General features: G+C 40.2%; 1 protein-coding gene across 2 annotated transcripts; it reads right to left on the bottom strand.

Moving 5' to 3' along the window:
- Positions 1 to 15,362: 15,362 nt before the first annotated feature.
- On the bottom strand, positions 15,363 to 67,590 carry EPSTI1 (epithelial stromal interaction 1). Of its 2 annotated transcripts, XM_058799935.1 has the most exons (12): positions 67,359 to 67,590; positions 56,493 to 56,551; positions 54,440 to 54,523; positions 50,494 to 50,567; positions 49,778 to 49,861; positions 44,055 to 44,128; positions 32,860 to 32,953; positions 29,596 to 29,679; positions 26,775 to 26,848; positions 24,773 to 24,870; positions 17,383 to 17,414; positions 15,363 to 15,942 (listed from the first exon to the last, which is right to left on the bottom strand). In XM_058799935.1, exons 1-10 carry the CDS (start codon positions 67,550 to 67,552, stop codon positions 24,783 to 24,785), a joined length of 909 nt encoding a protein of 302 aa, XP_058655918.1. In that variant the 5' UTR covers positions 67,553 to 67,590; the 3' UTR covers positions 15,363 to 15,942; positions 17,383 to 17,414; positions 24,773 to 24,782. The 2 variants fall into 2 exon arrangements, with proteins under 2 accessions (XP_058655918.1, XP_058655919.1); XM_058799936.1 differs by lacking the exons at positions 15,363 to 15,942; positions 17,383 to 17,414 and adding an exon at positions 18,452 to 18,468.
- Between the last annotated feature and the right edge of the window lie 4,499 nt (positions 67,591 to 72,089).

The following is a 72,089-nucleotide window of genomic DNA, read 5'->3' as shown; positions in this document are numbered from 1 at the left end:
GTTTGCCTGCCACTGTGAAATATTTAATTTGCTATCTTCCTTCTTCTTTCTCCATTTCCAAACAGAGACAAAGAGGCAGGAAGACCTTCACTTGGTAAAGTGGAAATACGTAGGACAGTATGGGAAAAGAGTGTAATATTTCATATTTCTAATACCTTACATTTTGGATTTCCTGCTTAAAATCCCTTTGAAGTTAATTTTAATTGGATTAGACGTGGAAATTAATTATCAGCAGTTAGAGACAGCTTTACCTCCTCTGAGCCTTGCTCAGATGTTAATGAATTAAGGACAGTTTGTACCTAATTTGGATTAGGTGACTAAACAACTCAAGAAAAAGCGTTTCTATATATAGTGTCTCATTTTGTCACTGCTGGGGGATGGCCGATGTTTAAGGACTTGTGCAGTGAGGATGCTCACTTTTGCAGCATGGAGTCGTTGAGGTTTGCTCTGAGTGGGTTTCTTGCCAAGGTGCTGGAAACAGTTGATCTCTGTCTCTCCCTCAACACACAGGCAGCTGCACCAAGTCACTCAGAGGAAGAGCCAAAAAGCACAGACAGCCTGTGCCAGGGTAGATGGGCATATTAATGTGGTAAATACATCCAGCCATAGTCAATGGTTCACTGCTGGTGGGTTAAACAGCCCACCTCCTTGCTGAAGGATTTTATTTGACAGCAAGGTTATAGCGAAACACAGAAATCCAATATCCCTTCTATAAAATACAGATGGAGAAAAAAATTATGTGGACTAAAATTATGACTTCATATCACATTTAGTCTGTCCTTTGCTCGGATTGGTAGGCTGTGTTTCAAAGCTTTATAATTGATATTGCTCATAACACTAGGGGAAAAGAGAAGGAGGGCAGGCTATAAACTAAGAGATTGGAGCTGGAAGACAGGCACATTGTAAAGCAGCAATGGGGAACAAGGAGGTTCAGGGATCACTAGATGGCAGTCATCTCTCCAGCAAGGATAACTGAGAAAGGGAGACATGAGCTTGTGGGCGCACAAAAGCAGCATGGAAGAAATCAGCTGTAATGCCATAAAATTCCAGAAACTGTGTCAAATTTGCTTTGCTGTGCACCAGGAATCCCAGGGCTGGCAACACTCTCTCTCAAAAGTGGTCTCATTGTGTCAATAGATTTACTGACATGAGGAGAGCAGGTGGGGTTGATCTGTAAACACACAAAGCAAGGAAGAGAAATGAATTCAATTTAAAAGAAAAAAGCTTAGAAAGAAAATTACATTGCCAAGTCTTTTAGTCTTGTATTGGGATTTGAAAATGTGGGAGTTCAAACCTGAGACCAAATTAATTTTTAGATACAGATTGCACACATTAATGTTGCTTAGTTGTACTGTACCAGTGCAGGAATGCCGTCTCTTTTAACAATACTGAAAACAGTAAAATATCTGACTGTCTTCAGAGCTTATTAGTGTTGTTTATTATTCCCATTGCACTGTTCATGGTGCATATGCCTGTGCTATCTTCAGCAGATAAGGAGAGGTATCCCCAGTCCTCAAGCCAGTACTCAGGAATACATTAAAATAACCTGAATTTGGGATCACTTCAGCATCTCCATTCCATGGTTATGTTAAAGGAAGGCAGAGATTTGGAAGCTGAGCAGCATAGATCAAACTATAGCATTGGTTTAGTTCACTTGCCCTTTTCCAATTCATAAATGACTCTTTTCCACATTAGCACTCATTCAGAAACAAATGGCAAATATGGCTCAGTTCTTCATACAGTTTACTGGAATGATTGCTAACTTTAGGTGACCCAGGACTGATTATGTGAGTTCCTATATACCAAGAAAGACCATAAAATTACGTTGACTAACATGCTCTTGCATCAGTATTGCACATTTGCTGTTGAACTAGTGGCTACATTTTTAAACTTGTGGTGTCATGATTTCAAGTAGATGGTCACAATGAGAACAGGAAATTGTTAACATTAGTCCTGTAATGTTTTTCTGACTGTTAAGTCAAACTTGTCTTATTTGTGGGAATCAAAATGCATATTTTTAGAAAGGCATCTAGATTTGCTTGATGATTTGGAATGATGGAGAAGTAACTGCTTTGTCTGGTCATTTGCCTCTTCAGCATTACTGCACCAGGTGTCACTCTGAGGCAGTGATTTAGAGGTGCAACACCTAAAACCTTGGAGGAAGAGTTCACTTTCCTGAGAACACGTCCCCTTCTTCTTCTCTTAGAAATAGAGTAAAACTTCTTCACTTGCAAAATTTGACTCCTCTTTCTCATTTTTCCAGATGGGCATCCCTTTCTTGGTCCTGAAGTTAGCCTCCAGTGTGCTTTTATGCCACATACTTAACATTCAGTCCTTGCTTCCTTTCTACTCTTAACTAGATATCCTTTCTATACTTTCTCCTTGCAATATAGCTCATTGAATTTGAGTAAGTCTACAAGCTTCTTAACAAACATCAAAGATGGCACCTTCAGCCTGTCATGCTGAAATGCATTTTCCAGGCTTCATATAAACCATGTTTTTCCCTAAACTCTCACTTTTTTACATCACTTTTTTCAAAAACAGTAATAACAAGATTAGACTAGAGAGCCATGACATTTTTTCCCAATGCTAGAGAAAGGGGCAGCTTCCCACACACACATGTAAGAAATGTATCAGTGTCCCAACAAGCAGACAGCCCCAGAGGAGTTGGGAGTAACTGCTAGTGATAAAGATAAGTTGTTTATTAAATAACATATCCAAGGTCTTCTCCAAGTCATTGCTTTGCAGGACAATCATCTAGTCCATTTGGTCCATGTTCTTTATTTCCAGAGGGATGACTTTATGTTTGGCCTCAATAAACAATTTGAGAACTTTCAGCATACACAAAACAAAATGCTGATTCAATAAACTCAGAGGGACACGATGGGGACACACATATTGCACACGATGAAACTTACACCTGAAGATTTGTCTGACATCTTGTCTGTATTCCCAGGCAAGCTGCCTTAAGAGTTCTCTTACTCTCATAAAGACTCCTCTGTGCATTGTAGGCAGACAAGCCTTGCTTTTATAATCTCATAGAAACAGGGAACTCATACATCATTATAAGAAGAAAAAATTGTTCCCAGTGTTTCTGAAAGAAAATACTTTAGAAAGGCAAAAAGGAAGGAAATGCTTTGACTCATTTGGTTCATTTGCACTCTGCATGAATGTTTCCCTCAAAGTCTTGAGATATTCAGTAGAATTGAATTTTTTTTGTGTGACTACATCAGTATTTCAATTCAGATCAACAGCACACATTTGAAGCAAATTTCCTTGATGTGCCAGTCACCCACTTGGACACTTATTTCAAAATAGTCTTGGATCGTGTTCTTCATCAACAAAGCTAAAGTATTGGAAGGACTCCTGTGGTGCTCCAGTCACTAATGGGCCTTAAATCTGCAGTTAGTCCATAGTCAAACTACTGAAAATAAGGATAGTATGGGTCTGGGCACATTAGCAGCAAGAGTTTTGATCTACAAGATTGATTCTATTGAACAAACGGCTTCACAATATGACATAGCTGGTACACTCCAGCCAACCTAACAAAAACACATGTTTAAATGCACATCATTTCTCAAGCAACATCCTTGCTAGCCTTCAATATTACTTATCATATAAACTTTTTTCCTGGGGCTGTTACCAGCTCCAGGCAGGATTCTTAGTTTTCATAAAGGCAGGTTCCTTGAAGTCTGATCTGACCTTTACAGATATCAATTTAGAGTAATCAGCTTGGGCTCTCTAAGAACAAAGCAGAAGACCTGATAGAATTTGAAGAATCTGGATTCCTAGATGTTGCTCACTGATTTCTGATGCAGTTTCATCATGCTCCATTGATTCACAATCCACAGAGGAGTATGAAGGTCTCATTATTTTCAAGGGAACCAAATCAACCTGCTTTCGTTATCTCGCAGTAGGCATCTAAAGCTGAACTATTCCCAGGAAGCTCCTTCTGTAGCCAATGGAGAGAGATGGGCCTCCAAAAATAATTTTAAATGAGACATTAAAAACTCATCTTAGGATAGGATTTGCCCTACAACAGAGATACCTTTTTTACTACACAAAAAAGACCCAAAGGTAGCTATGTTGGATTTATTAATTTTGGTTCTAGATGCAGATTAATCCTATCTGTGAAATGAAAGTGATGGAAAATGAAGATTTTTAAGAAGTAGAAAACTGAAATTTACATTTTCTACTGAAGCCATTATAAGTCTCAGCATAACAAAATAAAAGTGTCCACAATTATGAAAATTTCCTCAAGGGACAGGACAGGGACAAAAATTGCTGTTACATGGAAAAATTTAACTGAGATAAAAGTATTGTCCAGAGTCAGAATAATATGCATACGATAAACAATTTATCAGTTAAGAGCTCCACTCTCCAGGCTTTGTGTAGAAAAAATTTATCTAGCTCTGCTGTTCAGCATCATTGTCTTTAGCTAAGTTTCACCTTGCTGGAGTCATGGAATATCAGTGAATCCTTTTACCTTTTTCCCTTTCATGGTGAGGATAAGGCATTTGTCATTAATTTTCATGGTGGTGTATCATCTGTTTCACACCTTATAGTTCTTACTTTTGCCTGCACTGCTGCCTTACTTAGCAATAGAAAAGTACCTCTATCCCCTTCTTTTTATTCATTTATTTCCATTATGAAGTAAAGAAATGAGGATAATTCATGTCAGCGGACTGGGATTTGTGGATGTCATCCCAATTCATTAAAATTGCTAAGTCCTGTCACTTGCTCCCCATTATTCTGCAATACAGTTGGTATATGAATTGACACACTACCAAAGTTAGATGAGAACATTTAAGTTTTCTCCATAGAGAATCATCCCTCTGCTTTATTGTCCCAGCTTAGTGACATGCTTTCCATACTGTACTTAGCTATCAGTCCTTTGTAACCAGTATAAATTCTAGGTCTCTCTCTTCCACATATTTCCTTCTTCCTTGATTCTTTGACTTTTGTCCTCCTGTAAGTCATATAGAAATCAGTAGAGTTTGTACAGCTGCTCATGGCACTTTAAAACTGTACCATTGCACTTAGCAAACAACTGTGCTTTTGCTGGCTGGTGCTATGGATCACTGAAACAAGATGGATAAAGGCCTTGTGAAAGAAAGTATATAGGCTTTTTGACCAACCTCTTTTTAATGCAATTGTTTTTACAAGACTTCTTCCAAAGATGGGCCTCAGAATGAAGTTTTATCTCCCGGGCATGTGGAAGAAAGGCTTGTAATAGCTCTGAGCTGTGCATCACACCTAAATCCTGCTCATACATCTTGCTATTAAAGGCTTGACTGACACTTAATTTCCATCTCTATCTAGCTGTTCCCCTTGGCTCCTTTCTCTTTCCTTTATTTCTTATGACTTTCAGTCCTTTGTTTCCTTTCAGGACTTCCTTCCTAAATTCAATATTTCTTCCTGACCTACTTCTCATGATATTATCAGGTTAGAAGCGCATTTCTTTCTTATAAGCATTTTATTTATACCATAGAACATAAAAATCTTCTCATTTCATTGTTTCAGTGTTTTTACATTCTGATTACTGTAATTAAGAAAATTAGTTTTTCTCATTTTCAATGAGAAAATTTTTCAATTTTCTTTTTTTTTTTCATTTTGCAGTGTTTGGTTATGAGTTTTTAAAAATTATTTTTCATATCCCACCTGGTATTGTTCCAAGCTGGCATTTTATTTCAAGACTATGGTTTTGAGACACGTTTCTTTGGCCATGCATCCAGTGACTCCCCTTCACAGTTTTAAGACAGAATTATTCCTTGTGCCAGCTTAGGTGAAGCATTCTGTACTTTGTGTTCTGCTGCATTCTTGCATTTTTTGTGGAGTCCTACAACAAAGACAACTTGTTCTTTTTCTTTTGCTGATGATCAAACTAGGAAGTAATAGTAAAGGCTAATCCAAGCCCGAAGACCAGGTCAACATTTTGTTGTTGTTGTTGAGGGTGATTTTGGTTGGTTTTATTTAAAGAGCAGGGGGGAACGTATGGTGCTCCCTGATTTGCTCAGTCCCCAGACATATGGATGCCTTCCAGCCACCCCAGTGGCAGAGTGGGCTGGGAACAGACTTGGTGCCAATGCCATAGGCACACTTGAATTCACAGGCTCCCCTCTGCTCTGGGGGGATCCCTGTGGGGTACCCAGGTCAGCACTTCCAACAAAAGGTGTCTTGAGGAGCCCCCCAGAAGATAGCAGAGAAGTGCCCAAAAGATTAGATGTTATATATGTAAATATTTGTTGCTGTCACCTTCTGTAGATTTTTGTCCTTAAGCTGAAAGGTTTTGGCAAGCTGTGTGCTCAATGTTAAACTCTGACTCTGAGTAACCAATAATGAACTATTTGCTGTCACCAAAGATTAATTTATAAGTGTAATAATAGTTATATGCTTACTATTAAATATTTCTAAATGGAACCTGCACATATGGAACAAAGTCAATTTTGTGGCATCTCTTAACTCTGGTCCAGTTTCATTAACTTTTATTTTCTTCACCTGTTTCCTCTGTCATTACTGTCAGCCTTGGGGCAGGCATTTTTGAAACATTCATTTTAATTACAGCACAATAAGAATGAATCCCCTTGTGATATTTATCAGCAGAATTCTCAAGAAATTTTTAATATATTGAAAATAAATCGTGTTTATAGCACACTGCTTTGCCAACTGTAGAAGATTTTAACGGTTCATATATCATCCATTTACCACCTTTTTAACATTTAAACAGAGCCTGGAATTTATACCCTTTGATGACTCACCAGTCCCTGCTGCTCAGATGTAATCCTCATTCAATAAGGAGTGGAAGTCCTGAGTGAACACAACTTATGCTGCAGTGCTGACTGGGGTGGCAGAGCTCAGCAAAGTGGGTTAATAAATTCCAGCATGATCTATTCCTAGCTACAGACATGGTCTCTCCAGAACCAGCTGTATCTGATCAATACATACACAAGGCCAGATAATAGAGAAAGCGGCACTGCTGGGTGCTGAGTGAAAAAGCTCATTGCAAAAGTTTATGGTAGACTTTTAATGGCCCCTTAACACTTGAGAAATGCAACCTTTATTCAGTGAATGATTAACCATTTGCTGGGAGCTTGGGGAAATGGAAAAAATTATTTGCAGAACCTGCATGAGTAGGCTTTGGCACAGAGGACCATCTCTGGCTGGCTAACTGTACCTTATTAAAGTAGGAAATCCCTCCCAGATCCATTAGCAAGGAGGTGTTCACAGAAAAGACTAACTCCTCACTTCTGGGAGCTATTAGCACATAACACTACTGGCCTTTTCCTCTGACATGTGGAAGGGTTGAACATGACAGCCAAATCCTTGGCCTCACAGCTCTGCAGTCGATGTTTTTTTGCAGTTAAGCACAGGGGCTGATTCTGCCATTGTTTGTGGGCCTTAGCTGTCCTGAGATCAGGCTGTGTCTTGGCATTTCACTGACCTCGTGGGCATCTCCAGTATCTCCTTTACTGTTCTGTGTGATCCCACTGCTTTGGCACCCACAGTGTGTCACAGTTGATGTGTTTAGGAGGTGTGAGCTGGTGTGGTAGCAATAGGCTGTAGGTTGCTGAAAGGATTCCCACTATTAAGTCTGTTGCCAGCCAATCTGGCATTGGGGGTGTCTGCAAATCCCCCCAGCTTGCCTGGAGGCAATTGTGTGACTCCTTGCACTCATGAAACTCAGCTGCTCAGAGTTAGTGGCACTGAGATATATAACTGGTGCAGCTTAAGGGACCCAATTTCAGCAAGGTTATACCGATTTATCCCTCTTTATGATCTCACCATACATATTTATTTAAAATTCTGTCAGATTCAAGGTATCTTATATGCCTGTGTGGCCTATATTGCCTTTAGGATGAAATAGTGTATCAAGTGACACAAACCTCAGCGCTTGGTACATGGTATTTATGTGGGGTGCTGTCTCCCTCAAATGGATGCCTGGCAAGTGAAGCAAGGTGGCTCAGGGATGAAAAAGTTTTTTAGCAACCATAAAATTGTAACATATCATCTTCTCAAGGCCTCACACTGCCTAGGTGTCTTCAAGTTGGGATGTGAATCAAAGCCTATCAATGGCAGAGGCCCCTCTGCAGGCTGTAGAAAGGCAAGAAAGGGGAAGATGCCAGTTGGCCATAGTCAGAAACACACACACACACACACACACACAGAGAGAGAGAGAGAGATATACATACACACACACGAGCATGTGTCACTGTATTCTGTTTTCCATTCCCCTGCCCACAGCCTTGTCTGTTTTAACACAGCCTTGTTGGGTCCAGGGCTCTCAGCATGCAGCCATGTACATGCCGTGAGCTCACAAAATAGATTTCTAATCTCAGATGGCTCTTAAGCTTAAACTGCCACAAATATCAACACATGACTTCAGCTAATAGATATCAATTAGTGCCAAGGCCTCAGTTTTTAACTCTGAACACTTTACTTGCCTGAAAGACCAATTTGTGATAACAGACAGATTGAAGTATGGAGTGCTGTAAACTCCTGGAAAACCCTTGTGTTTATTTGTGAAAGCAATTTTTTAGAAAGGCTCCAGGACAACACATAGAGTTGCAACTATGGGAATATGCTGCAAGTAAATAACTTTTCTTAGCTATTCTAGTTAGGATTCACATAATCAAAAAAATTAGGAACATAGTCTGTGGTGATCATTTGTATTCTCTCCATAGAAAGCAAAGACAGACAGACATTCTCAGAGGCTGATTCACCTTAGGTGTCAAAGACCCCCTAACAGATGGCTCCACAGATCTGCTCTCCAGACAGTTCAGAAAACTGAATCCTTTCCTTAGTAAAAACATTCCTTGAAAGAGAAAATAAACTACTCTTTCAGGAACAACTTGTGTTCTCTTCTCCTACAAACCAATACAAGATCTACCTGTATCACTTCCATATCTGTGTTCCACATTCCTTTGCACTTTATTCTGTCTCACACCATTAGAAGACTGCTGTAAAGATTATTGCTATCTCTGTTAGAATTGAAAACCAGTAAGACACACATCCTCTACATATCATAGATTTTGAAAAATGCTAACACAGTAGCATTTGTTTTCAGTACTTGCTCGTTAGCCCACAGACCCACTCTCAAGTCTTAAAAGTTGCTCTTTCTGCAGGTCCATGTTGTGGTAACCTGCAGGATACCCAAGTGCTGGCCATCCTACTTGAAGTCAAAAGGAGCTGAAACTTGTAAGAGAGTAATCACATTGAATCTGTATATTAAATTATTTTTAATCTTTTTGACTGTGTTTTTTTATTATCAGTTAGCTATTCCGGTTAAAATATTTTTTATTGCCTTCTGCTGGAGACAATTATCAGTGTGCAAAGAGCAAGCAATGCATTTTTTCAGATTAAACAGAGAAAGCAGAACGAATCACTGCTTCAAACAGTCTTTTATTTATTTTTTGAAGGAGAGCCAGGAGAGACATTGATTTAAAGAGTTAAGTAATTGGCACTTTGAGTTTTGATCTCACATACAGGAAAAAAAAGTTCAAGAGAACATAATATTAATCAGAATTGATCCAGAGTGAAAAGGTACAGCAGAACTTCTGAAAAGCCATGTAAAATAAAGGTTAATAAAAAAAATTTACCCTGCAAAACTAAACCAGATCCTGCCTCTGGAAGAAATGAAAAAAAAAGAAGTTTGGTTGTTTTTTTTTTTTATTGATTTGGTTTTGTAGTCTGGGGTTTTGGTTTTTTTTTTTTCTGATTGTTTTTCCTGTTTATTTGTTTTCCATTTTATTCAGGTTAAAAAGAAGTTGGGCACACTGGATGAAATTTACCTGAGAAACTTCCTTGTGTAGTACAGGCTTTACCTTTGCAAAGTTTGCACTTACATTAACCTCCAGGAAAAGGTCCAGATTGGTTCATTGTAACAAGTGTCTTTGTTTTATTCAAATGTGGTTGGATCAGGTACAAGCAGGCCAATTTCTAGGATTGAAGGTTCTGGTCTCTGCTGTGCTAGCAATTGCTGACCTTCAAGATGTGCTAAAACAGCACAACATCTGTTTACCAGGCTCCATGAAGATGGAGGAAGCATTTCAGTCGTGAAACAAACTAAATGCAAATAAAGCATGCCAACAAATTTTCTGCATCTTAAAAAAAAAAGAAAAAAAAAGGGAAGGGAGAGAGTGTCAATAGCAGTGGAGTCTCTCCACAAAAGCAGAGCAAGAAATAGTATAGAATGGTTTACATTAGGAAGGAAATTGTAGCTTCTTAAGATGAGAAATGCTTTTTTTCCCTAGGTTTTTTATTGATCACATTCAATTGAACCAACCAGCTAAGAAATTGGTTGTAAAGATTCAACCTGGCAGTTCTGTTCTTGGCTGCTGAGCTGTGGTATTGCTCACACCTCTGAACTCAGTTGGATAAGACCTTTGTTATCAGAGCTATGCCAAGATTGCATTTGTTACTTTCCTCTTTTCATAACTTTATTTTTGCCTTTGTAATCCAAGACTTAACTTTTTCCTTGGGGGAGTAAATATGCAAGGCGGCTGCTGAAAGCTTATCTTTGGTGAGGATGAAATTTTACAATAATGAAACACCCTGCTCCTCCAGTGGCCACCAGTCGTGTACCATGGCTGTGAAAACACCCCACTCCAGGCAGAGAACAAAGGAACACCAGCACAGAAACTCTGCCACCCCCACAGATTAGCTCCACAGCCATCACTGTGCCAGGGAAGAGGCAAAAGTGCAAAATCCTCACTTCTGATACCAATATACACACATATTTATTTTTGGGAAACAGACAGATTACTATTTCAGATGGGAATAGGGAAATATATATATTTTTATTCCTTTAGTAAAGGAGTGAGTTACTAAATATCAACAAAGATAACTCAGACCACTGGCTGTAGGTGTATAAACGGATGAGATTGTAAAAACACTGTTTTCAAAGCAGGATACTGGATAAATCCTCTGAGATATGGTGACTGTCCAAAAGATTGAACAGAGAAGACAGGAAATAAATTTTTCAATGTTTCCAAAGGATAATGTGCTGAAAAACTAACTTTAGGTCTGTCAATTTAATGCTTACCCAGGGCAAAATCTTAGGAAAGCAAAAGAGGATGTGCTCAATAAAGAATTAGGGGGGAACAGCATAATTAATACCAGACAACATGGCTTAATGAAAGATTAAAGTTTGAATAGGTAGGAGTTGCATTTATGGTGGGATTTCCAGTCTGACAAAATGTGCATTTGTTAAAAGAGAAGAGTTATACAAGGCCATATGACTTTCTTATATAAAAATAAAGAACTACTCAAACTTCAAAGTCTAGATAAGAAAATTGAGAATTTGCTAGAGAGACTTTAAAATAAAATACTAAATGGAAATCATCATTCAAAAATAACATTTCTGTTAGGGTTTCTTACCCAAATATAGTTCAAGGGAGTTCATGGATTGGGAGGGAAGGAAAGAGAAATTGGTGGTAAAGACTGTGGTTGGTGCTAACTGAATGAGAGATAAAGACAGCTCCTAGAGAGAGGTCCAGGCAGCAGGAAAAGCTGGCTTGCCTTCTTTTAATTAAGGAGCTAAGTGCAAAGATCAAACAGCTAGGAACAGGGAATGGGGACTCAAAGTGAAATAAAAAAAATGAATTAAAGTTGGCAAGAAATAAACCCACTCTTTTTAATGAGAGCAGATCAGAGAGAGTTCAGAATGAAATCCCTAGAATGGTTTGAAATTTGGAAAGTCTTTAATGCGAGACTGAAGAACTTCAGGTGAATTTTCTCATTTCAAGCTTCCATTTCTACCCAGTGACAGTCACAGTGAAAGCTCTCACCTCTACTAACAGTGTCAGCATCAGCTGAATGCTGCCCATGGCTGCTACAGCATCCAGTCCTGCTCAGAGCAGGGTCACTGATGGCAGGGTGCTCAGGACAGTCCAGGGATGTGAACTCAGCAGCCTCTCTGGACAACCTGTGACACTGCCTGATAAGCTATTAAAAAAAAAAAAAAAAAAAAAAAAAAAAAAAAGGCTTGTGTGTTTAAATAGAATTTTCTGTATTTTAATTTGTGCCCATTGTCCTGTTGTTGGGCACCCTTTGCTGGATTCACTCCAGTGTGTCCACATTTTTCTCGTCCTGGGGAGCCAAGCACTGGACCCAGCACTCCTGATGTATGTCACTGGGCTGACCAGAAGGGAATTATCACATCCCTTGACCCACTGGCAATGCTCTTCCTAATGCAGCTCCATGCCAAGATGGAAAAGGATGGGACAAATAGGGGACATGGACAGGAGATAAGAAAACACATTGGTCTGTCAGACAGGAAAGAGAAATGATTGCAAAAGCATAAATGTTACATTGAAGCAGCAAATAGTATTGTTCCCATTTTTAATTCCAGAGGATATAGCAGAAAAATAGGCTGTTAAAGCAGTCAAGGGTACTAAGGAAGAACCCATGGATTACAAGAAAAGGGAAATTATTGGAGGCAATGAGGAGTAATACCTAGAGAGGGAGCAGAAGGGATTTCTGCCAGACAGTTTGTATTCCAGGAGCAAAAGTAGAGAAAACAAGTATCTGGAGGTGTGAAGGAGTCAATGTGAGTGAGCCACTAGGATCATAGAGCCATGGAATGGTTTGGGTTGGAAGGGACCCTAAAGATCATCAGTTCCCAACACTTGCCATGAGCAGGGACACCTTGCATTAGACCAGGTTGCTCAGAGCTCCAAAGACTGTGATGCGGAGCAGAGCCATGGCATGGCCCACAGCAGTGACATCCAGCTCCTGGAACAGATAAAGCCACGTTGCCTTCTCATTTCACATGAATTTCTATTCTTTTGCATAAAGCAGAAGAGTCAACATAGCCTGGGTGCTGAGAACTGCTCTAAAGAACCCGGTAGTTAAGATGTTCTCCAAGACAGGAGACAGGGATTTGAATTTCTTGATGCAGAGGCGTGAACTGAACATGGATGGATACCATAAAATGTAAGCTATGGATTAACTCCCTTTCTAGTAGCTTATAATATTCTGCCTTAGTGTCTGAGTAGTGGGGCACATACCAAAAGGAAGATACAGTTACACCAAATCCCATTGCATCAAAGTCTTTCTTCAAATATGGATTATTTTTAGAATAAAAACTAAACAAAACCTGTAAATTGAATTAAGCAGTCCAAATTCTGCACTTTAAGAAAAAGAAGAGTCTCAGGAGCAGAAACCCATAATTTACCAAGTAAATGCTTAAGAAAATTCATTAATAGTTTTATGAAACTTGGCAAGTTTACACTAGGAGTCAGGAAGGTATTTTTAAAAGTAGGAATAGATAAACCATTGGAACAACTTTTGGGTACATAACAGAGAATCAGGTTTGTAAGTCCTTAAATAAATGCTACATTTCTTCATAGGAAGGTACTTTCTGATTTAGACAGACCATAAAATCTAAACATAGGACTCTTACTGTCAAGTTATATTGGAATTCAGAATAGCTGATCATAATGGTTCAGTCAGTTTGTTAAAATGAATTTGACTCAGCAATGGAAAAGCAAGGGGATTTCCTCTTGCAACTTCCAGACACACGCAAGTCCCTGCTGGAAGGTTTTTTTCTAAAATAGACAAGGAGATCATCAGTACAAATTATATTGTTATCAACAACAATTTAAAAACAAAACAAAACAAAACCCCAAAACTCTCCATTTACTGTTATGCAGAAATAAAATCTGGTATTATGCAACAGTACAAAGATAATTAGTTTGGTTTGTGTAAGTTGTAACTAGAGAAACTACTTGAGTTTGAAAATCTTTATCAAATGTTTACTCTAACAAGCAAATAGAAAAGATGCCCAGCTACCCGTTCCTAACTCTCAACAAACCTGAAGCTGTTTTCCCCCTCTACCACCACTTTATTTCATTATAATGCCCTTAAAGAGATGTCATAACATCCCTTTGCTCTCAGCCTTACAGTTTGGGCAGGGTATATGTGTATGGAGGTGGTAATTCTGAGGTACTGGAAGCTTTCCAACAGGATAAGCACTGCTTTTTCCAGATATTCTGCTAACATCAATTTGTGGATGGATGTAACTTCTTATCATCTCCATTGCAGGGCATGGCTGTCAAAGACACTTCCTGGACCACTGTTCATATAGATTTGTTTGTTCTGTTCAGAAAGATAGGGGAGGGAAAATTCTGATATTTCTCCATTAAAAGGGCTGGAATAGTTAATGTCAGAAACAGTTTGCAGACAGCATTTCAAAAAAGAGATTGAAATGCTGGATAAGGGGAAGCACTGTGAAGACAGCCAAAAGAAAGCAAAAAAGCTTAATGGAAGAGGTTATTCAAGGTGACCTGCCATCACTGCTCCTGAATGTGAAAGTAGCAGGTTAATAAAAAGCTCTTTTTCATGTATTGAAACATAGCAACAGACTGAATTTCAGCTTGTTGGGGACAATGGTGACTTCCCCTCCCACTCAGCCTTTGGGTTCACTGCTTCAAAAAGACCACCTACAAATATGAGTCCCATTAGAGTACAATACCAGGGTCTGACTGGAGCAAAGACATTTCCATTGAAATATATCTATATGCATGTATATATTGCCCACTCTGCAGATGTTTAGCCCCCGCCCTAAAATCTACCAAAGAAGGCCAGGTGAGGGATTTCTTGGAGGCAGAGGTAAATTTAATTTCCAAAGAAGTCCAATGACACAGCCAAATACCACTTGCTATACAGTACCACTGTGTAGGTATGGAAAAGTCTTCCCAAGGAATCTTCCCAGAAATTTTTACCTAAAAAAAGGCTAAACCAGAAAATATTGCCAAATCTCCAGCATTCCCTATGAACATCAGCTAGCTAGCAGCATGAGAGATTTGAGTAATAGTTTGAGCCAAAGACAGCTACAGAGTGTCCCACAAGGGACAGCAAACATCGCAACATCCGTGGCTCAAAAAAACCTTCAGGTGACTCATTATGAAGTTTCCATATTGCAAGGGTGATGGAAAAATATCATGCCTGCATGCTGAACAAAATTGTTCTGGAGACCTTTAACTCAGCCTAAGACAAAATTGCAAATGCCACAGATACTTTTTCTTTTCTGCGTGGTTTATGTAATATGCACTGTGAACCCTTCTTTTATACTAGAAGTACCTTGGTCATATATGATGACTTTTAGAAAGCATTAAAAAGTTGTCATCTGTCTCAGAGACAGGGAGACACAAATTAAATTCCACTGGACTAGAGGGACAAAGAAAAGCAGGAAACTGAAGCTAATGCTGGAGTAGCGCTCCCCACTCCTGTAATAGATGTTACCATGGTAAAACAGACAAAGAGAAAAGACACCACACTGTATCACAAAAGATGTGAAGAGATCAAATACATTTCAGTTTTATTTCAAACTTTATTTCTTTCTTTCATGTTATGTATTTTTCTAAGAACCTATTTAAAAGATACTGTCTACAATGCCCATTTTTCTTCTTGAGTGTCTGCTATTGAGTACAAAGTAAAATAATTTCACAAAACTTCCACAAGAACAAACAGAAAACAAACAAACAAACAAAACCCCAGCAACATTTCTCCTTCTCTTCCCAAAAATCCCCTCTTTACCTGCTTTTTAAGATTGCCTCTGAAATTTTTTCTTTTTTTTTTCTGGGTAAAGAGCAGCAAGTAAACACAGATATTTCTGCAGTTTCTGCAGTCACTTTGTCTTCTTTTCCAGAGACCATGAAGACTGGGATAATTACATTCTCCATGAGGCAAAACAATTTATGAAAAAAAATTATACATATTCTTATTAAAAATTAAATAGGACTTTCATAATCAGCTGTTTCAAATATGTATGCATGAATAATGACAGCTAGAAACCAGTCTCTGCAGATTGCTCATGAAGACGGTGTGCAGCTGAAGTCAGGGTAAGAAAAGAATCACGAATCACAATAAAGAGCAGTTTCTTGGAGCTTTTACGAAGTCATTTGGCCTAGGCCAGATAAAAGTGAATATTTCTGCAATACCCTGTAACAAGAGGGAGAAAAAAGAATGAAAATTTATCTTTTACAACAAAAACAAAATTCAAAGTCAACTTCTCAAGGATTAATTCCACTGGAAAATAGTGTTCCCTTTCTTCCAACATGTTTTAGCTTTTAATTATGTAAAGCCTTCATGCAGGGATTTCTATCTTTTTGTAAATTTAATTCACAAAATGTTCTAATTATCTGCAGACATATTAGTAACTCTTTGAACAACATATTGACATAGCAGGCTGAAATGTGCTTTGAAAACAACAGAAAAACAAGGCTTAAAAATACACCCATCCATATTTCTTGTACAGTTCACATGTAAATACGTTATTGGTATTATACCAATAACAAAGGATTCAATGTGTTGAAGTCCTTCAGCTGTCCACAGCTTACAAAACATAGTAGAACTGTGGACTGCAAAAGATAGCCATTTCTGCCCCTCCAAGGAATTGCCTTTATCTACACATTGCCATTTCCTGAGTGAATTTGAGTAAATTTTTAATAAAAATTTTACTTCTCAAAAAACTGAAAAGACAACACATGGGAAGCCAACAATATAATTTAGATACTGTCTTCAGAATAAAGCCCCGCTGTAAAAGGACTAACATAACTGTTGGAGTAGCAAATGATGAAGAAAGTCTCAAATCTAGATTTGTGGGGGAAGGGTTGGAAGCAACAGACTTTTAAAAGTTTGATTATTTTAAATTCCTTTTCATAAAATGCAAGGTCTCAGAAAAACACCAAAAAAAACCGAGTTATGTCAAACCCAACTGCTAAGGAACAAATAATCTTTGTCAGTTCCCGAACTTGCTTCAAAAGTTTCCAACCCTGTAAGTAAAGGCTCTGCAGACATAGTTGTATCTGAATTGAGGATTAGAGTAGGGAACCCCTTTCAGAAAGGAACACAGATGCAGTGAGTCTTAAGAAAAGGACATTTTAAAGCAGAGGGCCTGATTTCTCTGATTCAGTAGTGGTGTTTTACTGACAGCGTCCACTGATATGCAGTTTCCCTTTTTGTTCATGAACAATGGTTGGAAGAACACAGCCCACAACAGTATCCCTTTCACTTAAGAACACTGAAAGTTTACTAAGTCACCTCCTGCACTCCCAGCCACATTCAGCTTTATCTAGGCAGAGTCTATGATGCAGAGAACATGGCTGTAGTGAAGTTTTAGCCTAAATATCAAGGCACTCCCAGAAGATGCCTTCAATGCCATCATCAGCTTTTCTTACCTGCAATTCTTCACAAAAATCATGTTTCAGATTAGATATGTGCCATTGCAGGACTCCCTAACACAGAGTTGGAATGCATTTTTTTTAAGATCCCTTCTCATATTGTTTCAAAATTAAACTACAAAAATTGTCATAATGAAATGTCAAATTCAAAACTAAATTATTACTGACATTGGTTCTAAAAAAACCAAATTATTCTTACCTTGCTCCTCCTTTATTCCAAGTAGTTTGACTCTTGGATAAAAATAAAAAATGCATTAGTACAGTACAATGTACAATGTGCAATACAATTGCATATTCATGCAAGGAATTATGGTTATCTAGTTGTGTGGTGCTTTCTTGATTATTTTAAGTCATTTTGAAACTCCACTTAAAATGACAAGCAAACTCTTCTCCAAGATTCCAGTCCTAGAACAAAACATCTTTGATTTGACTTCTAAATAAATAGCAGGATGTATTGACTCAAGAGATAAACATATCTTGCTTCTGCTAGGAGAAAAAAAAATAAATCTAGAAGTATTTCAAATATCTTCAGATTCTTAACCTCACACAATTTGAAAGAGTGAGAAGCTTCTTCTGTTCCTGCCCAGACTGCCACTATTCTCATGTAGGATTCTCAAAGCAAAGAATGACTGAGCTCAAGATCAAGGCAGGGGAAACACATCTGCATATGATGTCTGACAGCCTTGCCAGAGCTAAGTCACTAAACTGAGCTATAGCCTGCCTGGACCTACTCATCTGAGGTCCCTTTATTGATGCTGATACTTCTGCTAAGTAGTTTCTATATTTTCTGCCAGGAAAGACAGGTATGTTACTTTCAGTAAAAAGAAAAAACCCAACAAACAAGAAAACAACCATTTTTAGGTAGCAAACTAATAACCTTTTCAACTCAGATTGTACATAGACTAACCAAGTTAAAGCTAAGTTAGCAAATCACATTATTCATTTAAACAAATGTAACCATTGTGGATTGCATTCTGGAACCTTCTTATACAAATATTCTTTTCTCAATATTCCCATGTTAAGTAAAAGCCTTTTCTTCGTTCTGGGAAAGCAGCATTTTTAGTGCAACTTGATCCTTCTGAAAGTATATTGAAGACAGATTGTTTAGAAAAACCTGTGACGTGCATGCTGGCCTTGTGACTTCAGGGGCCTTTGAGCTGGGACTCCTTTTGCTGTGCAACAGTAAACTTCATGACTTTTTCCCTCTTCAACTGGTCACAAACAGCATAAATCAAGTGCTGGCTGAGACTCCAAAGAAACTTTCCCATGGGTCATGCTGCAAGAACTAAACAAAGTGCAAACCCACAAACCATGTTTATTCAAAATAGTTTTATCCGTAAATCATATTTCCTCAAAACAAATTTATCCAGCATCTTATTCAGTTCCTGTTCTGCACATGGGAAAGGAAGAGAATGGGGTTTCCTGTCCCACTACACCTGTGTATTCAGGGCATAGTTGCTTTGCACAGCAAATATCTAGTATTATGCATCCACTGAAAGAGCAGAGTCAGCGCTCAAGGGAGCATTTCTCATTCTTATGCATCACACTGGATATAATGGAGACATGAGACAGGAGGATGTAGTATGTCACCTTGCCTTCTAGATTCTGGGTTTGCTATGGCTCAGAGAGTTTCAGCAAGACAACTAGTATTTAATTGAAGAAGAACAGACCTACAAATTTCATACGTTCACACTGTGACCTCTCCCCATTTACAGAATAAACAAAAGGGTACTTGACAGTGACCCATTTTCATGCAAAAAATTAACAAGGTCTCTGTTACAGGCTTGCCATGCATTAGCTTTCGGTCTCTGCAAATCCCTGCATACTTGGATATGGGCAAATCCCATGAGGCATTGAATAACAAAATGTCCAACTGTTTAAAAGTTATTCTTTCGTAACAACAAAAGTGCTTTACTGATCATTTGTGCCAAAACAGTGAACAAATACTGCCTCAGTTCTAAGTCCCAGATGAATCATGATTAAATTAGGAAGAAATTCTTTACTGTGAGGGTGGTGAAATACTGCAGCAGGTTGCCCAGAGAAGCTGTGGATGCCCCATCCCTGGAAATGCTGAAGGCCAAGTTTTCTGGAGCTCTGAGCAACACGATCTCATGGAAGGTGTCCTTGCCCATAGCAGGCAGGTTGGAACTAGATGATTTTTAAAGTCCCTTCCAACCCAAACCATTCTATGATTCCATTATATGATCTTATTTATTAAACTTGGATTTTGAAAGGACAATGGTAATTTTCTTATTCTCCTATCTTGAAAGGTTTATCTTTATGCCAAAGGCAGTGCAAAGGGCATTAAAACTTTCTTGATAGCATACAGCAAGACTCGGGGCTTTCTCAAGGGTGCAGTAGCTCACAGATAGAAGTGGAACTTCATTATGTTGTTTCCCCATTAAAAATGGAAACTACAAAGCCACCCAGAGAGTGCCCTGGCATTTATAATCAAAAAGGCAGGAGAAATTACAGTCATGAAGATCCTTCTTGATAGAACAGCTTATAAATATTCCTAATAAAACACAAAATGTCTGGAGGGGATTTGAATTAATGAAAACTCATTTCCTATTGCTTAGGGGACAATTGGACAATGTAACTGCTCTCCTGCCCTCTTCCCAGACATACACAATGTATTCAGCCTCCTCCCCTTTTCTTCATGTCATTTGTGATATCATGTCCCTTTCTGAATCCCCTAGCCCTCAGGACATCAGGGCAGAGCTGCAGCTGCTCTTGAGCTGTGCCCACGCTGATCTGCCAGAGAGCTGCAGTCAAACAATGCAGAGAATGCACCACCCCTCAGAGTGGGCACTATTTTAGGCTGTCTCCTATGCTAGTCACTGCTTTTCACAAAACACACAGAAATTTAATTATCTCTGAGACTTATAATCCCTTTCAAATTTGGCTAAGATTGGCCAGCAGCTGGGAAATCTTATTACATGCACACAGACAGCGTGATCGTATAAACTTCATTTCTTTAGGAAACCAGACTAATAGAACCAACAGTGAAAAATAGAGTAGATACGTCAACAATAGAGCACAACATTCAGTTTCTGTTAAGTGTGAAGCTGTTGTGACTGTAAAGAGTTCAAACAGGGAAAAAAAATACAAGAGGGAAAGAGAACAAATATTTCCCCTTTGGTGCCATTGCACAGATGGAAGAGGCTCAAAAATTACCTTCATGTCTTTACTTTGGGAACTTTTTTACCTTCTCTTAATCTTAGTATATAGTCGGACCTGTTTCAGTTAGCTTCCTTGTAATGTAAAATGCCTGGCTGCAGACTACATGACTTGTAAGCCCTGCCTGGAGTTCAGCTCTTTTTTTTTTAAATCCCAAAGGAAAGGAGAAAAATCTCGGTATAATCAAAGACACTAAGATTGCTGCCTCCAGCCTATCTTTTGAGAGATTATTTTTTTTTCTTGTACTTGTTACCAAGACCCATTTTTTAATTCCTATCCATTATGACATATTCTTTCATATTTTAATATTTTCCTTCTCAGTTTAGTCTTCAAATCTCACGTTATAACATAAAGGAAAAATAGATCTAGCATTACCCAGCAGAAGGCATGCTCTTTGGGAGTCACACAGAATCACACACACACAGAAGTTCAAGGCTGGAAGAGACCTATAAGATCATCAAGTCCAGCCGATGTTCTAACTGTTCAACTAGATCATGGCAGCAAGTGCCACATCCAGTCTTTTTTTGAATTCTTCAAGGGATGATGACTCCACCACCTCACTGGGTAAATTATTCCAGTATCTGACCACTCTTTCTGTGAAATATTTCCTTCTCAATTCTAACTTACATCTCGCTTGACGCAGCTTGAGACTGTGTCCTCTTGTTCTATCTGTTGTCGCCCGGAGAAAGAGGCCGACTCCCAGCTCACCACAGCCACCCTTCAGGAAGTTGTAGAGAGCGATGAGGTCGCCCCTGAGTCTCCTTTTCTCCAGGCTGAACAGCCCCAGCTCCCTCAGTCGTTCTTCATATGGCTTGTGTTCCAAGCCCCTCACCAGCCTCGTTGCCCTCCTCTGGACACGCTCAAGTAACTCAACGTCCCTCCTAAAGTGAGGGGCCCAGAACTGGATACAATACTCCAAGTGAGGCCTCACCAGTGCCGAGTACAGGGGAAGAATGACCTCTCTGCTCCTGCTGGCCACTCCATTTCTGATACTGGCCAGGATGGCATTGGCCCTCTTGGCCACCTGGGCACACTGCTGGCTCATGTTCAGCCGACTGTCAACCAGCACCCCCAGGTCCCTTTCCACCTGAGCACTGTCCAGCCATTCCGTCCCCAGCTTATATCGGTACAGGGGGTTATTGTGGCCAAAGTGCAGGACTCGGCACTTGGACTTATTGAAGTTCATCCCGTTTGATTCTGCCCATGCATCCAACCGTTCCAAATCTCTCTGGAGAGCCCTACACCCCTCTAGCAGATCTACACTCTTTCCCAATTTAGTGTCATCAGCAAATTTACTAATAAAAGACTCTAAGCCCTCATCCATGTCGTCAATAAAAATATTGAACAGAACTGGCCCCAACACAGACCCCTGAGGGACACCACTGGTGACTGGTCGCCAGCTGGATGTGACACCATTCACCACCACCCTCTGGGCCCGGCCATCCAGCCAGTTCTGAACCCAGCAAAGGGTATTCCTATCCAGACCACGGCCGGCGAGTTTGTCTAGGAGTATGCTATGGGAAACAGTGTCGAAGGCCTTGCTGAAATCCAGAAAAACAACATCTACAGCCTTCCCTGCGTCCATTAGCCGGGTTACTTGGTCATAAAAGGTGATCAGGTTAGTCAGACATGATCTACCCCTCCTAAATCCGTGCTGGCTGGGTCTGATACCCTGGCCGTCCTGCAAATTTTGCATGATGGCGCGTAATATAAACTGTTCCATTATTTTGCCAGGTATAGAGGTCAGGCTGACTGGTCTATAATTGCCAGGATCTTCCTTTGCACCCTTTTTGTGAATGGGTATCACATTGGCCAGCTTCCAGTCATCCGGAACCTCACCAGTAAGCCATGACTGTTGGTAAATGATGGAGAGTGGCTTTGCAATCTCATTTGCCAGCTCTCTCATTACCCTGGGGTGGATCCCGTCTGGTCCCATAGATTTATGAATATCCAAACATTTCAATAGTTCTATAACAGCCTCCTCTTGGATAATGTGGGGACCATTCTGCTCCCTAAAACCATCAACCAGCCCAGACGGACAGGAGTCTTGAGGGCAAGTCATCTTCCCATTAAAAACCGAGGCAAAATAGGCATTAAACACTTCTGCCTTCTCCTCGTCTGCAAATACTAACTTCCCACCTTTTTCCAGTAAAGAACAAAGGCTGGTCCTACCTTTCTTCCTACCATTAATATATTTATAAAACATTTTTTATTATCCTTAACAGTAGTCGCCATCCTGAGTTCAAACTGAGCTTTGGCCTCCCTAATTTTTTTCCTGCATACTCTAGCAGCCCTCTTGAATACTTCCTTGGAGACCTGACCCTTCTTCCAATTCTGATACGTCCTCTTTTTATTCTTAAGTTCCTCCAAGATCTCCTTTCTCAGCCAGGCTGGACGTTTGCCCCGTAGACTGATCTTTCGGGATACAGGAATGGTTTGTTCCTGAGCCCTCAAGATCTCTGCCTTGAAGTAAGCCCACCCTTCCTGAACTCCTTTATTTTTAAGGGCTGCTTCCCAAGGGACGCTCTGAATTAATCTCTTAAACAGGCCAAAGTCCGCCCTCCGGAAGTCCAGTGTACGAGTTTTACTGGTGTTCTTCCTAATTTCACCAAGTATTGAAAACTCTATTATTTCATGGTCACTCTGCCCCAAACGACCTCCAACCATCACATCTCCCACCATTAAGTGGGAGTCATTAAGTAAATAACAGAGTAGGACATTTATCACTTCCATACACAGGGTTTTATTGCATTTGTATTGATGCATTAATTCAATTTACATATTAAAAAACCCCTCACATAGTCATCTGTTGTTAAAACTGTGCCTAGGCTGAGCACACTCATTTGTGCTCAATGATACAGACTGTGAAAGAGGGTGTGTGCATCTGACTAAAGGCAAAGCCCTGCCACCTCTGCAGACAATGGCAAGGTTTCCAGGGGTGAAGGCAGGTGCTCTGATGGAGATGCTTGAGAAAGATGTTGGGGATCTTGGCTGTGTCACACATTTTCCTTGGAGTTTATCAGGAAACAGTAAACTAATGGGGATAAAAAACACAAAGTGCCCTCGTTGCCTTTGTTAACCAGACACCCTCTATCAGACTTTATCTTTTGCACTTTCCCTGTATCAGGTAGCTGTGTCCTGCCTGCAGTCTCTAATTCTGCTATCTGCAGACACGCTGTCCTTCAGGAGGTGGCTCAGGCCTGCCATACACTGTGCTCTCTTACTCACACCCTTTAACTAGCCGGGACATCTGTAACTTGGCTTCCATCAGCTTCTGCACTGCCTGATGTGCTTGGTGTTTCAGATCAGTAAAGCTGCTGATGTCTGCCCACAGACCTGATGGGAGCTTGAGCTGGCATGTCCTGTCTCCTCTCACCAAGACCAAGAACCAGTGCAAGGCTCCTGAGCCCAGGGCTTGCCCAAGGCTTGTAGTGATGAAGACACCCTTTTCCCACTCTAGTACATGGAAAATCCAGTGGCAAGAATATCTGCTTTTTAACCATGCCTTGACTTTGGAGATGCTTGAACTGAACTATTTCTGGTATTCACTGGCTAACATACACATCCTGACCAACTAATCCAATTCAAGCTGTTATATTTTATCAACTAAACACCTTCCTCTACACTGTCACACACACTAAATTCTCTTAGACTCTCATCATTTTGCTTCTCAGTCTTCCTAACTCTTCAATTCCCATACTAGGGTCCTTTCATCAATAGAATTTCAGCCTAATGAAAAATTCCATGATGGGGAATACATATATTTACTTTTTTTTTATACTGAAAATTCTAAACAACAATTACATTCATGTCTCATTAGGACAGTTGAAAAAAATGAATGGATATTTAATAGTATGCAGCTTTTCTTCAAAAATCCTTACAAATACTGACTTTAAATGAAATGTAGTTGAGCCTTCTTTGTCATAATTTTATATAGGTAAAAAATGAATAGCTGTACCTGGAAAGATATAGGTAGACAGATAGATACAGATATAGAGAGGGGATTTTTTCCCTCCAACTTCAATACCATATTAAAATATTTATAGCATATCTGAGCATCTTTAATTTAAAGACTTTAAAAAATCCCTAATGATTTCACTACCCTTGTTCTGAACTTAAGGAAGTACCTTGGATGTGGCTCCTTGCAGTGAGTACCTCACACACAAGGCCACTGAGTTCTGCTGCAAGAGCAGCTGCTCCTCTCTCCTTCCATTTGAAAAGCTTATATTTTAGACAGAATTTCTTCTTGAAAGGTATTCAAGAATTTCTCCTTGAAAGGTACTAAGGACAGCCAGCCGGGGCTGTAAGTTCTGTCAGGCAGACTAAAGACAGACACACAATAGTGTCTGGAGAAAAATTCAATATTTGAACAATCTCATTGCTTCTCCATTCTGTACCAAAAAACTTACCAAGGTGCCATTATTGAGGTAGTCCATTATATCCAGGGTGGTAGATGTTATTAGGCTGTGTTCTGTTCTGGAGTCGGTCCAGGAAAGCATTATTTACCCTTGAAGTACAATAAAAAATGAATAATGATGGAAGGCAGCTGAGAAGTTCACAAACTACTGATATTAAACATTCTGTGAGTGGCTCTCCCTTCCCATCTGTTCAGTGCCCATCTTCCTGTGTTTTTCAAGCAGCATAACCATGGATGGGCATGAGATCAGGTGGACTTAATTTTCAATTCACCAGATGCACCCTTATCCTGGGATCAGCCTGTTGGGAGTAAGAGGCATACCTTGGCTGCTGTTCATAATGCACCAAAATTCTTCATAGAAAGATGACCTGTGTACCCCCACCCACCTTTTTAGGGAGGTTACATATTTTGACAAGTCACCTTAGGTAATCTTTCAGCTTTCAGTGCTCAAGGAAAGTTTCTAGAAGTACTGATTTCGTAATAAAAAAATGGAAGAACACACTTAAGCTTGTTACTAAGAGAGACAATTTATGCAGCTGACAACTTTCTCTTCCATCCAGCTGTGAAATTCTAGCATTTTCTTGCACTACTCTACCAATCTAGAAAGCATGGACAAATACACAGTTTTCCTCAATCTGTTTTAAATATTTTCACATTGGGACTGTTCAGCATGCAGAGGGGAAGCCTGTGGGGTGACCTTACAGCAGCCTTTCAGTATTTAAAGTGGGCTACAAGAGAGATGGAGGGGGACTTTTTACAAGGGCATGTGATAAAGGGCAAGGGAGAATGGCTTTAGACTGAAAGGGGGTAGACTTAGATTGGATATTAGGAAGAAATTCTTCACTATGAGGGTGCTGAGGCACTGGCACAGGTTGCCCAGAGAAGCTGTGCATGCCCCATCCCTGGCAGTGCTCCAGGCCAGGCTGGATGGGGCTCTGAGCAGCCTGGTGGAATGGAAGGTGTCCCCGCCTATGGCAGGGGGGTTTGGAGCTAGATGACCTTTAAGGTCCCTTCCAACCCAAATCATTCTGTGATTCTCTGGAAAACTGTGTCTTTTTCTCCTTGATTACTGCTTAGGACTGACACACACTTAGACATGGCTGTTGTTTTAATGTTCTACAATGGTGTTGGTAAGAATGAGATAAAAAGGAAAATACTGGGTTATTTCTCTCTATGCTTATGAGATGGACTGAATCAAAAATCCTTCATTAACTTCTATGGGTAATTATTTCAATCTCTGCTAGAGAAAAAAAAGAAATGAAAGCAGTCTGAAGAGTGGTTGTCTACAGAAGTAGGCATTTTTTAAAATATTACATAATGATTTAAAAAAAAGAAACAAACATTGTTTTTACTTTTGAGCCTAAGCATTGTTTCTTTTTACCAGCAGAACCCAAAGCTGAGAATAAAGCTGTGCTTCAGGATAATGAAAAGTCCTTTTAAGTGACAGAAGTGGAAGATGAGAAGTGTGGAGCACAGAGAGGTCACAGCGGCGGGGCAGAGCCTGGGGCACAAAGAAATGCAGCTGCAGAAGCCTTGCTGCACTGCAGGTTCCATCTGAATCAATACCAAGACCCAGGTTTAGCTCTGCCTGCTAACCTCAGAGACAGTTCGCCACAAGATGCAGCATGGACAAAGTAGACCGTTCTAAAAGAAATAAAAATATAGATATAAAAATATATAGATATCTAGGTTCATATACAGATACACAGATAAAGTGTGTATCCTCCATAAAACTATTAATTGCTTCTACTCTATGCTGTGTCCTATGCTGATAGGACAAAAAAAGTGAGAAAGGCACCCTGGGTCATTCTGCATGCAGTGAACAGCTGTAATAATGGATATTAGTGGCTCATAGTGGAAAGCAAAGCTAAACCAGAGATGAGGTCAGGGATCCTCATTGCAATAGTCTTCTGAAACATGAGTGCCTGTATTTTGAGACCCTTTCCGCGTGGAAATTCAATTCCAGTGTATTTTGCATTTTTTTTGCATCTTACCTCCTCTGTTCATTTTTTAGTGTTCTTGTCCTGGTTTCCTCTTCCTGCTTTTGTTTAAATTCCAATAATTCAGCCTGGCAATGATAAAAATGAAAAACAAACAAATAAATAAATAAATAAACTAACTAACTTTTAATTAACTTATGCTGCAAACCTTATTAATTCTACATGATGTTAACCTCAGTTACAGTCAGAACTTCTCTCAGCTGCATTTTCCTTATGCAACAGCACTATGTTAAAAACTGAGCTGGTTTTTCTGTTCAGCATGTGGATAGTTTTTTGTTTGTGCCTTGAAAAGTGGGAAGTTACAGGATTCAGACATTTAGAATCCTACATTTAAAGGAGTATGCCAGACACCAGTCTGCTTCCCCATGTCCCAAAACACAGATTTGAATTTCCCAGTGGGTCAAAGGGGGATGAAAGCCAAAGTGAGGAGCAGACACAGCTGTCATGCCCACAGAGGAAGAAGGAGCCATGTCCTTCACCTCCTGCCTCTGCAGAGTGCAAGCAGAAGATGAGATCTGGGCTATGTGATGTGGTGTGTCACCTCCAGCTCCCTGGGGCTCCCTTCAGGGTGAGGAGGGAAAATGGAGCTTGTTGAAAATGGTGTGCTGGGAACATACACAAGCCCCCAGCATTGCAGCCTTATGTGGCATTAAGGTGTATAAACAGTGTCAAAGGGAATTCATTTTGGAGGAGAGTTTGCTCATGCAATTTTAGCCAAAACTGTTAAGGAAACACAACTGGCATGACTGTGGTCTGTATGTGTGCTTGTTTGTCCAGCTCCTTCTGCCTGCAACGCACCCAAGAGATTACACATCTTTGTGCAAAGGAGATTTGGGCTTGCAGGGCAAGGGGAAGGCATAGGAACAGACCCATCCTTCATATTTTCCATAGCAACTGCACAGCAGTAGGAATAGAAACTAAAATAAAATGATGTACTTAGATAAAAGCTTCAATAACTGAATGGAACCACATGACTGGGTTTTTTTTAAAAATCAATTTAAGTGGAACATTAAGTAAAAACTATGCAATAAATGTATGGAGAAAATCAATAACTGAGAATGTGTTGTGTATCAATATTTGTCTAGCCCTAAAAGAAGAAACAGGATTAAGAAATAAAAAAGCCAACCTCAATTTTCACTATTTTAAATAACTATTCAACCTGAAAATTAAAACTCAGTATCTGACTTTCCAATATGCCGACTCCTCTCTCGGAGTAATGTTCTGAAATATATTGTGTGTATATGATGCGGTGTTCAAAGTGTACGGAAAATTTCTAAATCAAGCAATACATACTAAAACCTGTTCTGAAGAAAAAAAGGGAACTGACAATACCTACACATTTTATAGCTACACTCTGCTAGGAGGTACACACAAGACAGAATTCACAATTACTTTAATAAATATTAGTTTGAAGTAGAAACGAGCCAACATATATCTGAGGGACAATTATTGGAGCCCTTAAAATCCATATTATTTACAGTGGGTTTGTAAGTAGTGCATTACTCTGCACAATAGGTAGCAGCAACTGTGAAGGCAAGGAGACCTTGGAACCACATAACAAACAAGAGCAGCCTTAGAAGCAGCCAACACCTCCTTAGAAACACATGGAAATTGCTGAAGAGTCTACAGCTCTACACAAGTCCCTTAAACCAAACCCATAAATTAGGGGTGTGCTAATTTACATCTGTAGTCATTTTCTCTTTGGAAGGATCCATGTACAGACTACAACAGGAACCAGCCTTAGACCCATCCAGGCTGGTTTTCAAAAATTTTTCCTATGTATAGGTTCTGAGAGCAAGCATATACCTGATGGGATAGCAATGAAGAGACTCCCTTGTGCTCCACTTTTTTTCCCCCAGTACTATAGTTATTAGAATACTGTGAAATGAGGACACATCCCCAACATGTAAAGAAAGATATCAGTGACAGGGAATAAGTAACTTCTCCAGTTCTAGAAGTTATGGAATTTGTTGTATGGTGTATGGAATTTGTTGTGCTAAAATTCTCCCACTGGGGAAAAAGCTTAACATTAATTTGGATGTTAGTAACAGCAGAGGCACAGCAAGTGGCTCAGAACTTGCTCACATGTTTTCAAATTATTTGCTAGATTTTCAAGTGCTGCCCTCCCTGTACTTTCACAGTCAAACCTGGAGCCAAGACAGGTAAATTTGCAGTGTCATCACCTTTGGTAGATGGACTTTATCTGGATACGGTACCCAAATCTATACCAGAGGGACTACACATTTCAGGCAATGCATGATGCATACACAGAATATGGAGTTCAAAGTTGCGCTTATGGAATGCCTGCTTTTTAGACAATTCAAAACTCTTTAGTTAGGTAGTCAGAAAGGGCACAGAGAGGCATACTATAATTAACAGGAAATCTGAGCATTTCCACATCCCCATTGGAAAAAGCAGGGCCCATGGCCCTCAATTCTCTCGAAAGAGACAATTCAGAAAGATCATCCTAAATTCCTCAGTAAGACGACTTCTGCCTGCAAGAGAGTAAGCTGGTTTCCTTAGCCTATGAAATCGGTTGCCATGGTCAAAAAGCCCTCTGCACAATTATTCAAGTGCAGAGGTGAAAAGGAGCTCATTTTCCAGATGCAAACAGCCTTGAACTCAGAAGATAATTGTCCTGTCCCTGTTCAAATTTTACAGCTTGACTCATCTCTCTCACAATATTTGAAAACAGTGACTGAATCACTTTTACTAAAGAGAAGCTCTGTGCATAGGCTACAAGTAATCAGTGTATTTAATTAGTTTCACAGCATGCAAAAATGATACAATATGTAAACTGTTAATGTATAATTACCTTCCTCTGTTGTTCTTGCTTCATTTCCTCTAATCTTCTGTTTTCATCCTCTCGAAGAGCTTGCTTATAAGCATGGCTTCTTTTCTATTGTTCAGCAGAAAATAAAAATATATTAGTGTGGTGAGAGCAGGGCCAAACTCCCAAACCTTATTCTCAAATTGTTATATGGGTAATTAACAAACACAAATGGTTGAATGATTCCAGTTACTTAAGAAACAGATTAGTCTCAAGACTAGAATTTAAACAAGAAGTGGCCTAGAGCCTCTCAGTCATTCAGTTTGGTTGAATGTCCACCTGTGCATCACACCCAGGTAGTCACAGCAAGTGCTATTCTGTGTCCCAGTGGCAACCATAAACATATCCTGAGCAGTCAGAAAACACAGTCAGGATACATGCTAATGAGATAGGGTATTCTGGGAAGAAAGAAAAGTAATGAAAATATAACCAAGATAAAAAAGCAGAATGGAAGCCTTGTAACAGAGGGAACATGGGACTTTTTTTGTGGAGGTAGGGCAACAGAAGAGATCAAACCTGCTATTATTTGTGAAGCATTAAGAAAATTGAAAATGTGAACTACACATCATGAATAATGTAATAACTGTGCAACAGGTTTTCATTACAATAACTAGCCCTGGTCTTTCACAAGTTGTAATTGTTTGCAAAAAGCCAACCTACAATTAGGGTCTTAGAGAATCCTTAGGATATTGTACACTGCAACTTCTACTGTAAAGTCTTTGAGCAGAGATGTAGGGTAGCACACTAAAAAATGAGCCAGTATAATTTAATACAAGAATTGTGCAGTTTGACATAAGTGAGGGATTTGTTACAGGTCTACAGACTATTTCCAAAATTTGATATATGTATGCAGAACGACACCATTAAAACAACATGCACATAATTTGCTAAAAAAACTGAATAGAGAAAGCAATTATTAATAGCTCAATTTTGAGCTGGGAGAAGTTGCTACATGTGTCCAGGGAGACTCATTCTGGGTCCGATATTATTCATTACTCTCTGTAATGGTCTGGAGAATTGTGTGGAGAATATGTTAATCAAGTTGGAAGACAATAAAAATCTACACAGGATTGGTCACACTTTGAAAGACAGGATTAAAATTAATTATGAGCTTGAGTAAATAAGCAGGCCCAAAAAGTCATCAATGACAGAGACTCTCAAAAGAAGTCAAATTTGTTCATCGATGTGAAGTAACATTTGGCAAGGATAGTTGATCTAGGTGTGCTAAATTAACATCACTATCCAAGAAATGATGTGAAGGGAAAAAACTCTGATCTGCATCACATTGTCCCAGACTGTTTTCAGAACAAGTTTTTCAAATTTAAAAAAATCACAAACATGTATGTATATTCCCCCTTTTAGCATGCATTTTAGGCACGTCGTAAGCTTATCACACTTCACTATTTCAAATACATTGTTCCTGAATCTTTTAATTACTTCAGACAAAGGACATGTTCAAGGTAACATCCAAATTAGAGTCCTAGTTTTCCTACTGGTTTAGCACTTTGGTGCTATGCCAAGTTTATTTAGATAAGAACTCACGGGTTACATCCTTTGGATTCCTGGCTCAGAGGCTGTGCCTATACCTATAGACTGGACCTCATCCAAGGTGATTGGGAAGACTTGGCTAACGGCATTGCTGCATTATGATTCACAAAGCTACAGAAATGCAGCCACACAAAAGACAAGTATCATGTCAGCTACTACTAAAGAACAGTACAGATAAATGGTGTATTTTATCTGCTAGGACACTAGCAGAGTGAAAGATGAACTATGGGATGTAATTTGACACAACTCTTTGAGAAACCTGTCAAAACATGGGATGAGAAAGCCACACATAGGTAGGCGAAGCAGAGGGCCAAGGCTAAAATTAGGACCTGTACAACTGAAACAGTTCAGTGCTCCTTCAGCCATCCACCCACTTTGGTGTGGATGTGAAGACAGCACACCAAAATGCTGAAATCCAAGTCAGTCACGGGGACATGAGCTCACTCGTCTTCACAGTTCAGTGCTCATATCGTACGAAAGCTGCAGAGCTAGGCCTTCCCTACCAAAGAGCTAACTCCCACTGTTTGAAGTGTTGGATGCTCCAAGAGGGAGGTAGAAGTAGTTTCAAGACATCTTTTGTCCCTTTCCATATCCCTTCATCTTGGTTGTTCACCCAGGACTACCAAATACATTCTGAAAGCCACTCTCCTAGACTGACATTCTGTCCAACAGTGCTGGGCGGAAATTGGCACTTTCTAGCTGCATATCTGCCCACACTTGCTAAAATGTCCTTAGGATTTTCAGAGACACAAGATACCCTGAAGAATTAAAGGGGAATGAGACCTATTTTCAATATCAGCTTCCTTTTCCTGAAATGAAAACCAGGAAGAAATACTAGAGGCAAGACAGATGTGTCATATATCCTGTTGGCATCCATTTCTATAAAGGGACGATTTTTTTTCCATTTCTAAGTCATCTGAAGAAATATGGAGGCAAATCTTCCCTTCCTGTTACCCAACAGTTGGTGCTCAAGACTGTATACAACAGAGGGCTGCCCAAATACTTCCATACTTCTGCTCAGTTGCTTCCAATGTTAATTTCCGTCTGCTTGGCTCCCTGTTCTCTGTGCTTCCCCAATTACAAACCTCCCTACAGGAGAAATACTTCTCTTTCAGGGTTAATACTCCTCACTGAAACATTCTACATTAGTAGGAAAGCTTGGTTTAGACATGAAGAGACTAATTGTATGTGGAAAAGCCTCTTAGAGTCAATAAGAATAATGAAATTGAAGCAATACTTTATCTATTTCCCAATTACACTAATACTTACCAGACTACTTCAAACTGGGACAAAGACCCCAAGCAGTATATGGAATCATTTTTAGGATGCAGAAACAAGCTTCTCTTTTGACTGAATTTTTAATGCAGTAAAGCATCTGCTGACATTAACTTATTGAAATTTCATAAAAGCTTACCACCAGTGGATAGGTACAGGGCATACTTAAGATTCCCAGCTAACTTCAGAATATAAATCTGGTTCTAATTTATCAGAAGGAGATCTGTGAGTAGTCCTCTACTATGTGGAATACCCTGCCAGTGTGGAAGAGACAAGGTAGGCAGACTCATTCACCCAGAAAGGTTCCTTGGTACTCACTGAGTTAGGTCTCAGCAATTAAGCTCAATTAGGATATTTTAACATTACACTATTGACAGCACCTGGAAAGCTGATAGAAAATACAGCACACACTATGATTTTGCTTACCCATGCTGTAGATTCTGGGCCAGGATTAGCAATCTGACAGGAATCACTCTTTGGCAAACCCACGTCCAATCTGTTCAGTAATTCATTGGTTTTGCTATGAAGACATTCAATCCAAATAGAATTGTTAGTGCCTCCATAAAAATAAACACAGCTTTTTATTCCACCCTTGGAATCTAGCCTAGACATTTTATCATGTGTCTGCTGAAAAACATCACAGGTAGAAAAAAAAAGGTTATGGAAACAGACAAATGGGACAGAGGATACAGAACGCACACTGTGGATAAGCCATTTGCTGGGATGATTTTTTAAACAAACAATTATGGTCATTTGCATATTTGGGCTGTACAAGGGCTATGCTTTCCTCATTGCAAAGCTTCTGTACAACAGACTCACATATCACTGGACTTCATGAGGATGCCAACTGCTTCACGGAATTGTTGCAAATCCTTCTACGAGATCTATAAATCTCAGCTAAGTACTTTAAAAGATTATTTTCAGGAATTTTCCTTCACAGTTAATACAATGCAGCCTTACAACAGATTACTTTATCAAGCAGAAAGGCTTTCAAGCATTTTGTTACAAGAAAAAAAATGCTTGTCTTTAGTTAATGCACAACATTTTCATTTCTTATTCTGGCAAGGGCAATTTTCTTTTTCCAGCTGCATGCCTAACGAACCCAGAGTTTCAAAGTAGCATCACATTGCTCACAGTTCTACCAATTACAATTAAACTAGGTCACAAACAAAAACAAAGGATGGGAGTTTGTGTGCTGTGGTGAGGAATCGGTTTCTTAACCTGCACACCCAGGCACGTATAGAGGCAATTTTATTTCTGTGTACAGCTCTGGAAAACATGAAAGCACTGAAGTGAGAGCAGAAAAAGTGCTTCAATAGACATTGAAAGCAAAGATTTACTCTTCTCACAGGGCACCCAGCTAGCTCTGTGCAGGGGAAGATGCCACTACCAAAGACTTAAACTTAGAGAAAAAGCATTGGCTGCTGAAGACTGATTTTGATTAACAGCTGAAACAGACTACCAAGTGGGTTTTATATTTCACTCCATTATCTAAAACTGTGAGTAAATACTTTATTGGTAAAATGTCCTGCTGGTCAGTGAGGAGTGATATATTGAGAAGTTGGGAAAAGGAACAAGAAACCACAAGCTCTTCTCTGCTACTCTACACAATACAAAACCATGTTACCATTTCAGGTACAAAGTACTTGCTCAAATTCTAGCAAGTCAGGCTTTTAGAGTCTCACCACTCCCAGTTCACTCCCTTTCCTCCATTACCTGGGTAGTTAACAGACCTTGGACAATGCACAATAAGGAAAGAACCAGATGAAACACTGTTTTCCCTGATCTACAAAGTACTTGTACTTAAAGGTTGAACAAATTAATAGTCTTCTTATACAAGTGTTAAGCACTCATTTTTTTTCCATGAAAGATGAGTTATTAAGTGGTAAGATTCCACATAGTAATTTTGGGAACGTGAAGATTTAAATTGCAGATTTTGTGTTTCTCTACCTATGCTAAAACTGATCAAATAACTATTTATTTCTATACCAGGAAGACTAAGAACTCCTACAAAAAATCTGGAGTATATTTGAAAAGGTTGAAGCTCTGTGAAAAAGTATGGGGCAACTTGGTGCTGTACCTAGTTGCTCTAATTCCTTATTGATGACAAGAGAATTAAATGGAGTATGTGGAATTTCTCATTATTTGCATAAAAATGTGGTGGAGGTCATTGAATTTTGCAGATCAGCAGACTGATAGGTGAAAAGCTTACTCAGTTTTAGTATCAGAAAAGACGATTACAAGAGTGGAAGCAAATAAAGTTCCTCAACAAGACTGTGCATTGCCTTTGAATAGAGAAACACCTGATTTCATCAAATTAAGTAATACATTACTGAAGTGTTCCTATTACAAGAAAGGAACTCAGATTTCTGAATTTTCTGATGGAAGACAAGTGAGGTTATATATGTTATATATGTTAATCTGTTGTGTGTCATCTCTGTGGAAGCCTAGCAATGCACCTAGGGTTGCCAGAAAAAGTCTGAATGGTATTTTTCATAATACTAAACCTGCAGTCATAACAATGCAGAGTGTAGCTTAAACCAGGCTCCACGAAAAGAGAGAATTCAGGGAGAGGACTGTTCAATTCATGTTCTAGAAAGGAAAGCAGTATCTCCAGAAGGAAACCAGCATATCAGTACACAGACAGCTGGAGCAACATCTCATTCACTTGTTAAAACTTCAAGGTCTAATCAAAAATGCTAAAATGTGTTCCTCTAAACTTAGTAACATTAAGAAAAGAAGAGCACGAGATGAAGAAATTTACTTGAATACAGCAGAATCCTGATACCCTTCAAACACAGCTAGGCAAAAGGAGATACAAGATTTAGACTAACCAAGAAGGCACCCTCCTAACAGGCTGCTAGCCTGAGGTCTGACTACCCCTAAGCATCAGTCTGAAAAGCAGAGAACCACTGATACTATGGTTAAGCTGGAGTGATCTTATGAGGGTATTTTGTCTTGATAGCCCTGTCTCCCATTACAACATTGGGAAAAAACCTTTTGCTGTGCTAATTAAAACAGCTTCCTCCCATACTGGTGTGCTTAATAGCACCAAGCACTACTCTTAGCATGGCAACTCAGCATCTACAGTGTGGTGACTATTCCTGGAATAGTTTTGACCTGTCCCAAACAGCACTTTTGCAAATAACTCCTGGGTTCTGTCCAGGAATGAATATCAACTGCAGCTCCCAATAGGCATTTTAGATGCTACCACACCATTTTGGGAGGTAAAGAAGTTTTCTAGCAATGGAAGCAGGCATTCTCAGGCCTGTTGGCCTTAGAAATGACAGTGATTGACAGTGTTAAATTTATCAGTACAGATACAGAGGTGGAGGAATGAAGCACAATACTGGATTTGAGGTCTGAATAACTCTTAAGAGCTGTCAGGGGAAAATACTAACTCTGCTGGCAGGGCCATTGAGTAACATGCTAGAAAGGGCTGGTGAGGACCAGTGGAAATCAGTCCATGGTGCAAATGCTCTCTGTGGGTCCTTGGATATACAGCTTTACATTCCACAGCTACTCTTCAGGCAGAGGCCTTAAAAAAAAAAAAAAAAAAAAAAAAAAAAAAAAAAAAAAAAAAAAAAAAGCTGCTATGCAAAACCCTTTATTTAATGCTCAAAAAGTACGTGTAAAGTGCACAACCATGAATTTGCGAGGTGTTCCACTGAGAAAGGTGTAATTCAGGCAGCCTGCACTCACAAGCCCTTTGTGAGCCCACATGCATTTCTTCCTGTTTGGGACTAATTGCCACCCACATTCCCACTAGGGTGAGATGAGGGGATGGTTATGAAAGCCAGAGTGGGCTAAGGTTCCTCTGGCCTGTGTAGGAGTTCACATGATCCAACAGGATCACCGGCCCTGACAGCTGAGAAGCAGACAACTCCACAATTGATTCCAGAATGCAAATGCGAAAGATCTGAAGACCCACAATGATCTTTTTGCAAGATCCAAGGTCTAAATTCCTCTGCAGAATAAGGTCTTCAATTTTGTGTGTCTATTGCTTTTAACTACTGTCACATGCACAAGGATAACAAAAGTCTTGAAAAGGATTCATTCTTAGGGACATGAATGAGGATATGGACTCAGGCACCAGAATTTTCCTCCATCCAGGAGTCGCACAGCACCACTTGCTAAGCTTTTCATTTGAGACTGTATTCCTCTCGGAACAAAGACAGAAAGAAAATAATTTTTCTTTACAAATAAAGTTCTCAGCTTTAAGTCTGTTTTACAGACTAACATTAAAAACGCATTAATTAAAATGGTTCTTGTAATCTTCATTAATTTTCCCCAATGGAACCAGTGACAGTTAATTCTTTTGCTTTAATTGATGGATATTGAAATGCCAGTATACAAAAAAATATACTGGCTTTTATGCCAGTATATTTGGGAAAAAAAAGGCAGCACAATATTTTTTTATGTATCATAAATCTATTAATTTCTCTTGACAATTTGTAAAATATAATGGCCAATTCTTACTACTACTGAAAACAAGACAGCTCATGAACTTCTTGTTTGCTCAAGCTGCAGTATCTCCACCACTACAATTCTGCTCTAATGAACATCCACAAGTATGCTAAGAACATTCAAAAATAGTAATAAAAAAAAATCAAAATAAAGAACTCCAAAGCAGGTAAATCATCATAGCCATTGCAAAGAGTAGACAACTTGAGTAGCCACTAAGACCACAGAAGAAGCATTTAGTGCTGAATGACTTGGACTCATAAGCTTCCAAAATAATTGCCTGTAAGTGACTCTTCACCATTTTCTTCCAACTCATCTAGAAAACTAAGAAGCTGGCATACTGCATATATAATGCTAATTTCACACATCTACCCAGAATTTTCATGATAATTTTTAAAAATAGCAGGACTTGCCCTCTCTGAAAATGAAAACAATCCAACAACAAAAACTCAACCCCAAATTTAATTCAAGACATCTTTCTGCAGCACCAGCAATTATATCTACAACTTCTTCTCACTCCAACATACTTAATTGGCTAAGCATAACAACTTCCTCAACTTTTGCAGAAATTAAGAGCAGTTGCATAACCATGCAAAGGCTTACCCAGAAGAAATGCTGCCCTTCATTTCAGTAAGGTCCATGCTGGCTGTGTTTTCACTGGTGCTTTTGTTACTTCCCCAGTGAGAGCTTTGCCTTGTGCATTGCCATGTGCATCTTGGTCAGGCATTTGCTGTCACCCACAAGGTAGGCTGGCTGGTACCAGGGCCACTGGCCTAACAAAACCAAATGTGAAAATAGGAGAAGCTCTCCAACACTTTCTTGGTTGGAAGATGGAGAAAGAGGAAGTCCCTCCAAAGGGAGGTGTAGTTGGGACTTTTGCTACTGAAAATAATTTGGTAAAGTGGGAATGAAGCTGGGGGCCAATAATAGTGTTTGTGAAAATAATCCCACCAATGACACATGGCTTTTGCTAGTACACAGTTAAACATGCTTCCTCTCACTTCCCCTCATCCTTGCAGAGGTGTACCCCATCCAGTTTACTCAGTTTAAATAAATTCAGAAGGTTACAAGCAACTGCCCTGTTTCCCCTAGCTGGACCATGATAAGGGACAAGGTAGTAAAAACATTTCTGTTTGTCAGCAAAAAACATGCCTTCAACTCCACAGGGATCATGATTCTCCTGTACCTCTATTCTTATCCTGAGCTGCAGGACAGAGTCCACTTTTTGGGTAAGAATAATAAGAAAACATCAGCCATGTCCAAAATTGCCAGTGTGAACTAATGTTCATTTCTGGAGTGTGTGTAGGTGGGGGACTCACCTTTTGTTGGAGGCTATATGGTAAAAAATTACATGAAGTTGTTAACACATCAAATTCATGTTTGATGTTTATGGCTCTTCTGCAATGCCCCCTACTACAATGAAAGGCCATTCTCTAGATATTTAGTCCACCTATTTTCCAACAGAAATCCTCTCAATAGCCACATACCAAGCTTAATACAGTATTCACAGACTTCACTGGCAGTAATGCAAGATCATTGTACAGATGACTTGGACAAACCTAATGATAGTTATCAAACGCTGCTGTCTTTGGCTAGGAGGATTTCTTGTCTGCAAGCTCTTGAGCATCTGTTCCTGAGTTTGAGGATAAGAAAAAAAAAAAAGTGGCACTAGTTCATCTTAGGTATAAGGCTTCAAGAAAGTATAAAAATAGGTTGTTTAAAGAAAAATAAAAAGCAACTTTCTCAGCAAAATTATTTTCACAATTTTATACCCACACTCTAATCTATCTTCTCAACCCACCTGCTTTTTTTGTTTCCCTGACTGGATGAAATAACACAGCTTGGCTGTTCGTTCCTCCCACCAAGTCATCCAGTATTCCTGGATGTTATTTTAGATGTAAGCTTATTTTATTATCTGAAGTAATAAGCATAAATCCAGTTTTAAGGAAAATGCAGTTTCGTATAAGTCTATTGCATTCCATTCTGCGTGCTCCATCTGCATGTGCAATCTGCTTCTATATTTTCAGCCAGCTTGCATGGGCAGATTAATGCGCACAATTAGAAGGCAACCTCACAGGCGTTCAATAAACTGCTTTCATTATTACACTCAAGAGAGCCCCTTTGGATGTCTATAAAAGCCTAGTTTTCTGCCTGTTAGCTAAATAATTGACAACGCTTAAAATAATCAGGAGCAAATGAACAAAATGAAGACAATTGTGGCAAAAAGAAGCAAACAAAGGATTCTCAAGGCTGCAAATGCTTTTTGTGCGAGCCCTCTTTCATTCTCTTTAGCAACCTGTATTAAAAGTCTGGTCAGGTTTACACTTGCACTTCTGTGGGGAAAATTTGTTGCCAGCCTGCTGTTTGAACCACACATCATAGGGGACTGAAAACTGGCAGGGACACTAGCATTTATCCTGTAAAAATTGATAAATAAATAAAAATTCTGTTTTGATTCAGGTTTTATTCTCCTGCATTTTATGACTTTTGAGAAAGCTGCTTTGGCAGGCAAGTGTATATCAGCTTGGTTTGGTGAACCTCCTGCATTGTGTTTGGAATATGCACTCAGAGACTCTGGCAAATTCTGTTCCCAGTTCCAAATTCTGAGCAGAATATATTGAGTGTGCACATGTACCCAAGTGCAGCTGTGCCAGGAATTTTTACAGGAATACAACCTTCACAAAAACAGAGGCATGAATATGTAGCAAAGTAGTAGTAGAAAGCAATCCTATTTTTTAGACTACTTTTTCCATTACATAAATAGGTAGACGGCTATTAGAAAAACAGTGTAGATGGCTATTAGAAAAACAGTGGACTCCATCCAACACTATAATTTCTGGGAAGTTGAATACAAATATAATAAAAGCATCTAACTAGGGATCTGGGCCAAAACAGCATGGTAAGACACCCTACAGCTCAGACACAGATCCACACAGCCTGCACAGCAAGCCTCTGAAACAGCCAGTCATTACATATCCATCCTCATTACTGTTTAAATTACAAATGTTGTGTACTAACTAAAGAGAGAATGTCCTGAAAAATTCTGTTCCTTGTGTCCTTTAGGAAAGATGTGCACTTAGTTGTTCCCTCCCATGGATTAGTTATTGCAAAGTATGGACTACATGAGCCTCCATTACCTTCTAATGCACTCTGACAGAAACACAATCAGGCCAATAATGCAAAATGCATCCAGGATACCCTGACTCAGAAGGAAGAAGTCCATTTTATGTGTATGTAGTTTCTGATAAAAAGTCAACACATACTTTCCATTTTTTAAATCTGGTATCTGCAGGGACAGAATCACAGCAACACTGTCACCAACAAATCTCTAATGTGCTTCTCTTCTGTACAGTAATCATGCTATGCAGCAACTTCTCCACCCCAAAGTCTGCTCCTGTGTGCTCTTAAGGCTTTTAATACACAGCTATTTCAGGAGACACCTTGTGAATTTTTTCTGTTTTAGTCACTGAACAAAGACTGAGTCCACCAGGGTCAGAGGAGGGGCTGATCCCAAAATTGTGAGGCTTGCAGACTTTTTCATGGCAGTCTGCATGCCTGTCTAGACTACATTCTCACAAGACACAAACACATATTCAAGCAACTGTGGTAACAGATCCAGCTGACTTTCAAGGACCTGTTGCACACAAAGAAGCTATCAAGGTTTTCAAGAGATGGGAAATGACTATATTCTGTAAGCAGCACAAAAGGTTACAGACAATCTTTCTTTTTAGCACTCACTTCATGTTAGATGCTTTGAAGGGCGATTTCTGTGGGAAGTTCTTGTTTTTAATAATGACAGGGATTTAATCAGAAAAATGAAATTCTGGGCAGCATCATACTTTATTGTCAGAGCATGTTAATGACATGAGAATCTTAAGTGCCTTTCCTTATCAAATAGAAGCGGCACTTCATGCAGGAGAGGTACTGATTGGGCTGTACCCCTTGGAGGCTGATACAGCTGGAGGTGGTGATCAATTTTAATTTTAAAAGGTTTCCCAGTTAATGAGACTGCTGGTAGGCATTGATCTCCTCAGGAAAATTGTGATGTTGCAGCTACAGATCTTACAGAGGACAGACTAACAAGGGAGCTTATCTTTTGAAATGGCTCTATAGGCCAGGACTTTGCAGAGGTCACTGCTTTATATGCAGCACATGACCTTCCTTCCCTCCATTCCCAGCAAGCAAAGGAGATCAAAATACCCTAGCAGAGACAGTGAGGAAAGGGGCACAACCTCATATTTGTTCTCTTTGCCTGTAGATGAAGGACCTTAGAGGAGGGAAATAATGAGTCACTCATTTTTGCATGGCAGGCAAAAGCACATCTCTAAATACCAAGCACTTCTATGCGAACATGTCACTAATAACCAGCAGTACTTCAATGGAGTTACTTCAAAAAATCTGAAATGTCACACAGCTTTTGATTACTTTTGGATGCTGGGCTCCTCAATGCCAACATCTCTTAGCAATGCATGCTCAACAACCTCCAGTGGTACACCCTCCTCACCCTCCTCTTCCTGTGCCCACCAGAGCATTCCTTTAGGCCAGGGAAGACAGTAGTGTCATTGTGTCTGCAGAGGAATACATTCTGCACAGCTAGCTCAGTGTCCAGCTGAGGTTGAGCCCTGGGAGGCTGGAGACTGAGGCCCAGGCAAAGGGCCATGAGCTGCCAACCCTTTGCAAAAACAGGGCCTGGGGACCTGTCACTTGGTCAGGGGAATGGACAGTAGGAAAAATGACAGGAATTGCCAACCCCAAGGCTTCCCTGTGCTTAGCCTGTGAGGGGATAAAAGCCCAGGGGTTCCTTTGTTTAGGATGCCTCCTTGGAAGCACCAGCTCAAGCTGCTACTTTATTATTTAGTTATTGCACCGTGATTAAATTATTTAAGTATCTGGATGTCTGAGAGTCTGCAGTGGGAAAACTGGGGTTGAACTGGTAGGGAAACCTGGTCTGAATGTGATGTGATGGTGTGAGTGTGGGGAGTGTGGCTGCAAAGGGGCCTCAGTCCCAGTTCAGGTGGAATGACTGACAGACTGGCCCCTGGATGGTCTGACAGGAAAGTTTTCTTAACACTGCACCATGCAAGGGCCTTGCTTTACCAAAATTGCATTCACTGGAGGTATGTTTTCAGCTCACTTCCTCCAAGTGAAGGATCCACAGGGCCCTCCTGGTGCACATTCAATACATAGTACACACAAATAATGTTCTGATAGTTAAACTCAAGCAATGGAGCAATGAGGCACTGTAGTGATGAGCCCATCTTCACTTTCAGTCGCATCAGAGATGACACCAGCTGAATGCTCACAAGGCTTTCCTTAATCAGTGGGCAGAATGGCTGCCACGAAGTGCCGAGGCAGCCAGAGCTCCTGTACCACCTGGGGGCTACCTGGCTGGCCACACAGGAACATTTGGGTTGGAAAAGACCTCTACGATCATCAAGTGCAGCCATTAACGCAGCACTGCCAAGTCCAGCACTCAACCATTACCCTAAGCAACCATTCCCTGAGTACAGGTTTTTAAATACCACCAGGGATGATGACTCAACCACTTCCCTGGGCTGCCTCTTCTGATGCTTGGCCACCCTTTTGGTGAAGGAATTTTTCACTTGTGGCCATTTTCTGTTTTCCTATGTTTCAGAGGGTTTGGGCCTGCTTTTGCAGAACCAAATTTACTTTTAACGGAAAAGAGCACTCAACAGCAGAATTCATTTCACTCTAAGCAAAAAAAAGGTACAGGCATGGAAGGGGAAGGGAGGGAAGAGATATGTATAATTTGTAGCTCATTATGCCACAAGATAAAAAATCAGATTAAATGGGTAGACAAGAACCCTGACAATCCCCTGAGGAAAAGCAAGACCCATAACTGAGGACCTTGCACTGCAAAGATCTGATGTGTCTGCTGTTGATTTAGGCTCAAAGAGAATCAAAGGGTCTAGTCTGTCAGAAACAGGCAGAGATCTAAAGTTGTGCAGTCTTCAGAATTCCTGAGGAATCAAGGTGTGTGTGTGTTGGCATCCACACCAGAACAAACAGCAAGCCAAACAGCAATATCTAGAGACAAATACTGGCAACATATTAAGGGAAAGAGCTATGCCTAAAGCCAAAGGAAAAATCCAAGAAAAGCTAGAGTCAGTGACAAAGCACTAAAATGTCTGTACCTCAGAGAACAGAGTCTGGGCAAATGATGAAGGAACTGGAGCCACTAGCATGGGACAGAAGTGACTTCTTCAAAGGTCACAGAGGAGGAAAAAGCAATCAATCAGGCTAAGAATACAGGTGAGTAATTTCAGAAGCCAAAGATAAAAAGGGTAAAGGTGACTAAATAGCATTGTGTGTTAATTATGTGATAGAATCAGTTTGGATCAGTTAAAAACAAATAAATGGGGTGGAGTGAATGGGCAAGGCAGGAACTTCACTGCCAGTGGAATTAATTATATCAGGACTAGGCAGTATCTAAATCTGATATTAGGGAGGTATTCTTGGGAAATAGGTCTTTACAACATATCTCCACATTTAAGTAGGACTGTGCTAAATAGAGGAAGTCCTCATTATTTACATGTGGGATAAACCTCTGTACTAATCAACAAAATAAATGGGTGGAGATGTAATTTGGATATTGTTTTGATAATTAGTCTTGGATTGAATGATTGCATATTGATTCAGTTAGAGAACAAAAGCACAAAGTCATTTTATAATTCACAACTTTAATTTCAAAGTGTATCTTTTAGGGAGCTAAGAGAGGTATACAGAACAAAATTTCTGATAGAATAAGGTGTGGAGGAGGCTTGATTATTTCACAGAATCATAAAATCATTGAGGTTGCTGGATGTCATCTTGTCCTACCCTCTGCTCAAATGGGGCCACCTTGAGACAGCTGCCCAGAACTTTTGAATATGTTCAAAGAGGGAGAATCCACAACCTGCCTGGGTAACCTGTGCTCATGTTCAGCCACTCTCAGAGTAAAAAAAGTGTTCAGTAGGAACCTCCCGTGGTCCAGTTTGTGCCCATTTTCTTGAAATGGCAAGTTTCAAGTCAAAAATTGAAAAAAATAGCTACAGAAGCCAAATCCAATATTAAATAAAAATTAAAAACCCAAACAAGCAAAACAAAAGGACAAGTAGATAAAGAATCTTAGGTAATAGATTTCAAATTTTACTTACTACTTTTGATCTTCAAGAAACATCTCTCTTCTTTGCATTTCTTCTTGTCTTTTTTTAACTTCAAGTCTCTCTGCCTAGAGCAGGAAAAAATACTCGAGGTTTCCAAAAAAGCAAAACCAAACATCAATTATTTCAATTCCAATATTTCAATATTTTTGTTTTTAAAATATCTTTAGCAGTTGGGTACAGAAGTGACCCAATCTTAAATTTAAAGGTATTCACTCATGAACAAACATCTCCTAGCCAAGAGACCTGTTTAAACCAGAAAATGACATGGTGCTCCTAGTACCCATCTACCCAAAGGGCCTTGTGAGCCTTCACAGCCATCATGTCACAGCCCTGCTGGGGGACATCTCAGGGCGCAGCTGATGCAATCTTGGTCCTCACAAGAAAGCAGAAGCCCTAAACCACTCCACCAACGCAGATGATATCCTGTGGCACTGACAGTGCAGCGATGTGAGCGCATGTAGCTCACAGAGCTGACCTGCAGGAGAGTTAGGTACTGGCCAGCTGAATACGTGCAAATACAAATGAAAATGGGAGACATTTGTACTTAACCAGCATTCTTCTGCCTCAGATACCATATCTGGTGCAAGAGCCAACCAAATCCTTGACATGTAAAACTCCTCCGTAAATCTGCATACCACACAAATTATTAAGTCCCTCAATATAAAATTGCACATAATTTCCAGTGGAAGTATCATCTAAGCTGCCCAAATCCCAAATTCAAGTAGAATAATACAGTAAAATAAAGCAAAACTAAAGAACTTGCTGCAACAGCAGCAACATGCAATTCAAACTAAATTCCAATGGAAAGGAGGCCAGCCAAATTTTTGTTTTGGCTCACAGGATGCAGTTAGGTCCAGTGGGAAGAGCAGTTAAAAGGCAGTTCAGTGTATGAAAAGCACAAATTAGAAGTTCCAGCCTGAGATTTAATCCTGCTGTATTTTGAACTCCCACACTGAAGTTGGTGGGGGGATGCTCCAGTAAGAGCTCCCAAGAAATGATCACAACAACCCTCATGTGGAGCAAAATACATTCTCAGACCGTCACTCTGCTCACTGCCCACCCTCAAAAGGAAAAAAGGTAATTGCTTGGTAACCCAGCAACCAGGCATTGCTCTGAACAAAGTGCCCTGGAAATTTCAGACAATACCTTGCAGAGATGGGAAGAGGGGTGTAGGTGAAAATGGCCCCTGTGGCCAGAGCCCCAAATCAGGGAGGGAACAGTGCCTAAGCACAGGTACTGTGCAAGGCCAGGGAGAACAAGGAAGGGGAAACATCTAAGTGGGTAAGGGGTGTTAAGAACAGGGCTGAAATCCCCAGTTCCATAATCTTCTTTCTGTCCTGCGATGAAAAGCATTTCAGAAAAATTACAATTCTGCTGGCAGTTACTCAATCACTTTGCCTTTGGCAATTTCAGGATGCATATTTTTTAATTGGATAAAGAATGACTGTCTGAAAGAGATTTGCAAAACAAGTGCAAATTCCTCCTTTGCATGCACAGGATTAAGAAAAAAATCCTTTCAGATGTCTGCAGATAGGAAAAGAGCCACTATGTTGTGTAATGATAAAAACTGCTGGAAGGCAAAAGACTTAGAAGCTGTTATTTGGAAAAAGGCAATGAGAAATAAACAAAAGGAGGAAGGGGAATCTCTGAATAAGATGTCCTGCTCACTCATTTGACATGCAGAGACAGTGATAGAATGTATGACATACTGATGCAATTGAAATAATTTAACCAAACTGTAGCAAGGAACATCACTACACAGTATGGATGATTTTAGTGTTCAGGGCATATACTGTTTGCCCCTAACCTAGACACAGATGATGTGTTAGGCAAAAAAACTCCCACTCATTTGTGCAGCTTCACAGATTACAGGAAAAGAAAGGAAAGAGGCAGAAAAGAAATCTTATGGCTTGTGTTATTGTCAAAGGTGATGCTGATACCCTTGAGACACCAGCCGTAGCTCCCAGGCTTTTCCCCAACACTGCCCAACACCACAAGCTGATGCCATCACTGCTCAAAAAGCACTGGATGTGGAATCCACCATCATATTGCAAGGCTCCTGAAAGTTCAAAAAGAGAAATTCAAAAAGTTCCAAAAAAATCCAAATCTCAGAGGACTTCTTGTGGTCTAGCTCCTAGCTAGTGACATCTGGAGAACAGTGATATTAACTTTGATAAATACAAACCTTCAGTACCAACCCTGTCTCCCACTAGATGAAAAAATAAAGGAATATCCTACAGCTATTCTACCACCAGAATGGTACTTGAAGAAAACTCCAGTATCTTGAAATTACACACTTGTGGCTGGTGTGACTATTTTTTACTCTGGAAGTTTACCCTAGGACACCTGCTTAGGGATGCATGCAAGTGACAGGCGACAGGACGGGCACATTCTCCAACTAATGACAATCTATCAATAGACATTGCCAAAGCACTCCACATTTGGCACCATGTTCAAAAAGCCAAGAGTGGAACAGCTGTGATATTGAAGGTAAACACATTGAAAAATATTAGCAGAAGGTCTGTAAAGTGCCCGGTTTTAACAAATTCCTGAAAAAAGGCCACTCATGCTGATTAACACAGTCAAATTAAAGAGCACATGATTTGATAAAGAATAAAACAAAATTACAGCTTATCCTAAATAAGACAGTTTCTAAAGACGGCAGGTCTGTTTACTGCATAATGTAAGAGAAAAAAACATTGCCTTCAGTATAATCACACTGAGCCTTATCATTTCAAGTTGTTTGAATCTTCTAATAATCAGTCAAGACCTAAACTATAAAAGGAAATGCTAAAGGAAGGTTAACAGCAACAGAGATTTAGTGACAGGAAACAGAAATATCCATTGCACTGAAATCATCCAATTTTACATGCAACATAAATGAGAAAAGTTTAAAAAACAAGAAGCCAAGTATCAGCTTGCCTAAAATAAGCTGCTTACTTATTTTTTGGGTAATTTGACAAAATGTGGGTAATTTGACAAAATTTGACAGTCCTTTCATCCAATAGACACAAAGGAAATTATGATCCAGTCTGGTCAAACACTGTGATGTGAAGGGCTGCACAAAAAATACCAACTCTGGACATCTACTACTAAGGAGAAAATAATAAAAAAACTACCTGTCATGTACTTAAACACTTTCTGTGGATTAGACACACATCTCAGCATCTGGGAAAAATACAGAAAAAGGGAATTCCCTGCTCATGTTACAAAGTCTTTTCCGAATTATTTAACTGAGCACCAATCATTAGCTTCCCATACCCAAACTCAGGCAGCCCCTGGTTACCGCATGAACAAACCCCAACAGTCCCAGGACAAGCAGTCTGTCTTGAAGTGCACGGGAAACCTGAGTATTTGCTCACACAAGGTGGCCCTGTGGAGCGCAGAATGAAGACTCTTTCCTCTCTCTGGAAGCTAGAGAGAGACAAGGTAGACGCCAAGCTGGTCTTCCAGCAGCTAATAACCCCATGGTTAATTAAAGAATGACGGAGAGAGGCAGGTGGATTCGCACAGATAGTGAGGCAAACCTTCCATATTTGTGTATTGCCTTGGCAGACTCACAGTTTTTGCTTGTTCACAAAGATAATGGGAAAGGGAATGCTGCTTTTCTCTGCAAAACCAGCATTAAAACACTAATATAAACAGATCCTAAGTTCACAAGCAGCACTGGCTTACAGTACATCATCCTTACAATCAAGGAAGAACTGAGCTGAGTATCAGCGCCCGTTCTAGTCATCACACATTAGTCTATAGGGCTTCACCATTCATGTCTGTTGGCAAAGAAGCTTTCCAGCTGTGAAAGTTCCAGGGCTCCTGCTGATAAAGCTGGCTAGCTATTATCTCCTCTCAGACTGTCACACAATTTGTTTTTTATTGAATGAATAATAACCTTGAGCAAAAGAAGGGCTGGCCAGCAAGGAAAGACAGCCTGTGAACTTGCAGAAAGACATGCTCTCAGCCAATGCCCTACAGGTGCAGCTGAATACAAATTTATCACTTCAAATAAAAAGCTCCTTTCCTTTGGTAAACAGAGCCCAACGCTGGTTGTACAGCACCAGTAGGATCTGTGTCATTCTCCGGTCTTGGGAGCCTTTAATCTGTAGACAGGGTGAGATAGCCAAATTGGCACTTTCCAGTTGCTTTTCAGCATGCTCTTCTTAAAAGGTTAAATATTTAATACCTAATCATCTTCCAAGAAGAAACCTCCATCGGCTCAATCACTATTGTGGAAGACAATCTGAATAAAAAAATTTAAACTAAGACTTCCCTTTCACACACCTCTGTTTTGTGTGATTGCTTTGTGGGTATATGTTTATTTAGTCAAATTAGTCTGTTTGGCAAAGATGTTTGCTGCAATGTTACATCCTCCTTCAGCAAAAACAGATACTTACGGTTTTACTATCTACAACATCTATAAAGATTTTATAATCTGTGGGAGTGAAGGTAAGGAAATTAAAGAGCATGAAAACAAACCTGATACATCAATATATTTTCCAGGTGTAACTAGAAATTATAGCAGTCTTGTAACATTTTTCTTCTCCAATGCCCACGGGCAAACAACATATATTAAATAATTAATCTACTCTCTTCAACTGCTATCATCACTGTGTCTGGAGCTGTACAAGAGATGGTAACAGCTAACAACATTTTCAGGAGATAGTATTTATTGCCCCTGTAAGCTACTGTATATGGGCTTATGACCAAAGTATAATACTAACCACTGAGAGACCAGGAACAGTCTAACCCTCACCTAGAAGCAAATACAGTTATTTTTGTTTATGCATGCCCTTGCATGCCAACCAGTATCGACGACTTTTTAATTAACTCTCAACATTCAGTTTCTGCACTGAAAATCATTTTTACTGTTGTGGAGACAAAATGCGCAAACCTGAAATCTCCCTTTCTCTCCTTGTTAATGAGCACATCAGTATCATGCTCCCTCTCCTTTCATTTTTCATTTAAATTCCACACTGCATTCTCAAGCCAGTAGCACTCGGTTGCCACCAAGGAGACACAAATGAACTTTTACAAAGGGTTGTACAGCACAAAGAAGGAGATGCTTTATGAGAATAACTGGAGAAAGCAAAAAAAATAAAAATAATAAAAGAAAATTTTTGAGTGAGCTATCATTGGTGTCAATATACGGAAAATATTGGAAGGAAGAGTGATCTGGCCTATTAACAAGACACCTGTGTGTGCTGGCTGTAAAAGGGCTGCAGGGGCAGTTGAATTTCAGGGTGCTCTCATCACAACACAGGTAGACCACACTGACCGTTCCATGATTTGGATATCTTTTCCATCCTGACAGGCTGGAATTTCTTGTATTCTTCCCATGTGCACAGGCAATTATGGATTTCTATAAGGTCTTTGTGCCAACTGCTACAGTCCAATCTTAGAGAGGGAGCTCATGCCAAAGTGAACCATATAACCTGCACACAATTTACCTCTGACCTCCCTTTCTGCTAACTCTACCAGATAGATGCAACAGAAAGGCTGGAGTTTCTGATGAGCCAAAGGAACACTCAAGCCCCCAAAAACCCTGGGCAGGCATCCTTCAGTCAGCTACAAAGAGAAGGAAGACTACATTTCCTAATTCCTCAATACCATCCAGGGCTACCACTGAATTTAATTAGCCAGCTCCCTGTAGCTGAGCAAAATCAAACATCAAGACATGAACTGTTATATGGCTTCAAGTCTGCAGTAACCAGATTTACCTTTTCTCTCTGAATTGCCTTCTTTTTCAGGATTTCAGCTTCTTCAGCTGCCTTTTTTGCTTTTACGTACTCTTCTCTTTTGTGCTGTGTGACATAAACACAGGAAGTTATTTTACATATTTATGTATACCAGGAACACATAAGGTAACTTTACTCCTATAGTGCACATCTTTCAAATCTAAAATGTGTTAGGGAAAAGTTTCTGGATTTTTTTTCACTTAAAATAAGACACTGAATTATGAAGGCCGTGCAACAGCTACTGCAATATTGGCTTTAAGAAGACTGAAAAATCTAGGACTGATAAATGGGCATCCATGCAAGGACTCACACAGCTGACTGATAACTTGCAAGCATTTATACCTCTTGTAACAGGAACAACATTTCCACATAAGCACGGGACAGGGTGGTACATTGATCAATTAGTCCAAGCATAAGCAGCATGCTGGAAGATACAGTATGGCATTTAAGTGGCTTTACAACTGTTCTGGTTGTTATTTGAGATATCATCTGTGATACAGATTGCTACATATTTATGGAAAGATTTCTCATTTTCTTTGGTGCAGAACATTAGTTTCTGATTTTCTGCTGCTTCCTTCAGGTTTCATGACTTTCTCCTGTCAAGCAGCTGTGAGTTCATTTTATAGTCATACAAAACACTACAGAAAAAGCTTTCTTTTGAGTTCTAAAAATAAACAAATACATTTATTCTTACTGACCTTTTTCTGGTATTTAGATTGCATGAGAATCATTTGTTGGTTTTGTCGTACTTGAGCCTCTGATTCATTTCCACCTTAAAGAAAACCAAAAATATAAATGGTACTTTGTATGAGCATTTTAACTGCAAATGCTGGTCATTTCAGAATACAGCAATATAACAGACTGGATGTATGCATATACAGGATTTTTTTCATAATTACAGTAGCTTTCTGACATTAAAGAGAACAGATAGGAGACCTTTTTGATCATTTTTTTCATCCATCAAAAGCACTTGCCTATTATTTACAGAGCACTCACTGTATCATCCTCTCTACCAACAAATATGTCCCTACAATACATGATCAGTTTACTGAGGAACTATTCCATTTTCAGAAAATCAGTCATGCTTTGCAGGTGAGTTTTCATTTTCACATTCAGCTATCCCCACCTTCGCTCAGTTTTTCACACACATACAGTCAGAAATTCTATTGCTAAAAAGTTTATCTTTTATCAAATTTAGGATCTTGGACTCTGCCAGCTCCAATGGGATGCTATCATGTTAATATTTTCTAAGTAATGTCTTGGGGCTCAGGGAAGAACCCCCTTTCTGAAATGGAAGTAAAAGCCTTTCTCACAGACCTAACATTCATATCCAGGTAGTAGAAAGCATCCTTTTCCAAAGCCATAGATTCTCTTTTGTGAACATCTAAAGCTCTGGCCATAATGTTCAGCCTTCAGTAAAAAGAAACAAAATCCCCACAAACAAAGAAGCCAACCACACAAGGAAAGTGATACTAGGTCTCAAGGGATTGAGGCAGTGACTTTAATTCTATTACTCTGCTTTATTTTCCGAAGTATTTTCTTTCTGTAGGAAGGGAAATAATTTATTCCCTTCAGTTGTTGCAAAAAATAACGACAGCCCCTACTCCATTCTGAGGATGGGGGCTGTATTTCCCCAATTTATTGTTTTCATGAGAAATTCCCCTCTATGTGCCTCCTAATTCTACAGAAGCAGCTGGACCAATCTGTGCTACTTTAGGTGCCTGATATCCTGGGCTGTATCAAAAGCAGCACGGGCAGCCAGTTGAGGGAATGTGATTCTGCCCCTCTGCTCTGCTCTGCTCTGCTCTGGTGAGACCCCACCTGCAGTGCTGCATCCAGCTCTGGAGTCCCCAACAGAAGAAGGACATGGACCTGCTGGATGGAGCCCATGGGAAGGCCTCAAAAATGATCAGAGGGCTAGAGCTCCTCTCCTGTGAAGAAAGACTGAGAGAGCCAGGACTGCTCCCCCAGGAGAGGAGAAGGCTCCAGGGAGACCTCCTAGCAGCCCTTCAGTACCTGAAAGGGCTTGGAAGATAGCTGGAGAGGGAATTTTTGCAAGAGTATATAGTGATAGGACAAGGAGGAATGGCTTTAAACTGAAAGAGGAGAGATTTACATTGAATATAATAACGGCATATTTCACTGTGAGGTGCTGAGGCACTGGCACAGACTGCCCAGAGAAGCTGTGGATGTCCCATCTCGGGAAGTGTTCAAGGCCAGGCTGGATTGTGCCTTGAGCAACCTGGTCTAGTGGAAGGTATCCCTGCCCATGGCAGGGCAGTTAAAACTGAATGATATTTAGGTTGCCTTCAGACATAAACCATTCTATGAATTGCAAGACCTTTCAGAAATGTAAAAAATACTAGGAGGGATCACTCTAAAGGTAGCTCTCTCCATTTACTAATGGAAGGTAACTAATCTTTAGGAGCTTTTGTGACATTCAGTGAATGGGAGATCAATACCCTAAGCGTGGCAACATTTCTATGGACGCAAATAAATCCCTAGGATAAGTTCTCCAGAGAGAATGGCCATACAGTATACAAGCAATAAGCTTAAAGTAGCAATAAGCATACAGCTGGCATTGTAAAGTGTCTCTTCCCCAGGTCTAGAAAATAAAACCCTGCTAAATAGGTTTTGAAACCTCTTAAATGCCTAATCTTTCTCTTTTTTTTAGCGTTTTAATAGCAAAATTTCTTTTGTACACTGTAGATTTTTTGCTGGTACTAGTGGATGCTGTCTCGGAACAAATATTTTTCTGATCATTATTAGAAATTGCCTATAGCCTTTCAGCCAGGTTTAATTCATTCAAGTTGCCTTAGCTGTAATGTGTCAAATGCTTCACTAAAGTCAGAGGGTGTTGTGATCATATATAATAATACCAGAAAAGAGATTGTTGCATTTATCAGGCATGATTTGTTGCTCCACTTGTTGCTTACAGAGGAGAGTAGGACTTGCATCCTTCATTGCTCTCATCTCTCCATGATGCCTGAAAGTTTGCCAGTCAAATATTACAGAGTTGAAAGCCAGAATACTTATTTCCCTGTGGAAACCACAAGTGTTAAAAAACTTTAAGAAACTTCAACTTTATTTAGTGATTTTATTTAGTGATTTGGACTAGATGTGCAGTCCCTTAAAATCACTCTGAGAAAATAACACATGATACTTTCTTCTCCTAATGAGCACCTACAGGGGTGAAATTAGAGATGCCATTTCAGCTCCAAATTTGTTCCTGTGGGAGTGATATGTTCTAATAATCTTTGCACCTCAGTTATTTTCAGAGGCGCTGAACACAGTACCTGTGTCTCAGCCTCCAGGAGTCTAAGTGGCAGCTAGAGAGTGACTAATGACATCATATTTTCTTACTTTATTTTTTTTTTCCTCTGAAGTTTCTTCTTTGCCCAGAAGGATTTTAAAGGCAGTGGGGCCAGAAGTTAGGACTCCTTACACTCAGTCCCTGCAGCTTTAAGGACACTCTCAGTCACGTAGCCAGCTTGCACACACCAAATATGTCAAATTTCTTTTTCCAGACTTCACATTCTTCAGCAAAAAGCTCTATGGTCTTTTTGTGACAGAAGTATGTCTTCTAAAAACTACCCATAAGCAAGAAGCAGATGTTACATGTGAACTCACACAGACTGTGTCACACAACTGCACATGATTTGAATACAGGGCATTGCCACCACTGCAAACAATTGTGACTCAGCTGCAGGGCAGAACATGTAGGATTAGGATCACCTTGAGCCAAAAATCAGCTCTGGGTTGGAGTCAGCTCAAATTCCTCTATCTTCCACCTGCTGTACATTTTTATACACTGGACACCACCACAAACTTATCTTGTGTAGCCTGGCAAATAAAGAACTTAATTTGCAGGTCAAAGCAGACCATATCCTGCACTGTGCACCCCAAATTCTCCTACAAAAGCCAAGGTAAGGAGGGGCAGCTCTTCTTTTCTAAAACTTTTTAAAACTAAGCCAGAAATATCACTAAATTCAGTACTTTATAGTGGTTACAATTTAAGAAATCTCCTACACTTCTCCTCACCCATCTAGAAAACATCTTGCTTATCTTAGCAACCACATCAGTTATGTTCAGGGTGTCTTAAGTTCTTGCAGCTTTTTACCATGTTTTTCATTTACTTGTCTGTTATCTTCAAAAAACTGGTAGTACAGGGCTTCACACACATTTAGCCTGCAAATGATGAAGCTGCAGGGATCACTTTTGCCTCTTCAAGAGCCAACAGCCAGGAAAGCACACAGAGACACAGAGGAGTTTTCTTATGGGTACCTGGAGGCTCTCCAACATGCTGTCCATCTGCACACTAATGACAAGTGTGTGCCCCCTCAGAGACATCAACCACAGACAGTGTAAACAGCAGGAGGGTTAATCCACCTGTTTTCCCCAAATGGTAGTACAGATTTTCTACCCTGCCCTTGACAGATTTCTTGAGTGACAATCTGTGCTGTTTTGTTTCAGAAACATCTTCCTTGCCATGATCATCAAGAAGCACAGAGCACATACAATAGACTTATGTCAGCCCTTATTGAAACTGAATCGCTTTTAATAAGTAGAGAGGAAAAGTTAAAATGTCTCATGTCTTGGAAAATTTAATTTTGCAATTCTCAATTGCTGATTTCCATGTCTTACCCAGTCTCTGTGGCACCAACGTAATTGGCCCTGGCCTGTGTTCTTTCTTCCATTGCTCCAGGTCATCAAGCTCTTTCTTAGCAACTGAGCAGGTATAAAAAGAAATAAATATATGGAAGTTAGAGGAATACTAACAAGCAGCCATTACAGCTAATTGCATGTAATCCTGAAGACCATCCAGGAACCAGCTTGCTTCTCAAGAGATGCAGACACCCCCACAAGAGGCTACAGAGTCACTGCAATAATTAGCTAATGAGGCAAACATTTTTCCTAACTTGAGACTGTAATGGTGAGCAACCCTAGGACTCAACCCCAAAAGTAAAGCCAAAACCAGCTAGGAGACTGCTAATAGACTGCTTTTTAACCCCTGGGAACCTATAGGTAAGTGCCACAGTATTTATTCCTTCAGGTAAAGCAGAAGTTGTTACGATGAAGATGTTATTACTGCATAGAGGGAAATCCTTGTGGTGTAATGCTCCCCAGCAGGGAAAAGAAAAGTAATTTTCCGTCCCAACCACATGCTCCCTAAATAAAAACAGGAGGAATGCATGAATCAGCTTCAAATTAAGACACTTCAACATAGGCACCCACATGTGAGATGGGCAGCAAGCTCCCAGCGTAGTCAGTGCAAGTCAATACAGCCGGGGTGCAGCCATATGCTCCAGGATGGCTGATTTAACTTCTCTCTTTGTTGACTGACAGAGAGAAAAGCACAACAATTCCTTAAAATAGCAAGGCCAACAAAGCCTGTGGAAAGAGGAGCTGTGTTTTACACTAGCACTTCAGTTGCTCTAGAAGCTTATTTCACTCAAACTAACTGTGCATCCTAATGGCTGGCTATGGCTATTGGAGGCTAACACCAGCCCTCCTCTAAGAGCATAAAGCCAGTATTTGGGTAAACCTCTAAAGAGACCCAAAAGACAGAGAACAGCTTTTTATTTCACCTTTAAAACAAGCATTTAAGTAGAGACTGCATCCAGTGAGGTCCTATTTCTGCCAGCGTCCAAGACAGAAATACTTGACATGCTTCAGACCTTCCACACTGGCACCACAAAGTGCAAACAGATCTTTATTAGAGCAGCAGCACCTTTGCTGTTAACATGATAGTTAGGTCTAAGATGATATGCTGCTATTCTTCCTTCACAAAGATATAGTTTGGTTCATGATAAATCCATTTTCTTTCTTGCATCCAAAGGAAACCCAACCCACACCAGCCTGCTGGTGAAGCATTTCAGCCAAATTCACGTTTGAGAAGAAAGGATTTGATTGTACTGTTTCCTCGAGGACTCAAGACATGAGAAGTGCTGACTCACACTCCTTCAGCTTTCATGTCTTGCATAAATCAATGCCCAGGTGTGTAGAACTGCTGTGCCCAGTCAGTCACCACTGTATACAGAATTTATTTCACATCTGACTCTGGCTGTAACTTTGCCAATAAAAGACTTCAACATAGGCCTGATCTTTCTGGTAGAGATTCTGGCTGCTCCTGCTTAGTTACTTTCACCAGCAAGACTCAAAGCTAAGCAAAACTGAACATATATCCACAAATACTTTCCACCTAAAATTACTTTTATCAGTTTCAGTAGAACCGCTTAACTCAAATGCATGTTCAAGAACCAATAGTGTCTGCAGTCGCTTTTGTTTCCACATGGGAGTATTTCCAAAAATATTTCTTATTTATATTTTTGTTCTTCCTCCTCCTAACCCTGAGACTGTTCAAAGTTCCCAAATATGAATTAAATCCTGTAAAACTTGGATAGAGCTAATTCCAGCATAGTTTTGCAGAAGCCATCTTGAACAACTCCTGCACTGAAACTACCAAAACCCTTCCGACAAGATTTATTCTGCGTGAAGTGAAGCCAGATGATGAGTCACTCTTAAGAAAAGCTACATCATCATGGAGAATGCTCATGGCATTGGCATTACTGTCATATCTGTACATATAAAAGCATTGTAAAAATGAGGATAAAAATTGCAAGAGCAATAAAATGCTAAAATACCAAAGTTATTCAAGTCAAAATAGTGTATTATAATATTAGACAACTCAACTTACTTTGTTGCAACTGTTTTCTTCTGGTTTCATTTGGAGTTACCAAGACATATGGACCAACACTAAAATGAAAGAATACACTCTTATTTTTCCTGTTCACACAAAATCAGAACTAGAAAGTGTTCCTTCATCACCAAAGTCAGTTTTCTGCTGTTGTAGCAAACAACTTCACAGAAAAACCAGTATTTATTCTGATTCAGCTCTTCAGGAATTTTTGGTAAGTACGAGTACTTGCTATATTTGTAATTTGCAGCAGATACCAAGGATAATATTTTCAGGAATTTTTAGCATAGCCTTTGCTGTTCTTATTCAAGTCTTACTCTAGACTGCTGACCTCAGATCTCATGCATTTCAAATCAAATCACATCCTTGAATCACAATGTTCCATGTGGAAGACCACTGTCTGCTGGGAAGAACACTGGTGCTGGCAGTCCCACCCCTTACCTTGTGGGCACCAAGTGCCTTGTGGACTTAAGCAGTCTGCCCAAAAGTTGTCCAAGGAGTGTGCAAAGTCACACTGTGATGGACCCAGGTGACTTACTCTCACCCTGAGCCTCAGTTTCCTTGCCAGCCTCTCATTTTCAGGCACCAGGAATTCCTTGGGCATATCCATCTTGCTGTCACACCTAAGGTGCGACTCACTGAATCAGGACAAGGGGCCTGTTTTGCCAGACTTAATTCAAAATGCAGTTGCTGTCTCAAGGAGCTATCAATCTAATGTGACAGCAAAGAGGCAAGCCAGGGTTCAGAGTGTATTAAGAGACTCGAGGTGATCAAAAGAGTGATGAGAACTTGTCAGTTCCACTTGGAGAAGACAAAAGGCTTTATCTCCATGGTGTATTGTGTGAGTAGGAGTTTACATAGCTCCCACTTATCAGAAGTTGTGCTATGGGGGTGCAGGTTTACCAGAAATGCACCAAGAAAGTTGGCCCCACACATCAGAGTCTTGGCAGGGTTTTATATGCATGTGTGGGCACAGATATTTCATCTGGCTTCACTGCAGGAAAAGCACAAGGAGAAGAACAGCTAGCAAAGAATAATTAGGGGTGAAGGCTGAGCCTCTTCAGGAAGGGCCACAGGGAGTGGCTAGAGGACAAACTAGTAAGCAGAGAGAGAAGTTGGCAATGGAAAAGTAATGAAACAGTAAGGCCCAAGACTAAGGCTTAAAAGGGGAATGAAAATCAAGCAAAGAGATCAAAGTGCCCAAAGCTGCCTGCTGCCGTATCACTGTAATTCAGGATTTGGTAAGAGAGTATTTATATCCAATTACCTCTTTCTCTTTGAAGACTTATTCTAGGAGGATGTGGATTAATTTATGAGATTAAACTAGTAAAGATAGAGCCGTGAGCTTTAATGGTTCCATTTAATATGATCTTTTCCCTTTCTGCCAGCATACTCTGGTGCCCCTGAGACAGTGAGACTGTTCTGCACATCTCCACCGAACCCCAGACCCTCCAAGGCTAGAGTGAAGAGGGCAGCAACACCCCAGTGGCACTCACCACACAACTGCAAACATTACTTAAAAGAAGCTTTGACAACACATCTCATAGCATAACACTCCCAATCAATGATGTTGTTTCAGGTTTTTCTCTATTTGATTGAGTGGTAGCACTTCCAATTTATCCCAAAGTGCCTTTAACAAGCTGTTACACAATGTATCTGTTTCAAGACGTTTTTATAGCTTTTGTTTTTGTTTCAGATATTAAGATCATATTTCTCTCAAGTTCATACACAAAAATTATTAAGTACCTTTTAAACTCCCCTCCTCTCCCTTTGGCAGTGATAAAAGTTGCTGAAATTGTATGTTGCAATGCTACATATCTTCCTCCCCCAAAAATTGATCAGTGCATCTAGATATCACGCTGCTTCACAGCACTAGAGGGCAGAAGAGTTTTTATACCATATACTTTGATGACTTCAAACAGCATTTGTCTGGTTGATTTAAGTTATAATCAATTTTTTTTAAAAAGACCTTGGCTTGTCTGGACATGTATGAGAAATCATGGTATCAAATCTAGCCCTTTTGCCATGAATCATTTCCTTCATCTGCTTCTGCTTTTTGGCTGGAAGGCTCACACCCCAGGAAGCCAGGTGGGGGCCACTATTCTGGTACCTGACCATGGCCTCATCTTCAGCACCTTAGAAGGACTGCATATGAAATTCAGCAAAGATCAATCAGCTTACCAAAGAGGTAGAGGCAACAGTACATTTACCATCTGTTTTCCAGAGAGCAGATTAAGAGTTGTTGTGTTTAAAACAGTGTTTATTTGAAAGCAAAATTCATTTCCATTTTATTGAAATAAAGGCAAAGAAAGTGAGGATGCCAAGTCTTCAGTGAGGGAGAGAAGGGGAGAACAGGACACCAACTTTTCTTTGTCTTTTATCTAATGCTTTGTTTTACTTATTATTAGAAATAATAAGGGGGAAAAAAAGGCAGGGGGGAGCATTATTGAGTTTATCTAACTTCTAGTATTCACCTTGGTCTCTGGAAAAAAATGCCAGAGTGTGGGTTTGGGTACTGGGATCAGGAATGGCCTTAAGCTGAAGGAGGGCAGGTTTAGGTCAGATACTAGGAAGAAATTCTTTACTGGCAGGGTGGTGAGGCACTGGCACAAGCTGCCCAGAGATGTTATGGATTCCCTGTACTTAAGGTGTTTAACAACAGCCCGGTCTAGTGGAAGGATTCCTGCCCATGGCACGGGTGTTGGAACTAGATGACTTTTAAGGTTTCTTAAAGAATCATTCCATGATTCTCTGATCAGGGAGAAGGAGGAGTAAGTACATGGTAAATTTCTTGTGTGAGGGGTGAAAGTCAGGGTCCAAACTGGTTCCTTGCCTTTTACCCCTACAAGAGAGGAAGCCAAATGAGCTGTTGCCTGAGAAATTCTACCTGCCCTACCAATTCTAAAATCTGCACCTAATATACCTTCTTTTCTTGAGATTCTCTTTTTGAAGGAAAGGAAGTTAATGCAAAAACCCACCACCAGCTTCCACCTTGTGTTTCTATCCAGTTTGCAGGATATTTTATGTCATTTCTTTGTTCAGGCAAAACCTCTGATCCAGTTAAGCCTATAAAACCTGCTACAGCCTGTCAATTTAATATTCCAGTCAGTTTCTGGGTTGCCACAGTAGCCATAAGTCTGGAGCAAATTATCCTACTTACCTGGGGAGCAATTAAGGAAATGTGAAGATTTGAAGCTATCAGTGGTCTGCAGAATTTTGTGCTTTATACCAAAGCACACTTTATGAAGTGCTTCAAAATTCACCGACAGAAAAGATTATAAAGAATTTAAATTTACAGTTTCCCTAATAATGATTCTAATTGTTATAAGACTTAAGCCTATCTTTGAGGTAGAGTTGTTTTATAAATACAAATACAGAAGTCACTGGAAGTGGGAGAAAGAACATCTTACCCCAGTTTTAGCTCTTCAAAAAAGACAAATCATCTTCTGCCTTTATGGATCATATTAATCTTGATGAGTGTTTTTTGTTTTATTTTCTCTGCAGAAAATGGGAATGTATTGACTCATTACACAGACTGAACAGATATTAATGAGAGTAAGAAAGTTGTAACCCAATAAGAGAATGCATCTATATTGAAATAAAAAAAAGGAACCTCCTATGATTTTTCAAGCAGATACACATAATATACCACAGTTGTGGGATTCTAAATGCCTATATATAATTGTGGTTTAACCCCAGTCAGCAACTAGGCACCACACGGCTGCTCGCTCACTCTGTGATGGGATCTCGGCTCACCCATGGGATAGGAGGGAGAATTAAAAGGGTTAAAGTGAGAAAACTCATGGGTTGAGATAAAGACAGTTTAACGGGTAAAGCAAAAGGTGCACACACAAGCAAAGCAGGAATGGATTCATCACTCCCCATGGGCAGGCAGGTGTTCAGCCATCCCCAGGAAAGCAGGGCTCCACCACATGTAACAGTGATTTGGGAAGGCAAACTCCATCACTTTGTACATCTCTCCTTCTCCTTTTCCTTCTCCCAGTTATGTATGCTGAGCCTGATGCCATTTGTTATGGGATACACCTCTGCCAGCTGGGGTCAGCTGTCCCACAGCTCTCACAACTCCCTGTGCACCCCAGCCCTCTCTCTGGTGGGGTGAGGCAGAAAAGGCCCCAACTCAGTGTCAGCCCTGCTCAGCAATAACAAAACATCTCTGTGTTACCAACACACTTTTGGCCACAAATCCAAACCATAGCCTCACAGCAGCTATTATGAAGAAAATAAGCTCTACTCCAGCCAAAACCAGCACATACAGAGAGAGATATAAAACATTTCAATAAGGAGAAACATGCAATAATGTCATAGATAATCTCTAATGATAGTTTACACTTTGAGTGATCAGTAACACCATGTCTGAAAACCTAAATTTTGAATCATATGTGTAAGTCTACTCTTCTAACTAGCTCAAGGACACCTCTTCAGTGCTTTAAAGGCATTGATGATAACAATTTTTGTTCTACTTTCTTTCAGGTTTGTATAAAATAGTTTATTTCTAAAATTGAAAAAACCCATGGGGACTGCTGCTCACTGGTAATAGGTTTTGCAGAGCTGTGCTCTTCAGTTTTTCCTCAGGTCCACTCCAGCCATCTGCCACAGGAGAGATATTCAAATGAAGTGTGAAATAGTTTAAAGAGTTAGAAAAGGAATGGGTGTTATAAACTGTACCCAATTCCCCTGTGTTTTATACTGTGGGTGCAGTGGTACATGAATGTCACAGAGCTGAAAGCCAAATATCTTGCTCTGCTGGGCAGAGTACTCTGCATAACAGACAGAAACTAAGGAGAATGAAGTTGGAGAGCAACAAAAATGACTAAAGGGAAGGAGGCATGGGCAGATTCAGTCAGAGGAGTGAGATACTGCATTAGATAGTATGTTAAAACTGAATTTAAAAGAGATCAGACTGCCAAAGCCAGCTCTTGAGTTTCCTTCAAAGATACACTAAGCTGAACTTTGCATTCATTTATCAGGAATTGTTTTAAGAGCTGTCAAGTCCACACCACCACAAAGTATTGTTTTCACCAAAGCTCCCATGCCTGATGGAGCAGCCACATGCTGCTGAGCAGCACAGAAGCTGCCAAATTAAAGGGCTACAAGATGCCAAATCTCAGCAAGCAGATAACTGTCCTGTAGGTATCCCTATTTTGCAATGCTCACACAGCCAGATGCTAATGATAATTGACAGCCACAATTCTAGACCTCAGCTGAGCAATATGCTCTGTGTCCCAGCAGTGCCATAAGCAGATCTCTGGGAGAGTGTACAAACCTTACATGCAGGCCTGGGGCTCTGGCTTTCCAACTTTATCAGTGGCATCATCTTACCAGTTTGCAGCTCAGAGACAAAAGTGATTTACTGGGGCTTAGCATTACACACTGTCTGATTTATCCTCACTGTACATGTGCTTTTAACACAACAGGCAGAAAATTCATTACATTAGCAGAAAATGTTCATCACCAAAAATCTACCTCCATAGATTTTGTCCTGTGTTTGCCACAGGCCAGGAATGCACTTAATTAACACAGTTCAAAAGATGTCTGGAAGATTATTAAATGAGGGTAACTCACTTCTCTATTTGGTCCCTTTCATTAAGAACAGACAACATTTTTGGCATTGTGAGGAAGAAAGCAAAGAGTTAGATCCTGAAGAAGTGAACTTGCAAGGGGGAAGAGTGAGAAGGGAGAGGGCAGCAGAGAGCAGTCCAGGAGAAAGTAAGTCAGAAATCTGCAGGAAAGAAACAGACTTGAAGTTCTGCTTTTACCCACATGCTTGCAGAGAAATTCCTGAAGTTAAAATTTAGTCAAAAGACTAAAACTGAAACTTGGAACTGAATTTCCAACAGTTCAGATGAGGCTCAGACTCAGCAGCTTGTTTTGGTCTTAGCACATCAGAAAGAAGAGCAGGTGCTTCAGCCGTACTCTGTTTTGGACAATCTCAACAAACTTCTGAAGATCCAAGGAAATTGCCACCCTGAGGGATCAAATCAGGGAGCCAAGGGGTAGCTCTCAGCCCAAACTTGGCTCACAGCACAGCTTTCTCTCCTCTGGAAACACTAACATGCCATTAGTCAGATAACACCAAAGGGGCAGAGCTCACTGTGGCAGGGCTGTAGATCAGCAGCAGACCCAGCAAAGTCTAGAAAAGTCAGACATGGCCATGCTCGTGCCATCCCCACGTGCTAGAGCAGCTCAGTTCCCTCAGTGTGGCACAGTGTCAAGGATGTAGGGAGAGGGATGTAGGCATGTAGGGAGCATGCCAGAGCCAGCTGGAGCACCTGGTAATCCCTGGCCCTGAGGAACACAGAGCATCATACGTGGGGAGGCCAGGCACTGTGCTTGGCAGCACTGAGTGCTGAGCCGAGCTCTCCCCTGCAGGGCCATGCATGTGCTGCACGTCAGGCTTGCCAGCGTGCCTGCAGAGCTCAGCAGGTCACATGCTGTAGCACATGAACGCTGAGATTTGAGATAGTGCCATGTTCATCTCTGCTTCCCCACTTTTTCTCTTTTCAACAATGTATTTCCCCGTCCACTGTCTCTGCAACAGAGAATTTGTCCTTTCATTGCCCCTGACCAAATGCAACATCCTCCCATAGATTCCTTATTCATCACTTTGCCACAGGTCTTCATCAAGTTATGCATCAAGAGAACACGTCAGAGCTTGTACAAAGCAAGCTCTTCCAAAAAAGCCTTCTAATACAGAATAAGGAAAGACTTCCTTCCCTGCCCCAAACATTATATGGCACAGCAACCCCTCCATCCAGACTGACAGTACAGTTACTGTCTTACAGAGACCCTGCCACCAATCCTGTGCCTGGAGAAAAGGCTGGCTACTGACCATGGCAAAGCTGGGCATCTCTGAAGCGCTCCACTGGGCTGTAAACATTAGTACATCAGCCTGAAAGACAGAGAGTTGCGAGGCTTCTCCTGTGCAGCAAGTGGAGAGCTAAACTCTGAACAGATTTTCCATAATTCAAATTACCTGTCTTGCATTCCCACCAGTAGCTGGGCAGTGGGCAAAACAAGTATTTTGCTAAAAATCCACCAACAGTTTTGTAGACTTTCCTAGGTTACAATATAAAGATGTATTCTATTCCCATCCTCTAGACCTGCTGAAAACAAGAGGAGTATTGTTTTTCCTCGTCTCCTGTTAATGGGCCCATCGATGCCTTGCTGTATGACTCGGAGATCACTCCCTCCAGCAGCCATTTCTCTTTAATGGACCCACCACATGACTCACAGAATGACATCAGCTCATTGTGAGATGCCTCGCCCAGGGGGAAGAGCTAAGTATTCCCACCTGGATATAATCTGGGGTTGGGACAGGACAAGCCTTTTCTACTGGATCTTTGGGGGAAGGCTACACCCTTTCTACAGGATCACTGCTCCAACAGAACTGCATTTGCTACTCCAGGAGGACTGCAGCCACCAATCCAATTGGACTGCTGCCAACACCCTGACCAACAGGGTGTCAGGTTGTATTCTGACTATGTCAGTGTTTTTTATTTTTGTATTATTGCATGTATTTTGTTTGTTTGTTTGTTTTCTTTTTCCTTTTCATAAAAAGTTGTATTTCTGACTTGGAGTGTCTCACTGGTTTTGCTTTCAAACCAGAACATAGACTAACTATTGTTTTATTTCAAGGAAACTTTAGTTCATGGAAGAACTACTAAGTATAGCCTGTCAGCAATAGGATGAGGGGTCTTATAACACCGTAGGTATTTTGGTTTTGTTTTTGTTGGTTTGGTTTTTTTAAATTCAGGATTAAGATCGGAAAAGAAAGGAAAGAAACCTCTCATAGATTTGGCTCCAGTGTCAAAGAATACAATTTCTTGAGTCAAGCATTCTAGCAAGTCCGCTCTCCTTTCAAAAAAAAATGATGAGGGACTCTTACCAGCTGTGCAGCAGTATATCTTCAGGCTTTATTATTTTGAATTTCAGTTTTTAATGGATTTTACCAGAACCAATATTATTCTTGGCAGCTTTAAAGGTGCTAAAGGCAGACTGCTGAATGGGGGCAGCAGTTTCTTTTTCAGGCACTAGCTATAGCTCACCCTCTAATTTCCCCATTTTCCTCCACCTTTCTTCTGTACAGACTTTTGTTTCTGAATAGGTATGAACAGGGGCAATTTGGGAATTTGCTTTCTACAAGTTAATTTCATGGCACTTAGCAGACAAAGTGAAGCCACTTAAATGCAAGCTTATTATTATAAGCAGTTGCAAGGTCTTGTCATCCTGGTGACTTTTTTCTCCATGGCCTGAAACCACATTCTATGTATAACTGGGTGGGGATGTACAAAGTGTGACTTCAATTTTGCATTTGAACAAGTACTTTTCTTAATTAGGACCATTTTATTGTCACTTCTCGCCCTTGCCATATCATATAAGGGCTTTTCCAAACCAAAACTATCTAAACTCTAATACCAGCTGCCCACCTTGTATTTTTAATAGTCTGGTTTGAATATTCAGTGCTGAACAGGACTGCAACATGCTACATCCCACACATATTTCCTGTGTCCAATCTAAACAAAAGGTCACCTAATATGACTCGGAGATGTTCCTGAGATGTTTTCCCACTCCAAATTTTTCTCACAGTCTGAGACAGAGAGTTTGGATTGAAACAATTCACACAGAGCCTTCAAAAGAGACTCCAACTACTGCTTTGCTGGCAGCAAAACTATACCCCTGTCTGTTTTCAAAAAATAGCAAGCAGAAGCTGGAATAGAGACACTACTTGGCACAGAGGTATCCTGTTTGGGCCCCTCATGTTCCCTCTGCTATGCATATTCCAGAAATCCTTTAGTAATGTTAGTCTGAGCTTTTTTCTCCTACTGTCACCCTGTAACTGCAGCTCTCCAGCTGCTCTTGTTACCCCAGAACCTGAAAACCGCACCTGAGGGTGTTCCAATATTTTAGTTTTAAAGGTCATATTAAGAGATGTCACTGGCTAAAAAGCTGAGTCAGCTTTATCAGCAGTAAAATGATATTTTAATCTGAAATCATTCTTCAAATGTAGCTTGAGAAAAATGAAGAAAGTAATAATTAATGAAACTTTTTTTCTTTAAGAATAAAGATCCCTACTGTTCTGTTTCAGTATTTCAAATGCTATCTTCTCCTTTAATCTGTATTAGTTAAGGAAATTGCAGTTTAAGTGGCTTCATCCCATTCAAACTGCCAGGTAGCATCCCCTTCTAAAGGGAAGGATGCAAGCCCCCCTCTAATTCCTTTCATTTTTTTATTAGACTATTATTTTCCCACTCATATTACATGGTTTCTATTCCAAACTGCCTTTCCTTCATCCCTCTTCTCATTAACTGAATACTAATGCAGAGTTTAATTTGTACATCTGAGATTTAGGAATTAATTCTTTGTTAGTACTTTATGAAGACACAGAGAATATTTTCACACAGCAGAAAATAGTGCTCAGTCTTTGCAGTGGATGCACAACAGCTTTATGTCTGCAAGAATCATGTAAGATGAAAGAGGGAACAGGGATTTGTGTGATTATATGTGCTCTGGCCTTAAATTCTGCAGGGAGCTCTGGCAAACCAATTGATTAATTATTCACCTAACCTTTACCAGGGGTTTGTATGCCAGACAAACTGGGTAAACATGGTCATGCCAATGGGAAAGCTCCCACTGGCCCTGCTGCCCCCTCCTCCCCCTGAGAAACAACCCAAACAGCAACAAAATGCACACATTACAGCTACATAAACAAACTGGGGCTGTCCTTGCTCTACTGTGGATATGTGGCACTGTGAGAGCAGGCAAGACAGAGAATTTTTCATATTTGGAAGTGGCAGAAAATAAACAGACAGCAACTAAAGAATTGTTGTTTGCTCTCCTGAAAGTCAATCATTAAAGTGCTGATGGATTTTAAAGGGACTCAGCTTTTAGTAGACCCTGTATCATTGCTACCCAATAGAGAATCATTCACAGGTTTCAGTGGAAAGCTGCTGATCTCTGCTCACCATCAGCTGCCTGCCACCTCCTCCAGAGGTGGCTCCACTTTCTTCATCCAGAAAGAAGGGAAAGGAAACTGAAATGTTTGCAGTTTTGCCAGCTGCCCTTTGAAAGACGGAAGAAAAAGAAGCAAACTAAGCAAAATCAGCACATAATAATAATCTTAGCATTACATGCACTGTTATAAGAACTCAGAAAAAGCACATATGGTGAAAAGGAATAAACACTTGGCTATGGTCATCTAAGTATATTTACATTAAACATACGTGCATAAAACACAAACACAGAGCTTTCAGTTTCTATTCTGCATTATATCTGCAAGACAGAGCTTATGTAAGTTATCTCAGGATTGTCAGTGGAAAGCAAGAGAGGGACTAATCAGAGATTCCAATAAAGCACCAAATGCTGAAGCTTTGGTTTTAGTTTTGTGAGCATGAAGTTCCTGGAAGCTGTTCTGTGTCCTTGACTGCATTCAGATCAGTGCTGGAATGCAGCCTATATCCATCTCTTAAGCCAAAGTAAGTATTTTTAGACTTTCCAGGATGAAATATTAGGAGGCACAGAAAACAGGGAGCTAGAACCAGATTTGAAATTTCACTTTGAAAAAAGATGCCAGACACCATGTATGCCAGTATTCAAGGTACAGAACTGGCCACTGCTATGGCACAGGGTATAAGCTATGCTGTCAAGAAGCCTTCCAGAACAACTTAGGTCCCATGTAGGAAGCTCCAAGGAGATGGCAGCATGCTGCTTGTATGCTCAGCAACATTCAGGCTTTCTGTAAAATATTTTCACCTTTAACAGTGTACACCTCGAGTAAGCTGGAGAACAGGCACCCAGTGCAGGTAGTAATCTGCATTAGTAATCTCAGTCAGGCTCCTTGTTACTTACTACTGCTTTCGCTGTTGTTGGTGTTCTGATGCTTTGCCTCCTTGTTTCTCTTCAGATGCTGTCAGCTTCTGGGTGTTTTCACCCTTCTCTGTTTCCTTGTTGCCATGAGGGTTACCCTGAGAGGAAGATGGCATATTGAAGGCAGTAGCTGTCCTGTACCTGCTGCCTTCCCTCCATCCTCCAGCCCCAGACATGGTTTTACAAGTACCTTGCCTTGGCAGAAACCAGTATTGCTGCTATAGCTAGGGGAACACTCAAATTTTGGAGGGGCCAGAAATCAGTTTCAATTCCTGCTAAACTCCTCCCCTTCCTGAACTTTGGGCTGTCAGGCGTGCCAATACATGTTCTGGTTTCTGAGGCATCCACTAGCTGAAGCTCAAGTTTCATCATCTCAATCACAGCACCCAGGCAGACAGAGGTCACAGGGTGACAGCAAAGCTGATCTGCACTAATAAACCAGGTGACAACAGTGTGCAGAAGCGTGGGGAGATCTGACATTTTTCTGATAATTTCTGACATATATTTCTGATCTATTTCTGACATTTTTTTAACCCAGCACTTCCCTGTGACAGAGGGAATAACTCTTGGGAGTGTTATTACCTGCCCCTGAAGGTGAAAGTAATGAAGGTTCTTGTTAATGAATCTCTAGGGGCAAATTAGACTGAAAAAACTCTTTTCATATCATTTTCAGAGTTTGCATATATATATATATATATATGAACAATTTGGTTGCAATGGAAAGCACCTATATAGCCATTTTGGTTGTTATTATCTATAGCAATATGCCAATATGACAGCATAAAGATATCACTTAAAATGTGCGAGGGAAAAAAAAGGAAGAAAGAGAAAGAAAGGATAAGAGTAAGAAGATACGTAACTACCACCCCTTGATTCACAATGAGACTTGAGTGTTGCTGTTGGTTGAAGTGATGATTGAAGGTCTTGATCAATCTGCGGGGGGTGTGTGTAAGAGTAGGCAATTTGGCATGGTGGAAAGCACCACCCTGTTTCCACAAGATCTGCCTCTTATCAGCCTCAAAGCCCAGCTTGTAGTCTCTGGCAGTTATAAGTTCGTCCCTTCTGTCTTTTGCAGATCAGAGATTTTTCATTACACACCCAAAATCTCATCTCATTCTTGGTGAGTTGCAAACCTGGTCTCAGCAAAGCACCCTGGTGCCTTCACAAATGGGCAATTACTTTGAGTCATAGTCCAGTCTCTCACAAAGGGGTTTTTGGTTTCTATTTTGCATGAGTGTACAAGGAAAGATGAAGCTAAAAACTAACCTTCAGATAAATCTTAAGGCAATGGTCCTGAAAAATTCCAATTTGGCTTTTCAGTTCTGCTCAATCAGAAAACTTCCTTGACTTTCCTAATTCTACCTGAATAGAGGACGAATACTTACGGAAAATGGAGACCCTTTGAGTGATCACATCTAACCAATGGTGGTATCTATGGGATCTGCAGGGCTGGAGATCACCAGCAACATTTTTAATATCATTAGTGAATAAAAGATGTTTGTCAACTTCTAACCCAAGCAAAAAAGCACTAGCAATGCTACTCCAGGTTAATGCAGCAGAACTAAGGAGATCCAGCTCCACTCATGCAGATCTCATCACTCTTTGTCCTCAGCTGGGCAAGCTACACTAGAAACGCACCACTGGCCAGGTTTCCTGACTGCCTGGACCACCTAGGTCTCACAGCACTCTCCACACATGCAGGGGAAGGAGTAAAGTGAAATGCCATATGGAAAGCCACAGGCTGCCTGGTGGTTGTAGTGCTCCTTGGGACGCTGCCACCAGCAGCTCACCTCCCAGAGCTTCCATATCCACAGGGACCCATCTCCTAGAGCTGCACCAAGAAGGCAGCCCCAATGGTCTCTCCTCCCCCCATCCCTCCTAACATGCTCTGCAGCAGAGATGATCTCCATTGGTACACAAATATTCTAACTCAAATAGACTTTGGAGTGCAAGGGCAGTGTGTTGTAAAGGGATGAACTGGTGCATGGTCCCTTGCACCACTTCCCTTCACAAATATATATATATATATATCTATTTAATGTACAAGGTGGCGGCAAATGAAAGCAAGCACAAAGCTTACTCCCTTCCACAGAACTGGAGGGTTGATACAGGAGATGCAGGAGCACTAGAAGTAGCACAGAAATTATAGCCAAAATAATGTCTGAGGACTGCAAAGATTTGTGGGATAACAGCTGTGCCTACAGACACTCTATCTGGTAAAAATCCAGCTTTGACATCTGGAGTCTTCTTATCCACGCAGATTGATGTCTTAATAACCCATATTTAATTACAAGATTTGATTATAATTAATGTGGCCACTGCTGCTGTGTCTTCAATCCTATAATGTTATGTAAAATTCAGATCTAGTGTCATTTTCCTGTTGAAATTTAGTAACTTTTGGCTGAAAACAGTAACTGTAGAATCTAAATATTTATATCTATATTGCTCAAAAAAGAGGGATGTGAAATGAACCCAAGCTCTAAAAGCTTGATCGCTTTTGTTGCTTCCATGCTCATTTATTTCGTAGCTCTGTTGTGGACAATCCAAACCAACTCTATCCAGGACAACATCCAGGTCTGGCTCTAAGGATGGTTCATGCCAGACATGACCCCCAGAAAGTTGATACTGACTAGTGTACCAGATTTACCTTGTCCACCCCAAACATCTCTTCATCACTATCCCAGCAATCTCAGACTCACCCCACAGCCTCTGTGTGATACTCCAGTGCGTCATTCATCAACCCTTCAGTTTCATGCTGCTAAAACACAACATTTGACAGGCTGCAACCCAGCTCTTACACTGCTTCAGACACATTGGGCTGAAATATCCCCAAAATAATAATCAAGTTCCAGCATCATGGCAGTACCACCCAAGGCTCTCAGGATGCTTGGAGTTTGGTAAGGACATGCATATTGCCTCCACTAGGATCCACCCAGCCCCTTAGCTACTTCTAGCTTAGTCTTGGGCAGCATATGTATGAGTCTGTACTAGCTGTCATTAGGAAAAAGGATCAGCCTCCAGCCCTGTTTTATTTAGTGTCATAGATGTTAAACAGACGCTAAAACATCAGAATGCCAATGCATTCAGTCTCCTGAAACACCACCAAATATCAACCTTCCCAAATCCTACATAAGGATTTTAATTCAGTACTTAAAATTTTCTAGACCCACCAAATACTGACTGCCAATTCTGTCTAGGGGCTATATTTATAGTTGCTGCACATCCCTAACTGGATCTGAGGCTGCGATGCACTGGCCCTTGCTATCAAGTGAGCACTCACAGTTGGTGGCTCTTTCGCTCCCTACCAGTAGGATAGGGGAGAAAACAGGAAAAGGAGTGAGAAAATCTGTTTGTCAAAATATAGCTTTTTTTGTCTGTAAAGCTCTGTTGCCTCCAGCTATTAAAAACAATTTTTTAAATTTTAGTCTTTGGGAGACAGAAAGACAGAAAATGATCTTTCTTTTGCTCTGAGAAAATTCCTCAGTGGACATGTGAAATATTAAGAATCGTCATATTCCCTCCCTCACCTGTGTTTTTCATGAAATTGCAATAATAAAAGAAAATAACTTCTCTGGAGGAACATTTTGCACTGAACCTTTATTTTCAACTCTGCAGCATCATGAACTATACCAAAAATGAGAGGTATCAAAGACCTTTTCTCACTATAAAGGATCTGGGTCAGCCAAGTCATCATTTCTTTGGGAATGTTAGATAGGATAAAACTCTCTTCTATGAAAGAAATAGTATTGAAACCCCCATAAAATTAAAACAATGTAATGTTCCCTATCTTTCCTTCCCTGAAGACAACTGTTCGTTCTTCATTATTTTACTGTTGGTTCACGGCATTTTAAGGTTTTGAATTTTTAAGAGGGTTTTTTTTTTTCCACAACCACAGACACATTTCATTAAAAACTAAGATTTTTATTTAATCCAAGAATACTAGAAGCCTAAAGCCTGAAGAAAAACATTAAAATGAAGGAGACCTTTGAAAGGACTGCCAGGTGAGCTTTTATACCACCCACTTTCTATTTTTCTCAGAAGTCAGGAAATGGCATCAGAAGGCCTTGATTGCTGGAGAAATGTTTCTTCCTTTGTCATCAGCATTAAAATACAGTCCTGCAGCTGAATATGAAGCTCAAGGGTTCCCTTACAAACTTTTTTCCCTGGATATTTTAGCTAAGTAGGTAAGACACACAGCTGAATATACTACAGAGCATATTAAGTAATTGATAATTGGGAACATATCTCTATATTTTAGAGCAATGGCAAATGATGGCAAATATCCCCAGAGGAATATCTACAATTAGAAATGCCTATTTAGTTGTTATACCATGATGGCAAAATACGAATTGAATTTTCAGAGGTGCATTTTACTTTACCAATGTTTTTTCTGGCTGAGTACTCTACTTTCCTCTACAATTAGGTTGATTGCTTTCTGCAGGGTTGATAGAACTAATTGTTACAGCTGAAGACGCTGGAGAAGAGAATTTTCTACGATCTCTGGAGAGGAGCCCCAAGAGGAGGGTAAAATGTCAACATTTGGTTAAGATTTATTCTTGTTTAGATTGAGGACTGGAATTTGTCAGCTTCAGCAGAAAGAATGCCATTAGCTTTGACAAGTACGTGTGTGTGGATGTGTTGGGTAATCTATTTAGGAGATGTAAAATGCTGCACACACTTCCCATTTTATTGCAAAAAGCTGAAATTGACGGT

This window comes from Ammospiza caudacuta, chromosome 2 (genome assembly GCF_027887145.1).
Source record: "Ammospiza caudacuta isolate bAmmCau1 chromosome 2, bAmmCau1.pri, whole genome shotgun sequence".
NCBI lineage: Eukaryota > Metazoa > Chordata > Aves > Passeriformes > Passerellidae > Ammospiza > Ammospiza caudacuta.
Note: the sequence above shows the minus strand (reverse complement) of the source record. Positions and strands in the feature narration are given on the sequence as shown.

Excerpts from the sequence above, each read along its gene's own strand:
- EPSTI1 (XM_058799935.1), bottom strand. The coding sequence starts at position 67,552 with ATGTCTGGGGCTGGAGGATGGAGGGAAGGCAGCAGGTACAGGACAGCT. Across the intron at positions 56,552-67,358 it reads CAACAACAGCGAAAGCAGTA|TGTTGGTCCATATGTCTTGG; the intron begins GTAAGTAACAAG and ends CTTTCATTTTAG. Across the intron at positions 32,954-44,054 it reads TTTCTTGAAGATCAAAAGTA|CAAAACCAATGAATTACTGA; the intron begins GTAAGTAAAATT and ends ATGTCTTCATAG.